This window comes from Clupea harengus, chromosome 4, assembly GCF_900700415.2.
Source record: "Clupea harengus chromosome 4, Ch_v2.0.2, whole genome shotgun sequence".
In the NCBI taxonomy this organism is placed as follows: Eukaryota; Metazoa; Chordata; class Actinopteri; order Clupeiformes; family Clupeidae; genus Clupea; species Clupea harengus.
Window position 1 is genome coordinate 29492556 of NC_045155.1, and position 70282 is coordinate 29562837.

The 70282-nt window shown below is 41.7% G+C and overlaps 7 protein-coding genes across 10 annotated transcripts; 4 read left to right on the forward strand and 3 right to left on the reverse strand.

The window, feature by feature from the left end:
• Positions 1 to 17193: 17193 nt before the first annotated feature.
• Positions 17194 to 22630, reverse strand: LOC105893659 (properdin). 3 transcript variants are annotated; one of them, XM_042707697.1, is made up of 10 exons: positions 22519 to 22630; positions 21839 to 21983; positions 21581 to 21747; positions 21257 to 21427; positions 20619 to 20813; positions 20295 to 20468; positions 19868 to 20077; positions 19615 to 19726; positions 18556 to 18692; positions 17194 to 18222 (listed from the first exon to the last, which is right to left on the reverse strand). In XM_042707697.1, exons 2-9 carry the CDS (start codon positions 21946 to 21948, stop codon positions 18590 to 18592), a joined length of 1242 nt encoding a protein of 413 aa, XP_042563631.1. In that variant the 5' UTR covers positions 21949 to 21983; positions 22519 to 22630; the 3' UTR covers positions 17194 to 18222; positions 18556 to 18589. The 3 variants fall into 3 exon arrangements, with proteins under 3 accessions (XP_042563631.1, XP_031422828.1, XP_012675555.2); XM_031566968.2 differs by having other exon boundaries at positions 21839 to 21998; positions 22407 to 22613; XM_012820101.3 differs by having other exon boundaries at positions 22407 to 22612.
• Positions 22631 to 23131: 501 nt separating this feature from the next.
• ndufb11 (NADH:ubiquinone oxidoreductase subunit B11) lies at positions 23132 to 26263 on the forward strand. The gene is made up of 3 exons (XM_012820091.3): positions 23132 to 23400; positions 24339 to 24469; positions 26029 to 26263. Exons 1-3 carry the CDS (start codon positions 23215 to 23217, stop codon positions 26156 to 26158), a joined length of 447 nt encoding a protein of 148 aa, XP_012675545.1. The 5' UTR covers positions 23132 to 23214; the 3' UTR covers positions 26159 to 26263.
• Positions 26264 to 28142: 1879 nt separating this feature from the next.
• On the forward strand, positions 28143 to 35607 carry LOC105893671 (rho-related GTP-binding protein RhoA-C-like). Of its 2 annotated transcripts, none has more exons than XM_012820121.2 (5): positions 28143 to 28251; positions 31849 to 32004; positions 32305 to 32425; positions 32844 to 32974; positions 34149 to 35607. In XM_012820121.2, exons 2-5 carry the CDS (start codon positions 31849 to 31851, stop codon positions 34320 to 34322), a joined length of 582 nt encoding a protein of 193 aa, XP_012675575.1. In that variant the 5' UTR covers positions 28143 to 28251; the 3' UTR covers positions 34323 to 35607. The 2 variants fall into 2 exon arrangements, with proteins under 2 accessions (XP_012675575.1, XP_012675578.1); XM_012820124.3 differs by having other exon boundaries at positions 28205 to 28266.
• A 157-nt stretch (positions 35608 to 35764) lies between these two features.
• tpk2 (thiamin pyrophosphokinase 2) lies at positions 35765 to 38305 on the reverse strand. The gene is made up of 8 exons (XM_012820098.3): positions 38042 to 38305; positions 37600 to 37838; positions 37430 to 37493; positions 37130 to 37260; positions 36933 to 37051; positions 36588 to 36720; positions 36406 to 36502; positions 35765 to 36183 (listed from the first exon to the last, which is right to left on the reverse strand). The coding sequence occupies exons 1-8, from the start codon at positions 38115 to 38117 to the stop codon at positions 36137 to 36139; spliced, it is 906 nt and encodes a 301-aa protein (XP_012675552.2). The 5' UTR covers positions 38118 to 38305; the 3' UTR covers positions 35765 to 36136.
• A 4925-nt stretch (positions 38306 to 43230) lies between these two features.
• On the forward strand, positions 43231 to 50901 carry si:dkey-6n6.1 (uncharacterized protein LOC100170811 homolog). The gene is made up of 9 exons (XM_042707544.1): positions 43231 to 43369; positions 43835 to 44112; positions 44531 to 45089; positions 46028 to 46143; positions 46919 to 47051; positions 47807 to 47964; positions 49293 to 49432; positions 50143 to 50469; positions 50656 to 50901. The coding sequence occupies exons 1-9, from the start codon at positions 43231 to 43233 to the stop codon at positions 50834 to 50836; spliced, it is 2031 nt and encodes a 676-aa protein (XP_042563478.1). The 3' UTR covers positions 50837 to 50901.
• A 7788-nt stretch (positions 50902 to 58689) lies between these two features.
• Positions 58690 to 65260, forward strand: bgna (biglycan a). Its single transcript, XM_031565562.1, has 7 exons — positions 58690 to 58944; positions 60741 to 60853; positions 61325 to 61538; positions 61766 to 61876; positions 63100 to 63193; positions 63627 to 63765; positions 64053 to 65260. The coding sequence occupies exons 1-7, from the start codon at positions 58704 to 58706 to the stop codon at positions 64248 to 64250; spliced, it is 1110 nt and encodes a 369-aa protein (XP_031421422.1). The 5' UTR covers positions 58690 to 58703; the 3' UTR covers positions 64251 to 65260.
• Positions 65261 to 66995: 1735 nt separating this feature from the next.
• Positions 66996 to 70020, reverse strand: LOC105893644 (beta-1,4-galactosyltransferase 5-like). Its single transcript, XM_012820084.3, has 5 exons — positions 69904 to 70020; positions 68371 to 68558; positions 67832 to 67954; positions 67394 to 67495; positions 66996 to 67146 (listed from the first exon to the last, which is right to left on the reverse strand). The coding sequence occupies exons 1-5, from the start codon at positions 69949 to 69951 to the stop codon at positions 66996 to 66998; spliced, it is 612 nt and encodes a 203-aa protein (XP_012675538.3). The 5' UTR covers positions 69952 to 70020.
• Positions 70021 to 70282: the final 262 nt, after the last annotated feature.

Consider the following 70282-nt stretch of genomic DNA (forward strand, 5'->3'; position numbering starts at 1 on the left):
ATGAGATTCAGATACCCACAGCCCCTTTAAGTATCTAACTGACTGAAAAAAAATAAAATGAAAAAGCTATTTTATTTCATTAATTTAATAAAATTTCTTAAACTGAACACGATCCATTCTGTGTTGACAGTGCCACATTCCTTTGACATTAAAATCACACGAGCATGTGCTTCATAAGATACTGAAACTATAAAAACAAGCTGTCATGAGAGTTTTATCATTCACCTGTGAAACAAACATTTATTTATAGATGTTTATCTGTTTTAGTTGTGTGGCGGCGAAAACCAGACACTATCTTGCAATTCCACAAGAGGAGTCAAGAGACTGAATGTGTAGATCTGAAGTTTATTGCAGTCACTAAGCCACAATAGAAGATGGTCCAGGGTGTTTGGCTATTCCTTATGGACAATTAAAACTAACTCTGTCCTTTAACTTTTACTCAATCAGAACTTGTTGCATGTTTGGCACCACTCCCATTTCCTGGGATAAATCAAATAATTGAACTTACAACCTGGCTGTCCACCTCTCAACAGTCAGATTTTTTGGTATCATTTTGAGTGAGGCTAGTCCTACATTCACGAGTTAATCCATCAACTATTAAAATGACCACAGTTGTAAGAGAGTTTATTTACCAGAGGGTTGGGATCCAGGGGTCTTCTCAGGGGTCATCTCAGGGGTCTTCTCAGGGGTCATGTCAGGGGTCCTGTCTGTCAAAGAGATGGTGTCCATGCCCTCTTTTTTGCCTGTCTGTTTGGATGTTGAGATCTGGTTTGTGTAAGAAGGACCGTCTTTCTCATAGACATTCAGCTCCATCGTCAGTCTTCTCTGAACCTGTGCTGGCGTTACTGAGGTAACACTAAACTCTTTAGTGAGCGCCGTGCAGTGCCACCACACAACCAACAACACCTTTTATACAGCCTGCCCACGAGCCCTCCTTTAAAACATGAAGATATATTCTTGGGTAGGTTGTCATCTTTGTGTTATCGGTTTGTTGTTACAGAAAAACTAATAGGGGAAGATCCACCCTAACTAATTGTTAGACAACACATTGTTTGAACATTTTCAAATGCCAACCATTCTTTTTCAAATTCCTCATTGTAAATAGGAAACATTATTTAAGTTCCTGTACAACTGGAGAGCAATTCTACAGACAGTGCATTTCAACAATGCATAAACAGTTTATGACAGCTTTGCAACCATTATTCACATTCATAAATGTGTTTAGGATATTTAGGTTTTGGAAACATAACTAATGCTTCAAAATATGAAAGGTAACCTGACGAACATTACAGGAGGTTACTTAAAGAGGTTATACAAGTAAGGTTACTTACTTCTAGCTGACTTACTGTTACAATAATCTGACATTTAATATATGCATTTTGTTACATTATGCATACTGCTTAATTTCATTTTTTTTATCAAAAGTTTAGTAATTTTATTTTATTTTATCAAATGTTTTGCAGTGGGCTAAATTTAAACTATAAGAGCACTGGCCATACTCATAAATTAACTGTTTAGCATCTCTGTATTAAATATAATGGGCAAATGAACGTTTTAGTTTCCATTCCAAGCGTTTACATTAAACACCTTGGTTCAGCAACATGTTGGAATTGAGTGATAGAGATCAAATGTATCCTTAAACAAGGAGCAACACAAGACATTAACGCCTGTAGTGATGTGATACATTTCATAAAGCAAAAACTCTACTATGGAAAAGCACATGGATAAATACATACACAGATGTCTACCAGTCATTTCAGCTCATGAAAACTGGAACGGAATAACGTGAGGGCGTGCTCCTGAAGCATTGACTCACAATAGTATACACAGACTGCACTATATGCACACTCACACACAACTACACACACATACACACAAACACACCCTCCTACCCGTCTTCCCGTCGGCAACCTCACCTCCTTCACAAACACACCTATGGTTCCTACTTGATGACCCAGATTGTTCACCCCTCAACTTAACAATTAAATAATTACCAAGCATAAATCTAACCTGTATATTTCCAGTGATGATCTACTGTTCTACTGTTACATATGAATGTTTCCCATCTCCCTCTGTTACAGCTTTAGTCTGCTTTGCAGGGCACATTTTTATCCACCAGAGGGCACCAATATGTATGCAAGACCCCAAACTCTTTCCACACCTGCTCACCCAACCACGTTTCTTTAAAACTTTATCCCAAAGTGACTTACTGCACATATGAGTTGTGCAGTTTTGTCAGTATGTGGGCCATAGGGACATACACCCATGTTTTTCTTACATGTTTATGACAGATGTCATTTTTAGTTTTTATGAGCTGATGTAGGCCGAAGCTTGGCAAAGGTAACGGTCAGGTCCCTGGTTTGAAGTTTTATTTTATTCTATTTTATTTTTAAAGCCTGCTCAGATACGTGTTTACTTCCAGGATATCCAAGATGGATTAATTGCATTAACTCCTAACACAGGTTTGTTCCTGCTTTCTTGCTAGTTACAGAAATACACAGGCATAATGCACCTCTCTTCCAAAAACAGGAAATGTGATATTTTTGCCAGATAGATCAATCACACCTAGGCAATGATGGTATGTGATTGACGCATTCTAATGTTCCCTGTCAGGGAGAAATATAATAAGATTCTCTTTTATTGCTGGAGTTTAGACAACCCGCCCAGGCAGAATTCCACTATGACAGTTTTGTCAGTATGTGGGCCATAGTGGTATACAAATATAACAACAAGTATAACAACAAGGCTGACTGCAGTCAGTTTTTATTGCACGAACAACTCACAGCAACACACACGTGTTATATATATGGAGGCGACCAGGACACACTACACACACACACACACGCAGGCTTGAGGTCGGCGTGAATTCTTGCTCTGCTTTTTTCCCATCCTGGGACGTCCTTCCTCCAGGACCCCCCAGGAGCAGTGGGCAGCTTCTCAGCGCCCGGGGACCAAGTGAACCGTGCGTCTCGGTCAGGGACGGACAGGATTGTTCTGTTCTTTTTGCATGTTTTTCTGTTGGGGTTCTTAGTGGAGGAAACCCCTTGTGAACATGGGGAGAACATGCAAACTCCACACAGAAAGGCCCGGGAGATAGCCCACCTGAGCACTGAAGGATATAAGATAGTCATTCACTTGTTACTTGAGGCAGCAAGAACAGAATGTATTGTAGGCCATTTTGTAAACCATATGATCATGTGTTGACTGTATTTCTAGGCCCCAATATCACCTTTAAGTAGTTTTTGTCCTGACTGTTCAGTTCAACTATTCCAGTTTTGTGTCCAGAGAACATATGACCATTTACTGGAAGACTAGACAACGTTTTATCAACTGTTTGTCTAGGAAAGACAAACAGCAGTCATCCCTTTGACCCTTGACCCATACTGATGTTGATGGTTCCGTGGCCAATAACCTTTACCGTAAGGGGTTGGGTGTGGGGGGAGCTCTTCTGACAAATTACTCCATTTCTGTGCCACTATGTCAGTTCAACTCATGAAACAGTTGAACTATGTCAGTTCAACTTATTAAACTTAAACATAAGACTGTTTCTATGGAAACACCAATGAGCGTGAGCGACATAGGCCAAAGTTTACATTGGGAGATGGGGCAGTTTTAGATGTGCTCTACAAAATCTGCCTAGTAACCCGTGATCAAGAAAAAATAAATCATACAGATCGTTCTCAGACAGATCTACGCCACTTACGTTACTGCTTGTTTACTATCGCCATTTTTTTTACTGTTTTGGAACCAGCCTCCGTGTTTCAAGTTGCAGCCTGAAATAATTTCTGTTTATAAGACAACATTTTATGTAAGTTTTGTTCATTAAGCAGCATGATTTGTTGCTGTTATTTGTTTCAGTTGTGCCTTTCGCTTCATGTTGTATGCATGTGCCACAAGCTTGATAAAGCATGCAAGTTATTTGAACTATGTGTCTATATAATCTTTTTATTTTATTGCAATCTATTTTATTTACTTTGTTGCTGTATTATAAGCAACATATTTGTGTCGCGCTGAGAACTGAAGCATGTCAAATGTAATTTTAAATAGGATTTCTGCTCCCTGCCAGCACTCAAAATGCAGCCCATAGCCTCTGCCTACCTGGACATATAGGCAAATTGCTTATATAATAATATAATAATCATCTAGCTATATTTTTGTGACGATGACATGACGTCATACAAAATTGCCCCACCAGATATTTCGGGCTAAAATCGCCACTGCAGGTGTTAATCTGTCCTTCACATGATCATATGCTATCAAAATGAATTTGCAGCCTGGTCTCAATCAGCCGTTGTACATATGTATACGAACATTTTTAACATACAAATTCGTAACAATACTTACGAAATAAAGTGAAATTTTGAACATACAAATTCGTAGTGATACATACGAAATAAATATGGACTGGCTGTTCCATGCAGGATACCTTTATAGGATCGATTTTATAGAAGAAGTTGGAAAGAATTAGATATCCTAATTGTTTGAACTACAAAGTAGACCTAGCCTAGGAAACTATTCACGATTACATCCAATAGCACCCTAGAAAGCACGTTGAAACGTGTATATCTGTAGTGATTACAGACTACAAAATAGGATAGGCTAATAACCTTAGAATATATTGCTATAGCTTTCCTGGCATAAATACCGCAACCTGCTGATTAATCCGAATGCATATCGCAACTGTAGTAAATGCTTGTCACCATTGAACACCTGCCTTATCTAAATTAGTTACTATTTCAACTGACTTTATCTCCACGTTAAGTTGGCCTCCCCTGTTTCTGTTAACTGTGGCTTTTTCATTTAACAAACGCACACATCTAACGTTGCATTTTTTTTATCCGCAAGGTATGCAAATATAAATATATAAATACAAATACGGCAAGGAATAGGGTAATCGTTGAATTTACATAAAAGAGTCAGAGGGTGGCGTTGTTTGCGCAAGAAGACGTGACATATCCTATGAAGAAGTTGGAAAGAATTATGTATCCTAATTGTTTGAACCAGTTTTGTTACTCCATCCAACAGCACCCCAGATACCACGTTGAAACGTGTAAATCCGTAATGATTACAGACTACAAAATAGGATAAGCTAATTGTAATGTTTAGTACTGATAGAATCAGGACTTGTATTATGAAATGTCTGGCAACCGGAACCCAGTATAATGTACCATGCACGGCATGAAGAATAAAGCACTCAAGATTTCCCAGACATTGTGTATACCGGGTGATAATTTATAGGACAAGTACAAGTCAGAACACTAATAACCTTAAAATAGTTTTTCTTTTTTATTTGGCAATGACAGTACGAGCGTTCTGATTGGCTAATGCGTAGTGTTGCTACCCGCGTATTTCCCTCCTCACGGATCCATCCTGGCCAACGATAATTTCAAAATGAGCAAAAGCGATTCAACTAATTATGCGTATTTCTTGTTCCATGACAATGTGATACAACATGTACCTACTAGATTACACACAATCTGAGCAAAGCTTTGTCTGGCAAATTATCGTCTGCACTCAGTTTGTAACCCTAACGGAAATACAAAATCTAAGTTTTAGTGAAATACAAATTCCAGCGCCATTTCTTTAAACACTGTCCAAATAAACACTATACATCATGGGAAATTAAGTCAATGGAAACTCAATGAGAAATTAAGTCGATGGAAACAGCTCTGTCGTACTTAGGTATGAAGTTGTAGTGCAGGTATCATGTTTCATTAAATGTTAATTATCCACTGTTGAAACAAATACATTCTTCAAGTCTTAAAGCTGCTATTTCATTTTTATTTTAATAATTATTTGTATTTAGTAAGAAGGTAACAGAAATTATGAAAGGGTACCAGGAATTACTTCCTGACGGGGAGGCCACAGGTGGTGAGAATCGGTGACCGTACCTCAGCCACAATGATCACCAACACAGGCACCCCCCAGGGCTGTGTGCTCAGCCCCCTCCTGTTCTCCTTGTTAACACATGACCTTCACACATGACGTGCGGCAACGCACAGTTCCAATCTCATCGTTAAGTTTGCTGAGGACACAACTATTGTTGGTCTCATCACTGAGAGTGACGAGTGAGCCTACAGGGGGGAGGTTGATACCCTGACAACATGATGTCAGGATAATAACCTCACTCTCAACATCAGCAAGACAAAGGAGATGATTGTGGACTTTAGGAGGCGGCAGGAGGTGGAGCATGCACCCCTACACATCAATGGATCTGAAGTGGAAAAGGTCAGCTGCTTCAGGTTCCTGGGGGTGAACATCAGCAAAGATCTCAGCTGGTCTGCCCATCATGTTCCTGATTGTTTCCCCTCCCTTATTACCACCTCTAAGGAGACAATTGTATTGTTTTTGCACTATGTAAATACATTGAATTGTAGTCAGTGGTTTATCAGCCTTGGTCAGGGAAGGAATCATTCATATGGCGAATATGTTGAAATTATGTTGCTTTTATGTGCATATATCAATATCACAAGTCAATATCAAGCCAATATCAATATAAAATCTAACTGTAACTGTAAATGTAACTGTAACCAAATCTAACCAAAAACTGTAACCCTATTGAAAAAGGATACATGACCACGTAACATGCTTCTTGTGTATTATTATTCCTCATAGTCATAATAATAAAATTTGCAGATTTTGTTCCATTTTTTCTCAATGATGGTCAAATATTAGTAGTTAAAGATGTAGTATTTCGATAGTTTAGATTTATTTTCAGTATTTAAAAGTGAATGAGCTGTGGGAGGACAAGAACAGTCAGCGTCTAGCAGCGATTATCATAGATATACATGTATGTATATACAGTATCCATGGCGATTATAGCTTTCTATCGAGATTCTAAGTAACATGGAGACAAAACTTTTTCTGGTACTTTACGTAGATCATAAACCCCTGAATAATAAAACGACTCAGTGAAATCGGTTGAGAAATGTAAACGCTATAGTGCTTTTTATTCAGACAAAACGCAGCTCCACTGTTTACTTGCGTTTGTTTACAGGCCAGTCTTCACCTCTCCAATATGGCGGCGATGCTTGCACGTCGCAGCAACGGGCTGAAGCAGTCAATGGGGCTTCTATGTATATATGTCTATGGTGGTGACGGAAACGTTTATAGTGAGATTGACAGGTCAACAACCAATCACGCCGCTAACATTAGATAGCTGGCCCAGACACCTCGCAAATCCCCTCAGACGTATTTTTCAGTTACAATAACAAGGTTTTTACATTGTGCAGTGTCTACTTCTCGGTAAGGTTAAAAAAAAATCTAAGCAAAAAAAGGTCAAACAAACAACTGATGAAGTCACCCGTCCCGTAGAATCACCCTTCGTTAAGTCAAACGATATAAAATAAACGTGTTATGATTGCATTTTAACAAGAAATCAATGTTAAATTGTAAGAATATAGCAGAAAAACAGTATTTCATGAAGCAGAACACAAGTAATTACACACATTTTGGTACAATGGAATTAATAGGGAGCTCTCAATCCGGTACCACTTTACAATAAGGCTCCCCTTATAAAAGTTTATAAATGGTTTATAATTAGGTTATTAATTAGGTTGTAAACCCTTTATAGGTCATTAATAAGCCATTATAAACGAGTTATAACACCATTTTCAAACATCGATGCGGGCTCACTATTTGGGAAGATCCCCATCTTGGCAACCCACTGTCTATCCCTGAACTGGCTAGCCCATTGCACACTCCCTACCATTCTTGTATCTGTTACTACCAGACCCGTAGAGATTACCCCCGCAGCCCCCGCACTGTGGGGTGGCCTCGCACGGTGGCGGTGGGAGCTCACCCAAAAAAAAGAAACATTTTTTTTTTTTTTTTTGAATTACATGGGGATGCACACTATGGTCTTATTGTCTTGTCTGTGTTTCCAGAGTTGGTATGGAAATAAAGAAACATATATTTAATTGTGCTTTCTTTGTTAGATAGGTTATTGACGTGATGACATAGGTCAGAAGGTCACAGACTGGTGCGCCCGCGGCAAATAGGGAGCTTGAGTAAAGAAAAAGTGGTACCCTCAATCCAATATGGCGGAGACAGACGTTCATCCGCATTGTATTTTGGGCATGGTTAATAATGCCACACCAGCCAGACGTATGTATTGTTACGAATTTCTATGTCACAATATTTCATATACATTTATACAAACAGGTTTTGGAGATCACGTTGGAATTTGAGGATGGTACCAAAACCAGTTGTCTATGAAACCATACCTCAAAAAGTGTAAAATTGTGTTACTTTAATAGCAATAGCACTGTTCATTCAAAGTGTAAGTTCACCCCCAGCTCTGAGAGCAGCTCCACCCATTGCATGATTTTGAACAATGAAAAAAAGTGATCAAGGAGGCCTAAATACTGAGAGCCTCGATCAGCAAATGACAATTAGATTTAGGATTAGACACTCACAGGCGGGGAGGTGGGCCGCCTATTTCGTGACATGGATATGTAACAAATTATTGTAGATATGTCAGCATCGGCTCAGGAGGACTGTCAACAGTAGGAGGCGTGAGCCATATTCAACCCATAAAAATGCCATTTTTTATAAAAATGGGAGTTTTGTCAATATTCACACCAGCATTTATGTGTTTTATCATTTGTTCAGTCAGATCATTTAGTTTACAAATAAAAAAAACATCTCACATTCTGGGGTGTCAATTCAACCAGCCTGCCCTGCTAACAACGCCTTGAAGCTATTCCAGACAGCTGTTGGCATGTCTAGTCACATGTTAAAAAGCATTGATATCAGACATGTACAAATCAACTTCATATGATCTTATGAAATATTTTGTAAAGAAGTAATTGTCCGGACACCAAGCGTTTAAAATCTGTATTGCATTCCAAATTCAAAATATTGGAGAGTGTTGTCTCTGGCGCTGGGTTGTCTCATGGGCTCTCCATTAGGTCCAGACCAGTGATGCACGGGCTCATGGATATCAGCGAGCCAGAACTCGTGCAGCAGCTCTTGGTCTCCAACCTGGACTCCTAGTTGCTTCTTCCCTCATGGCGCCCCCTGCTGGGAACATGCAAGTGGTGCCTGGAAGGATGCCAGGTTGCACTATGGAGACGGTTCGACGGTCTGGAGCCGGCAGTTCAAGTACAGTCCTTTACAGCCAACCAGCGTGCATCGGCCTTGGAGAAGAGGGGACGGAGAATGGAGCTGCTGCTAGAGATAGCTATCATAGGATAGTTAAAAAGCCACAATAGATCTATGCAGCTTCATATTAAGAGAAGTTCATATTCACTTAATATTAGATCTGTTATTTTAAGAGGGTTTAATTCCCAAAGGGCTGGGATCCAGGGGTCATCTCAGGGGTCCTGTCTGTCAAAGAGATGCCCTCCGCTGTGCTTGTCTGTTTGGATGTTGAGATCTTTTTTGTGTTAGAAGAACGGTTGTTCTCATAGACACTCAGCTCCATCATCAGTCTTCTCTGAACCGGTGCTGGTGTTACTGAAGTAACACTAAACTCTTTAGTGAGTGCCGTGCAGTGCCACCACACAACCAACAACACCTTTTGTACAGCCTGCCCACAAGCCCTCCTTTAAAACATGAAGATATATTCTTGGGAAGGTTGTTATCTTTGTGTTATCGGTTTGTGGTTACAGAAAACCTGACAGTGGAAGTCCCACCCTAAGTCAGTGACAAACCCTCAACTCTTATCAAAAACGAATTACTGTTTTTTTTTGCCTAAAATTAGCCAGCTATCATACTAAAAGCCAACACACTTGCCTTGCAAACACCAGCAACAGCACAGTTCAATTAAATTCAATTTGAAATTGCCCCTAAGCGCTTTACAGGGCCCAGAGCCTGAATATTAGCATGCATGCAGTCTACATACATGATACATACAAGATGTACACACACAAACACACACACACACACACACAAACACAAACACATACAAAACTGATAGTGGATAAAAATGGAGAGAGCCCGCATTCAAAGTATTGATTGTAGAACAGCTTAGAGGTATACAGTGTGCTCATCTTTAGTTATGTGTGTGTGTGCTCACTGCTCCTCATGTGTGTGTGTGTGTGTGCCCACTGCTCCTCATGTGTGTGTGTGTGTGTGCGCCCACTGCTCCTCATGTGTGTGTGTGCTCACTGCTCCTAGTGTGTGTGTGTGTGTGTGTGTGTGCTCACTGCTACTCATGTGTGTGTGTGTGTGTGCGCCCACTGCTCCTCATGTGTGTGTGTGTGTGTGCGCCCACTGCTCCTCATGTGTGTGTGTGCTCACTGCTCCTAGTGTGTGTGTGTGTGTGTGTGTGTGCTCACTGCTACTCATGTGTGTGTGTGTGTGTGTGCGCCCACTGCTCCTCATGTGTGTGTGCTCACTGCTTGTGATATGTGTGTGTGCTCACTGCTCCTCATGTGTGTGTGTGTGTGCTCACTGCTCCTCATGTGTGTGTGTGCTCACTGCTCCTCATGTGTGTATGTGTGTGCTCACTGCTCCTCATGTGTGTGTGTGCTCACTGCTCCTAATGTGTGTGTGTGTTCTCACTGCTCCTCATGTGTGTGTGTGTGTTCACTGCTCCTCGTGTGTGTGTGTTCTCACTGCTTGTGATGTTTGTGTGTGTGTGCTCACTGTTCCTAGTGTGTGTGTGCTCACTGTTCCTAGTGTGTGTGTGCTCACTGTTCCTAGTGTGTGTGTGCTCACTGTTCCTAGTGTGTGTGTGTGCTCAGTGCTCCTCATGTGTGTGTGTGCTCACTGCTTGTGATGTGTGTGTGTGTGGTCACTGTTCCTAGTGTGTGTGTGTGTGCTCACTACTCCTAATGTGTGTGTGTGCTCACTGCTTGTCATGTGTGTGTGTGTGCTCACTGCTTTTCTCATGTATGTGTGTGTGTGCTCACTGCTCCTAAGTAAGGGATAGGTCAAATACAGTGGATGTGTTAAATGCAGAGGTTGAATGTCACTGCTCACTGAAAGAGTGTGTGTGTGAAAAATAAAGAGAACTTAACTTACTTAAAGGATAGGATGCAAAGAAAGCATTTTAAAGGCATCTTATTACGTTATGTGTACGAACACTAGAAGACAATGCTAAAACATTCCCTGAACTGAAAAAGACCTTCACCTAAATCATTGATGTGAATCCCATGTACTTCTAGTGGTTTAATTCACCCAAAACATACACTAATAATGCTGGATGTTTTTCTCACAAATGAAATAATGCCCGGTGTCACATGGGTAGTCTTGCCAAGTAGTCTTGGGATTTGCATTGCTATGAAACGCAACACAGTTCTCCGAGTCACTGTTGGGCTGCCCAGGCGCCCAGTACCTGAAACAAAGGCAAGACATTCTTAATATTAACAGGTTCTTGTGCAGTATTAGTTCCTGATACAATAAAAACATCCTAACTGGAAACACTGGGAACAGTCTAACTGGCAAGACAGTTTCATTAGGGAAAATCTAACAGGGGCTAATTAGGGACCAACTGATGACTCAAGCTGGGTTTCCATCATATGCAAGTGTGTGGGCTTCCATCAGCTACGTTATGCGAATTAGAGATTGTTGTGAATTAGACTTGTGAACAGCTTTTGGTTCAAAACATAAGGATGTTAGGACAACTTTAATGGGAAACACGTTATGAACTCAAAACAAATGCAATTTCATGTGAATAAATCAGTTACATCAACCAAATCAGTTACCATCAACCAAATCAGTTACCATCAACTGAATCAGTTACCATCAACCAAATCAGTTACCATCAACCGAATCAATAGTTAATCCATCCCCCTCTGGCGTATACATTTCTGATTCGACTTTTTTGATTTTATGCGAATTTCAGATGTTTCCATTCGGGTTTTCCAATTAAAATGTCCAAAATTTGCATTATAGGGTTGGTTGGAAACCTGGCTGCTGTCTCATTGGGATCACATCATAATGACTCTAGTTGTCATATTTGACACTAGACAGCAAGTGCCTCTTACCCTCTACACAGCTCTGTGTTGTCCACCCAAGTCCAGGCCTGATTTTGCCTCCTCAGGCCGATCCACCCACCTGTAGACCACTGGCCGATGAAGGTCTGTTTGCATTAAAGTCCATTGGATTAGTATAATCACCTGGCACATGTGCCCACATACACAAACATCACGAACACACATAAACGTTTGTATTCACACAGTGGGCTACATACAGTAGACTCTGAAGCCTGATAGGCTATTTCTTGCAGCATGTTAAAGCATGTGCTGCCTTAATCAACATGCTTACCGATATGGTTACAGCAGATGTCAGACATTCCAACTATTAACACAAAATAGTAATCTGCCCCATTCTTAACACTAATGTCCTGAGTTGTCCTTCTTTGTTAAGGATTTTTTTTGTGAGGCCCCTGTAAAATATGACGATATCCTGGACTGAATCCTTTTAACTTTTCTTTCAATTGGCACTCCCGGCAGTTCGCACCCTGAAGGTACACATGCGCTCTGCAATCTTACTTGTTCCTCTTCCGTGTTGATGACTACCAGGTCAGCTCCAAGGGTTTGGCAAACCAGTCTGCTCTCGTTCCAGCTGCTGGGCTGAAGCTTATGGATGTAGCATCTGTAGCTGAAATTTGTCCATCCAGTTTCACAAGGTGTCTCTTGTCAGAAAAAAGGGGAAAATGCTTACTTACAAAATTATATCTAGATCAAGACAGACTCATCACCATTTTAGCTGGCATAAGATAGTTGTGTTACCAAGATGAAGGATTCTGGCCTGTTGCTGGTCTTTGATAGCAAGAAGCTGATTCTTCTCCACGGTCAGGTTGGAATTACTGGTCCTCAACTGGTCTTTCTCTGTCTGTAGCTGGTTTCTCTCTGCAGTAAGATGAGAGTTATTGGTCTGTAGTTGGTCTGTCATGGTCTGTAGTTGTTTCCTCTCTATGGCCAGGTCCGAGATATTGGTCCTTAGCTGCTCTTTCTCCATCTGTAGCTGGTTTCTCTCTGCAGTAAGATTAGAGTTACTGGTCTGTAGCTGGTCTGTCTTGATCTGTAGTTGTTTCTTCTCCCCAGCCAGGTTGGAATTATTGGTCCTCAGCTGGTCGCTCTCTGTCTGTAGCTGGTCCCTCTCTGTCTGTAGCTGGTTTCTCTCTGCAGTAAGATGAGAGTTATTGGTCTGTAGTTGGTCAGCCATGGTCTGTAGTTGTTTCCTCTCTATGGCCAGGTCTGAGATATTGGTCCATAGCTGCTCTTTCTCCATCTGTTGCTGGTTTCTCCCTGCAGTAAGATGAAGGTTACTGGTCTGTAGTTGGTCTCTCTCAGTCTGTATTTGCTGCCTCTCTATACCAAGGCCAGAGATACTGGTCCTTAGCTACTCTCTCTCTTTTTGTGTCTGTTGCTGGTTTTTCTTTACAGTCAAATTAGAGTAACTGGTCAGTGGCTGGTCTGTTTCTGTCTGTAGCTGGTTTCTCTATGCGGTCAGATTAGAGTTATTGAGCAGTGGCTTGTACTTTTTTAACTAGTTTCTCTATCTGTAGCTGGTTTATCTAAGTGACTAGGTTGGTATAACTGGTCAGGAGCTGGTCTCTCTCTGCCTCTAACAAAATTAGACAACTGATCAGTAGTTTGGTGCTAGTTCACTAAATCAAATTAGAATAACTGGTCAGCACCTAGTCTAAATTAGGCTTCTCTCTGTTGTCAGATTTCGGTTATTGGGGTCTGTCTGTCTATAGTCTATTGCTGGTTTTGTCTATACAGTGAGATTGGAGTTACCGATCAGTAGCTGGTCTTTCTCTGTCTGCAGATTGTTTCTCTCTTCAGTCAGATTAAAGTAACTGGTTTGAAGCTGGTTTCTCTCTGTCTGGAGCTGGTCCTTCTGTGTACCATACATGACACACAGTCCCGTTGCTACCAGCAGCAGCAGCAGCAGTAGCAGCAGCAGCAGCAGTCCCAGACAGATAGTGGTCCATCTAGAACCGGTACTCCCAGCCCCTGAAACACACAACAGCTTAGTTACATTCCAGAAGCAAGTGTGTGTGTGTGTGAGGGTATGTGTGTGTGAGAGTATGTGTGTGTGTGTGTGTGTGTGTGTGTGTGTGTGTGTGTGTGTGTGTGTGTGTGTGTGTGTGTACACAAAAACACAAAACGAGTCACTGGTGAGAGGTGTGACCAGGAGATTAAAAACCAAAGAGGAACATATGCATCATTAGACCTGGACAATGGATGGGATCTTTGGTTTGAGGAAGTCATAGCAGTATCAGCAGGGCAATAGCATATGCTTTGTGTGAACTTTATCATGATGTTTAGATAATAATACATAATAATGGCTGAATGTTATCAACATCAGAAACCAAGATCTGTGTTTTCAAAGCATTTATGATGCCATGCCATATGATCTGATCACAATAAAAAGCCATGCAAACTTTGATTTAATTCTGCATTCTGTACATGTATCAAGCGCTAATGAAAACTGCATTCCTCTTTCCCATAAACATAGACACACACTTCAAGCAAAGCAAATACATCTCTACAAATTACTACTGAACTGACTTGAGGTTGGTTACAAAAGCACACAATATTAAAAAGTTGCATTTCCTAAACTTCTTCACACAGTCATTAACCCTTTAAGTATAAACCCAGCAGATGAGGCCCTTCCTCTTCACACAGGCATTAACCCTTAACATCCCTGGGAACATAATCCCATATCATCACTGGGAACATAATCCCATACCATCACTGGGAACATAATCCGCTATATTTAGCTTTTTAGCTCAATTGGTAGGTCATAGGTTCTATACACAGGATCATACTGTAGGCCATAATATATACTAAATGGAATTATTTACTTACACTGTTCTGTCAGTCGCTTTAAATAAAAATGGCTGCTAAATTTATAAATGTTAAGGGGAATAATTGCTCTGATCTCTCTTGATATCATTTCATTCATAGCATCTCAACCATGTTCATCTGCAATACTCTAAACACATTACTTTGTTTGGATAATGTCAAGCAAAGATTCATTATGAGTCAATACAGTTGCTTGGGACTAATATGAGATTCAGATACCCACATCACCTTTAAGTTTATTTCATTCATTTAATTCAAATTCTTAAAAAGTGTTGACAGTGCCACATTCCTTTGACATTACAATCTCACGAGCATGTGCTTCATAAGATACTGAAACTATAAAAACAAGCTGTGACGAGAGCTTTATCATTCCCCAGTGACACAAACATTTATTTATAGATGTTTATCTATTTTAGTTGTGTGGCGGCGAAAACCAGCTACTATCTTGCAATTCCACAAGAGGAGTCAAGAGACTGAATGTGTAGATCTGAAGTTTACTGCAGTCACTAAACCACAATAGAAGATGGTCCATGGTGTTTGGCTATTCCTTATGGACAATTAAAACTAACTCTGTCCTTTAACTTTTACTCAATCAGAACTTGTTGCATGTTTGGCACCACTCCCATTTCCTGGGATAAATCAAATAATCAAATTTACCACCTGGCTGTCTGCCTCTCTGTCAGCTGTCAGCTTTTTTGGTATCATTTTGAGTGAGGCTAGTCCTACATACATGAGTTAATCCACCAACTATTAAAATGACCACAGTTGTAAGAGAGTTTATGTACCAGAGGGTTGGGATCCAGGGGTCTTCTCAGGGGTCATCTCAGGGGTCATCTCAGGGGTCTTCTCAGGGGTCATCTCAGGGGTCCTTTTCATAGACATATATATGTCTGTCTCAGAGATTCCCTCTACTTTGCCTGTCTTTGGACTGTTCTTCTCATAGTGATTCAGCTCCATCAGCAATCTTCACTGAACCTGTGCTGGCTTTACTGAGGTAACACTAAATTCTTTTGTGAGCGCCGTGCAGTGCCACCACACAATCAACAACACCTTTTATTTAGGCTGCCTGAAAGCCCTCCTTGAAAACATGAAGTTATATTCTTGGGTAGGTTGTCAGTTTTGTGTTATCAGTTTGTGGTTACAGAAAAACTGATAGGGGAAGATCCACCCTCAGTCAGGTGACAAACCCTCAACTAATTGTTGGTCAAAACATTGTTTGAACATATTCAGCTGCCAACCATTCTTTTTTGAATTCCTCATTGTAAATAGGAAACATTATTTAAGTTCCTGTACAACTGGAGAGCAATTCATCGTGACAGAGCATTTTTACACTGAATAAACAGTGTTTATTACAACTGTGCAACCATTATTCACATACATAAATGTGATTAGGATATTTAGGTTTTGGAAACATAACTAATGCTTCAAAACCAAAAGTTTAGTTATTTACTTTTATTTTAACCAAATGTTTTGCAGTTTGTGGAATTTAAGCTATACGAGCACTGGCCATACTCATACATTAACTGTTTAACATCTCTTTATTAAATATCATTGGCAAATAAACGTTTTAGTTTACATCTATTTTACATTAAACACCTTGGTTCAGCAACATGGTGACACAGGTTTCTTCAGGTTTCTAGGATCAACATCAACACCATCATCAAGAAGGCCCAACAGAGGATGTACTTCCTGCGTCTGCTCAGGAAGTACAACCTGCCTCAGGAGCTGCTGATCCAGTTCTACACTGCAGTCATCGAGTCTGTTCTCTGCACTTCAATAACTGTCTGGTTTCGGCCACCAAACTGGATAGGAATAGACTCCAGCGGACAGTCAGGTCTGCAGGAAAGATCATCGGTGCCAACCTGCCCACCATCCAAGACCTGTACACCTCCAGAGTCAGGAAACGGGCAGGAAAAATCACTGCAGACCCCTCACACCCCGGACACAACCTATTCAAACTCCTCCCCTCTGGTAGACGCTACAGATCACTGTTCGCCAAAACCTCCAGACACAAAAACAGTTTCTTCCCCCTCGCCGTCTCACTACTGAACAGCTAACCCACTGTAGCATATATATTTATCCCTGCACTTCTTGCACTCTCCACTTCTTCCTTGCACTACTGTTGTGTAACATTTCACAGCTACTGTATATAGCCATTCCGCCTTGTATATACTTTCTTAAACTTCTTAGACCGTTGCACTGTTGCACTGTTTGTTTTGTATTGTAATGTATATTTTGTGTAAGCACACTGAGAGCCACTTTACCAAGTAAAATTCCTTGTTTGTGCAAACTTACTTGGCCAATAAAACCTGATTCTGATTCTGAGTGATATAGATTACATGTATCCTTAAAGAAGGAGCAAAGCAAGACATATATTAAAGCCTGTACTGATGTTGTCACAGAATGGCAGACGACACCAAGATTGCAGGGAGATGGAAGTTTAATGAACCAGCAAGTACTGGGTTAACAGGGGCAAAACAATGGGCAAAACACAAAAACAACTCGGGTATTAAAGCACAGAAGAGAAGTCCAAAGCGGGAAAGCCCAAAAGAAAGACAGGGGGAAACTAAGAATAACTACTGATAATAAAACTACACTGCGCCGTTGCGCAGGACACGACCTGTATATTTCCAGTGATGATCTACTGTTCTACTGTTACATATGAATCTTCCCCGTCTCCCTCTGTTACAGCTTTAGTCTGCTTCGCAGGGCACATTTTTATCCACCAGAGGGCGCCAATATGTATGCAAGACCCCAAAGTCTTTTCACACCTGCTCACCCAACCACGTTTCTTTAAAACTTTATCCCAAAGTGACTTACTGCACATATGAGTTGTGCAGTTTTGTCAGTATGTGGGCCATAGGGACATACACCCATGTTTTTCTTACATGTTTATGACATATGTCATTATCACATTTTATACGTTGATATAGGCTGAAGCTTGGTAATGAAATTAAAATGCAAAGGTCAGGAATATAGAAGAAGCTTTTAACCAAAGTAATTTACAGAGAACCTGCAATCTGGGTCTTCCAAAGTGGTGTGCTGCTAACCACTGCACCACCACACCCAATAGTGATATATATATATATATTATCATATATATAAAATGAGTGGTATACATATATAATAAATATATGCATACACACAGGGTATCTCTTCATATTAAGACTTGTATTTGTATTCTTTCAAGTGTTGAGACAATTATAGGCCTAATCTAACAAGATGCATTAGAATAGCAATTAAGAATAATCTTTTGGGTGTTTCCCGCTATTGAAAAAAACAAGGTAAACCTTTAATATCCCGAATACAACAATTGTGTGTCATATCATTCCCAACAGAAAGGCAGGCCAGCAGATTTCCCAGCAGAAGCGACTTGCAAAATGTTCCTCTCCGATGTTTTGTTGTTTTAGCGAGCATCTGAAGAGGTGGATTTTTGTATATAAAGCTGCATCTGAAATGGAGAAAGACATCAAACCTTCAATCCTGTATGCAGCAAATGTGTTTCTCCCTGTTACTGACTTACTGTACCTATACACAAAAATCAGAACAGTACAATAAAACTGTAAATCTAAATGTCAAGCATCATTTTAACTGGAAAAACTTTTAATAATGTTTTCACTCAAAATTCCACTCACTGCACCTGTAAAACATGAAGCCATGTTTGTTAATGCATGATGACACTCCCCCCCCCCCCCCCCCCCCCCCACACACACACACACACCTTAAAGTCCCAATTTGTATATGTTTAAGTATTCACTTTCATCATGCTTTGCTTCTACATTACCTTCCATTATCCCACTGGACGGCCACTGCATATCTTAGCATGCAGGAACATTAGGACAGTCTTCACTCTGTGTTCTGTTCTCTGCACTAAGGCCAGGACACCTGAATCTGGGTTTCCCAGAATAATAAATGTTGTTCCTGCGACACAGCCAAAATATGGATATCAACAGCGCTCCCAAACATACCGCATTTTATCGACTTCATATAATATTGTAGCATATGAGCTAATGTAGCAATAAGTGTCACGATCTCGCAGGGTCAGATGTATGTTTTTCTTTTGTGCCGTTTGTAAACATAAGACAAATACTCACACATTAATACAAAATGGTAAATGGAGCAAGCATATATATTTACAGGATCAGGGTAAACATAGCTAAAACACTGCCATTTAAACAAAACACATTGACTCTTAATAGTTGACTTAAAATGAAACATTAAAACCAAATTCTGCAGACATGAAACAATGGGACACCCAACATAATGAACACAAGGAAGTACACGGTCATTTACGCATCACTTTGGCTACACACCACAGAAGTACACGGTCATTTACGCATCACTTTGGCTACACGCCACAGAAGTACACGGCCATTTACGCATCACTTTGGCTACACGCCACAGAAGTACACGGCCATTTACGCATCACTTTGGCTACACGCCACAGAAGTACACGGTCATTTACGCATCACTTTGGCTACACGCCACAGAAGTACACGGTCATTTACGCATCACTTTGGCTACACGCCACAGAAGTACACAGTCATTTACGCATCACTTTGGCTACACGCCACAGAAGTACACGGTCATTTACGCATCACTTTGGCTACACGCCACGGAAGTACACGGTCATTTACGCATCACTTTGGCTACACGCCACAGAAGTACACGGTCATTTACGCATCACTTTGGCTACACGCCACAGAAGTTATACAGATTTTGTTGCATTATGCTTATTGCTTAATTTTGTCATCGTTGTTTTTACTCTTTTTTATCATTCGTTTTGGAAGTCGCTTTAGACAAAAACTTCTGCTAAATACCTAAACTATATCGATTAACTTACTCAGATTCTGGGAGATCAGGTACACAGAGTCGTTCTCTCTTTTGTTTGGAACCCGGTCCACAGGGAGGGTGACAAAAACTCCACTCGGTCCACTCATTCCAGCGAGCAGGTTCTGGTCAAACACAGCAGTGCATGTGTTAACCAGATTATGAAGGCTTCTTTGAATGTGGAGATGATGCATATTGACTTTGTAATTGATACTACCTTGAGAGGTATTCAAGTTGATGAAGAATACACTGTTGTTGTGACTTACTTTCGCAACGCCTTTCTGACGTGCTTGAAATATCGTAGCACAGCCTGTGTTCAACAGGGCTCCCAGCACACGAGTGTCCATCAAAGTCCTTGAACAAACAGCTCCTTTCTCGACTTTGTTTTCCAGTTTTTTTAGTACAGCTGATGGGTCTCGGATATGTACCTTTAGTACATGTTCCCCACTGTTCCCACTCCTGCCATTCCCCATCCACTAAAAGACAAGCGTCACATTATTAAAGACATAGTGCACTGCCATATTGTCATTCACAACAAAAATCTATAAAATTGTTTACAGATCATCCAATGTGGTAAACAAAAGAGTCCCCAGAGAAACCAATCAGGTTTTCACAATTCCTTGACAAAGCAGTACCATTTTGTGATTGTGGTCATACAGATCACAGTTTGCTGTGTACATGTAAGGTTTTCACCTGGGCAATGCGTTTGTGTGTTGCAGATTTCAGATGTTCTGCTGTCCCCCACACAAAACTTTCCTCCGTATTTTAGTGCTGGATTATTACAGTTTCGCTCCGCGAATCGTTGGCCGACCCCACAGGTCACTGAACATTCAGAGAGAGGGCCCCATGCTCCCCAGCCACCGTCAACTAGGAAATGGAATTACGATAAGGTCAAGAGCTGTTATAGGTTCTGAATCGTCATGGGTGTGCATAGTTGTGTGAGAAATGTGTGGTGCAAGATCAGGATGGAAATCCCTCTCCACTGTAGTTCAACTGCAGATGTCGTGTTGCACTCACTAGGACACATTCGCAGGAAATCGCAAGGCTGTGTATCAGTGTCAACCCCTTGACAGGAACGCCCAGCTGGCTCAGATGATGGGGCAGGGTTGGTGCAAGTTCTCCTACGTTCCTGTGATGGTGGATTGTCACCCTCCTTCTTACATGTTCCTGAACAGGGATTCCAAGGTCCCCATTCTGACCAGCTGCCATGTGCTGAAGAAAGGCAAAGAAAGGAAGACTTTTGATTTGTTCAGAGGTCAGAGAGGAAGTCTTTAGACAGGAAGCTGTATTAGGAGAGGAAGTAGTAAACTTGCTGAGTCATGTTTTTGTGTTTCAATTTAACCATTTGAAACTAATTTGCACAATGACTGCACATGTCAGTCTTCAGCTACTGCTCTCATGCAGATGACTAAGAAGGGATGACAGAGGCAGGAATGCAAACATTTCTGTTGTAGTCACTAAATTCCTTAAAATACACGTACACTAACCCTCTTAGATTCCCCATTACCACTATACTATATTCTGTAACTGAGTCCTTTCATTTATCCTTAAACTGTTCTAATCATGTGTTCATTATCCTTAAATTGATAACGTAACAATAGTATGTCCTTTTAAAAAATCCCGTAAACATTAAAACATTTTGTATCACAACGTACTAGGGCAGATGTCTCCTGTTGAACAAGGTTTAAGGTCTTGCCCTGGGCCGTCACAGCCTCCTCCACATTTGGGCGGTGGGTTGGCGCATAGCCTCTCTCTACTGGACACTCCATCCGCACAGGACACGGAGCAAGGCTTCCATGGTCCCCATTCTCCCCATCCACCTTGCTCTGCGAAATGAAAACGATAGATTTAACCGACCAGACTTGCTCACCCTTTTGTTTGGTTTGATTTTTTTAATTATTATTTCAAATGTCCCAGAGCAGCAAGTGCACCAGGCTTTTTAACCTTGAAAAGAGTGTCATGAGCCATTTGATTTTTACCAGGGCAGCAGTCTATATCTTCACAAATAGTTGTTTGCAGAATCCCAAGCTTTTCTGGGTCCCTGCACTCTCCAATCCCATCACATCTCCGTCGCCTTTGCTTGACACCTTTTAGACAAGACACGGAGCAAGGACCCCAGGATGACCAGGCTGACCATGAGGCTTGGCTGGAGATGTCAGAATGAGCAGCTGTGAGCATGAGGGAGATATACGACACTGAAGCAAATCCACGAGTGTGGTGACATTTCCTTGACTTACCGACAGGACATGCATTTACCACTTTCTTTTCTGAAGCCATAGTTCGAGTTGAAACAGCAATGGCCTTGTGTCACGTTCCCTATGAGCTCATTGCAGGTCCCTGTGTTCATGTCAAACTTAGAGTAACATGGCACAAGCTGTGAACCTAAACCAAAAGACACTGAATAGTCACTCTAATGCCTCTTCATAAAATGAATAAAAACAAAAAACAAAAACAAAATCAAGGAACAGTTTTGAGGCTAGAACCAGAAAGACACTGCATAGTCACTCTAATGCCTCTTCATAAAATGAATAAAAAGAAAAAAGAAAAAAAATCAAGGAACAGTTTTGAGACTAGTGTCAGTGTTGAGCAATGTTGAATTCCACAGACTACAGACTTAATTAATTAATTGTACCATGTTTTTGATGTGTTTGATGAAAGCAATCAGAGGTTAACAAAAAGTATTGTAAACTGTAAGCATACATTTTCTCATTTATACTGCCAGTATGAGTAAAGATCATATTGTAAGGCAATGATCTTTACTTTCTCATGTTAGATTTTGCTCCAGGATATAAGATAGTCACTTACCTGTTACTTGAGGCAGCAAGAGCAGAATGTATTGTATGCCAAAAACGAGCAACATTATGTTAACCATATGATCATGATCATGTGTTGACTGTATTTTTAGACCCAATATCACCTTTCAGTAGTGTTGGTCCTGACAGTTCCTATTTATTTTCAACTCTTCAGTTCAACTATTCCAGTTCACAGTTTTGTTGCCAAAGAATGTTTGACCATTTACTGGAAGACCAGACAACCTTTTATCAACTGTTTATCTAGGTAAGACAAACAGCAGGCAGCCCTTTGACCCACTGATGTTGGCAGATCTGTGGCCAATAGCCTGTACCATAAGGGGCTGGGGGGGGGGGGGGGGGGGTTCTTTTGACAAATTACTCCATTGATTACTGTATCAATATGTCAGTTCAACTCATGAAACAGACTCAACCCATTTAATCCCAAATCTTTCCAAGACATGAAAACATCCAAATCACGTGTCATTAATAAGCTTTTGAAATAATCAATCAAAAAGTAGGTGAAAAAGTGTGTTTCATGGGTGGGGTCACTAATGTGACCGGTAGGATAATGTGTTAATGATATAATGTGAGTTAACATATTTACCGGTGGGAAACTCGAGCTATAGAGTGTCATTCCATTTTCAGAATATATGTATTTTCTGGCACCCGTTAGATGGCAGCAGAGAATCGCGGGCTCTAACAGCATAGAAGTAAACGAAGTCACTTTTCACTTCCAGGTGACGTTGTTATTTACACCGGAAGTGTTCTTACTGTCGGTGAAGACTTCGCGGAGCAGCGGGCTTCAAGACCAGAAGTTCAGGATGGCTTCACGGCTTACTCGGATTTGGCCTTCGTTGTCTCGAATGCGCTTTAGCCCCGTGTACGGTGCTCGTTTTGTGTCCCAATCGACACCATCGAGTGCTGCAGGCGCTACCGCTGTCACGGATCTGCAGCCCTCTCATGCCAAGGAAAGTCATGGACACGCAGAGGTCAGCCCGTTTGAGAAGGTGAGTTGGTTCCATATTTCTCCTTGAATGGCTCAAAACAGGGATGTAAACGTTGCTTGCTATTATTGTTACATTGTCACCAAACCTGTCCTTGAAATGGTTAGATATCTGTTAAGTTAGTTCGCTTGCAATGTAGTGTCAGGCCGTTTGAAAGAGTGTGGTTTACCCTTATGTCTTAGCCTAGTAGTGGGCTATGAAACCACAATTTGCAATGCTAAACACGTTGGCTTGCTAACTCGTTTATCAGTGTAAAGGTAACGTTAAAGATGACGTCCAAGCCCTTGAACTTGGGCACTGGAATTATTTCCAAAGAATTGAAATGTCATTAGTGGACGTCCTATATTACTAATGCTAGCTGTTCACAGTTGTTTACACCGGCATGCCCGGGTTGCTACCAGGTGTAAGTTTACGGTATCCTCTGCCCTGACAGTAGCGATAGTACAGTTCTAACAGCTAATGATCATATCTTTTGTGGAAAAAATTGCAAGTATCAGGGGCAGGAATGATTAGCCCTAGTGTGGAATTGTGGGTATCGACACCTTTCGAGATCTCTAAACAGGAACAACCACAAACCTTCAGTAGAAACTCGGATGAACGATGGTAACGAATGATGGCCGTGGTAATTTTTTTTTACATAAGTGGACACTCATACCGTTCACAGAAAAGCATGGAAATGTAGCGGTTTAGTTACTCAATGCTTCTTCTGAACATTTTCAAAGTCATAAACTGCCGGAGGAAACTAGACCTGTGTAGACGCAAGGAATTGTAGAAGTAATTTAGGTACACGGAGACCTACATCTGAAACGCTTCGATATTAACCAGCGTAGGATATATTGAATGAACCTTACGTATATTGATGAGTTTGTTGTGCAGCCATCAGTAGGATATGTTGTGTTGGTTTAATCTGAAAGGCATTTACATACAGTTTGTCTTTGTAGAATCCAGAATACCATGGATTCTCAACTGATGCCACTGCAGATGCATGGAACATGAGGCTGGCATTCTTTTTCGGCATTTCTATTGCTATTGTCCTGGGTGGTACCTTTCTCCACTACCTACCTGACCATGGGTAAGTGTTAACATAAATGTCAACGAGATTCACTCCTCTTCAAAACTTTCATGAGCAGAAATATGCCATTCCAAACTTGAACTTGAACTTTTCATGTATGGAGTTTGAATAAACTTCACGTAATGTATGTTACGTACACCTACAATGTTCAGAAATTTGCAGTGACGATGACAGTCTTTGTTATAATTTCTAATCATGAATCATATTACTCCTGAAAGCTATTCATAGTATTACTCAAGTAGTGATTTATGTATCATAACGAACACATGAAATCATTAAGATGGTTTAGATGGTCTGGGTGGTTGTTCAGTGTCAGATGACGGTGCTATTGACCTTAGTCTTATCTTTGTATTTACCCTGCAGGCAGTCCCTTGCCACACTAATGTTGCAGGGTTTGTGAGAACTACTGTCTCCTCCAATACATGCATTATTAGACAGGGCCAGCGTGCATTATGCCTGGGACAACATTATTTCAAATTACTAACAGACTCTAAGTTAGAACAATCACAGCTCTACAGTTCATGAGTTAGAATCTGGAATGTTCTAATAATGTTCTCACCTCTTTTACATTTTGATTTAGCATTAGGCTTATACTTGGAACAATAACAGATCAAACTTACTCCAGGTTCTATTTCCTATAGCTGATAATAGTTGATGTGTTCATTTATAGTTTTTATTGTGGGTAAAACCTCTGTTTTCCATTGCTACTATTCATTGAGGACTTACAGATATTGATCAGTCATCTGCCACTTTAATTATACATTATAAGAATTCTACGCTTGGCAGTGTTTTGTGTGCAAGCATGTTTGTATGTGTGTGGACCTGTGAACAGGTATTCTGGTATATCTGGGTGTTAATCTGTAGTTTGACTTTGAGTCTGGGATGAGTAGTGAGGTTTTAGTTTGTTCTCTATTTATACTTCACCTCTCAAGCCCATAATTGGTACCAAGATGTAACCTACATGAACAAGAGATACCAGAATTAACCAGCTGTAAAACGGGCCGTGGTCCTTAATGGAACTGCAGACCTGCCAACCTGCACGCATTTTGTGTACCAACCAAGCAATTCTTGGTCAAAATACGCAGGTACAAAATGCCAGCTGAAACTACGCAAAAAAATGAATCAATACAAACCTATACCGTACATGCTACGACCTTGTGCTTGTGGTTCTGTAACCCTCCCCGACCCGAAATAGTACTCTCACTCACTCAACAGCCACTGATACTACTACACTGTTACTAGATTATTGTTTTTTTTCTTTACTGAAACTACTGAAAAGGCATGCAAAAACCCTGCCAATACCAACAACAACTGATAGAATGCTTGCTAGCATGTTAACCATATCTTATGGCGATATAGTAAGTGATTCAGTGTGTGAAAGCTCTTTTTACATTTTCACGGGATGGTCCAAGCCGGACCAAAAAACTGCATAGTGCATAGCATATGCGACTAGTTGGAACAACTGGGGTGTTTATCTGTCCTCCACATGACCAAATACCATGAAAAGTTGCATATTAAAACATGCTTCAAAGAAGTCTTGTTTTCTTCATCTTCACCAGGATGAGACAGTGGGCCAGGAGGGAAGCTGAGAAACAGATCAAAAAGAGGGAAGCCGGGGGGTTGCCCATCATGTCTGAGAACTACTACGACCCCAGCAAGATCGTTCTTCCATCTGCAGGGGAAGAGTAAATTGTACATTTCCAGTTTCTGTGTTAGTTAATGTGTTTATTTGCTCTCAACTGTAAAAATATGACAGTAGTATACTACTGTAATAAATTAATCTGTTATTCTCTCTGTCGTGTGTGTGTTCAGTCATTTTCTGTTATGTAATCTCAGATATCTTGAACTTCTATGAGAAGGCCGTTCAAAAGACGGTTTGAGGTTACTAATAGGCCTTGATGTTGAGAAGGAAATGTTTGTTTTTATTTTGAAAAAGATGATGTATGATTCCTACTGAACAGATATCCCATATACCTGTATAGGTTGGTTCTATAATGATATAGCATGGGGTTAAAGTGCAAAAAACAAACTTACAAAGAAAGCTGTGGTGTCAGTTTCGGGACAAAGTAGCAGGTGCATGTCCGAAAATTTTCTATGACGTTCTAGAGTCTAGACAATTCTAGAAAATGTCACCTAATCCAGCTTTAGGCTACTGTGTGTGTGAACTGTTATATGAACTTATTAAGAGATTTGGAGACGGCGTCATTCAAAAGATCAGCATGCAAACAAAACAAAAATAGCAAACAGCAAATGTTTAAAATGTGTACAGCAGTCCAAATTCAAAATTATGGATAGTTGTCTCCCTCCGCCCCCTCCCCAGTGAAGCTCACGCGGGTTGCCAGGTTGAGGATACGGAACCTTGCACATTGTTAAACGCAAACAACGACGAGTACACTACATTGATCAATTCATGTATACGTTTGCAAATTATAAATCAGATAAAAAAAAAATGTAAATAACTTTTGTCAATGTTAGCTTGATTCATGTCTGGCTATGTATGGTAACCAAAGCTGAGCCTGTTACCCGAAAACAAAATTACATGCTCTGGAATTTGATTTGCTACTCTCCAGGCCCCGATAACACATTGCTCAATTTAACAAATAACGTATTAACATTTACTTTGGAGTAGTACCTACAGCCAGTGACGGCTGGTCAGGTGCTGGTGATACAAGAGGCAGAGGGTGGAGAGGATGAGCTAGAGGAAGAATGGCAGAGCGGGAAAGAGAGAGTGTAGGTCCTAGTGGTACAAGAGGCAGAGGATGGAGAGGAAAAGCATCTACCCAGCAATCTTATGCTAACAAAATTTGACTACATCCATTGATTCAGTCACAAAATTGAAGGAACTCTCATAAAACGGTTATATGGTTTCTTTTTGATAAGATAGGTAAATAGCTAGTAGCTAGGGATGGGCATGAGTAACGTTACTTGGTGTCAGTATTTGCTCAACTAAGAGTAATCACATTCATAAACTGAGTTAATGTAGAGTCAAACTTGCAGTTTCTGTCGTTTCCATCTGTCACACTGGTTATTACAGAGGTTGTATACAGCCATGGCTGTCCTCTCCTCTAGTGTGACTAGCAGTGTAACTATATGTATATGCTTACCTGTTTTGGTGAAGATTAGTCAACTCAGAAGCCATTTTTGAATCCTTCTGGGCTCAGGCTATCTTTCAAATGTACATCCCAATATTTACCCATGTTTCACTACGTCTCTGGTACTTTTTTAGAAAGATGCTGAGGCTTTTTAGGTTGAGTTAAAAATCTGAGATTATTATCTCTGTTGATCCAGTTTGTTTGCTTGCTTCCATGGCTGCAGCACACTGTTTGCATGCCCATTTTTCATAGCTGGCAACCCAGGGTGTCAAAATGGTACTGGGAAATGGGCACTGGGTGGGATCACACAGGCCAAAACACAAACAGAAGTTTGCTCCAGAATGGAAATTTGAAAGGAGAGCATACTGGCTGTAACATTGTTGTCGGAGAAGCCACTATTTCAATTTAGTGTGTCATCTCTGATTACATATGTCATTTTATGATTTAGTACATTAAATATATTACATATTTTTCCTTTAATAAAACATTTCTGCTCTGCTCTGCTTTGCTGATTAGCTTCACTTTGTTTCGAATATTGGTTTAACTTGTTGTCCTCTTCATGACACAAGAATCCAATTGGTCAAACTCTATTTGAGTAGGCGGGCACTAACACCGTGGCAGACGAATGGGCGCGGTATTGGGGTCGGACAGGAAAAGAAGAAAAAAGCGAGGACAGCGGAACCAAAAACGGTATCTCAATACATTGTAATTTTGTTTCGACTTGTCTATCAGATAGCTAACTTATAAGCTTTAGTAACATTATCAAAGCTTCATGAGTATGTTACTATAATCGAATACAAACTAATTAGGATGTTAATCAAATATGCGTGGTCTTTAAGTTTTCAACTGAAAAGCTAACGTTAACATTTGTTCGTTCTACTGGCACAGCTATCCAGCTAGTTAGCAACATCTGAAACAGGCTAACGTGACATTATGAGGCTGATTCCTCAGACTTCCCTTGGTCGGAATCAGAAGCCAGACAACTCTGCGGTTAGCTAATTAGTCTATGCTATCCTGATGTTGCAGCAAAGCAAAAAAAAGTTACAAACACAGTTAATGTACTGATACTCAACTTAAAAAACATAGCAGATTATGTATTTTGTCACTCCAAAGGCGCTATTGTGCAAGCTTACGTGATCTTAGCTGTCGATTGCTACCAAGCAAACAGTACTTTCGTGTGCTAGCCAGCTAATGTTATTACTATGAGGCGTATAACGTAATTAAAGGTAACACATTTATTCCAGGATATAAGATAATGTTTTGCTAGCGAATAATTAGATGGCGTCAAATACCCATCCCTAACCATCGAAAGCAAAACAGATGGCAAGTAGTAGATAGCGTAAGCTAGATAGCCAACTTTATTTAACTAACCTTAATTCTAGGATAAGGCCTAACATAATGTTTGATTAGCCCAAGTAGTTACATAAAACTTAATGAAAGGCAAGGTACCAGAGCCCTATTAGAAATTCTTTAAAGGTACCTTAGATGGCTAATTCAGTAACTTTGGCTAGCTGCCTTACTGTTACTTCGTAGTCCTGTTCATAGACATATATACCTGTATATATGTATATGGTCCTGTTCACAGCGAGGATGGCAAACGGAAATTCTTCTGGAGGAGCAGCCAAAGCAGTCCTCACCTGTTTCATTAAGGAAACGTTTACGCTGACAAAAACAAGTAATTAGACTTGTTGAGTTTTACCCCCGTCTTTTTTGAGTGACAAATGGAACCACTGATACAAATACAAATTATCTGATCTCTCATTAAGTGCCCTTATGTTACCACTCTCCACTTTCTTAATAACACAGTGAGGAGTTCAGTGTAAGCACCTAATTAGATGCTTGTTCTGTGTAGAAGAGAAGTAAGTCTGTTCAGGTTGGCCATCAGACAGTAAAGAAGATACATGAAGTTACATGTGCTTGCACAAAACCTGCAATATACCATATCTTCCTTCAAATTATTACTTAATATCCTTAGTAGTCTTGGGGATGCTTGCTGTTGGTTAGGATACATAATCTAATGTATGTTTTCTTACATTAAGATAGCCTTGCAGAACAGCACAAGCAGATGTGACATATTTGGCAGACAGCATGGTGTGCTGTGCCACAGGTTTTATGTAGCTCACTTGGTTGGACAAGGTGCTAACAACACCATGGGTTTGATCAGGGGTCTCAAACTCAAATTACCCGGGGGCTGATCTTTGGGGGGCCAGATTTTTGGATCTGTTGGCTTGCCATGGCAAAGTTACCATGTGTGATCAGTGGTACAATGGTTAGTGTTTTTTGAATAACAAGTAGCTGACCTGAGTTTCAATTCCTGGGCAATGCAAGATGCTCTTTGGATTCAAAAATCAGAATCATTTTATAAAATAAATGTATTTAGAATAAATATATTTCAAGTGTATAGTTTCATTTATCTGTCAAAATACAGCAGCTTTCCACCTATAGTGATCTAAAATTAATTGTTTACTGATATGCTGATCATTGATGGTGCACCGTCTGTTGTTATTCCTCGTATCGACTTCAATGACAGACCAGCATGCTCCATTGCGTCACACAGTTGCTCAAATACATCCTTAGCTGTGGTACGACCTTGCATTGTTTTTACACAAAGTAATTCCTCTGTCACTTCAAACTGGTTGTTAACGCCGCGGAAACTTAAAACTTTTGCCTTTGACGCGCAGCTAGATTTATTTTCTGATAAAGACCGCCGGACTATACATTATCTCGCTTATTATTCGGTTACTGGTCAAAACGATAGAAGACATTCCTCCAAAATACCTATTTTTAATGACTTTGTTGCCATTTCGTGACTTCTACTAAGAAAAAATTGTTCTTCACGCAGATAGATCTTTAAAGTTCCAGGTGTTGCGTAGCAACCCATTATTTGTTGACTTAAATTAAGTTTCCATTACGTTAAATGACTGGATTACTTGCAGAATGATATGAAAGATGTGAATTAGAAGCACAAAACTCGTTGCCAGTGGCAACGGTAAACGTTGGTATGGCCCATTCAAATCAATGGAACCTTTTCCAAAATTCTGAGGAGCCGGCGGGCCGGATGAAATCGTTTGGCGGGCCGGATCTGGCCTGCGGACCGGGAGTTTAAGACCCCTGGGTTTGATACTCAAGGAGTACACTGACTTTTAAAAACATTAGGGGTGCAAACTTTTCCCCTTTTGGTGAAAGTTTTTACCTCAACAGGGTATCCACATTAATCGTTTAGATCTTCTGCAGGTATGCATAATACCTCAACCTGTGGCAGGCATAGGTGGACTCGGCATATCATTTACTTTATAACTTTAAATACAAAATATTGGCCAAAGACCAGCCAATAAAGCAGGGGTTTATTTTTCTGTACTGACACTAGGCTGGCCCAATCACATCTCTTACTAGCAGGCATGTGACGGGGAAGGGGAGAAGGGACAAAGAGAGCAGGACAGGGCCGAGGGACGAGAGTGAGCAGGAAGAGAGTGTGGTTGAAGCGGTATGCATGGAGTAGCTTCATGGTTAACAGGGACTCAAAGGGAGGTAGTGTGTTCCATGCCATGAAGAGTAATTCAATACAATTAATTTAGAATTGTCGATAATAATAAGATAACATAATCGTAACACTATCATACAGTGAGACTGTCACCTACTGCTGGTGGTAAGCTATTTATCATGTTTTTGTAACTAGCATAGGTCCCTAGTGCAGTCACAAATTAGGCTGACTATTCTAGTTGGCTAAGCCCACGTTACTGTGAGTGACCTAGGTCCATCTCATATCATCATGATATTAAAATTATTATGTTTTATTATTATTATGGTAAGGTTCCCTTGATAAAGATTTGCGAAAAGGCTTTATGATACAGACTTATAGACATGATACAACTTGCCCATGACAAAAGTGTTTGATGAACATCTTTAAATCATCTTGGCTGGCAAGCTAAAGCTAGGCTAATCATGCGTTCAGGCAGCTAGGAATTGGGAAAGTTCCCATATTGGTACGTCCCTCTTCCAAATTGAGAGCATTCCAAAAAAGATAAAGGCCTATGTTAATTCCCGGGAATTCTCCCTTTAATGTTTGTAGTAATTGTGACAGTCATGTTCTTGTTCAAGTCCTTGTTAGATAAAATAATATTTTACCTAAACACAGTTAGCCAGAAACAGCGGAGCAGTTACTGAAGAATAGAGATAATAAACAGTTGATTTGAAAGGTTTGCCAGTAGTCCATCCTGGGGTACTCACCACCTTAAAAAACACCATGTTAATGTTATGTCACTTTTATTTTATTTGTTTATTTTGTAGATGGCTGCCATTCGGAAGAAGCTAGTCATTGTTGGCGATGGTGCATGTGGGAAGACCTGTTTGCTCATAGTTTTCAGCAAGGACCAGTTTCCTGAAGTGTATGTCCCCACTGTATTTGAGAACTATGTTGCTGACATCGAAGTTGACGGAAAACAGGTGAGCATGTATAACCTTTCAGATGTTGTCTTCTTCTGATTTTGCGTCACACTTGTACTAAGAGAGCCCATATCACTGCTCAAAAGGACTTCCTAATTCAAGGATTAGGGCGAATTAGCAAAAGAAAGCTGGGAGGAACATTTGCTTTGTGTATCTGGAGGTATAACACAAATGAGGCTCGTTGCACCACAGACTTTCTTGAAACTCCCTGTGGTTTGCGTTTGTTGGTATTGATATAGTATATAGATATAGTGTGAAGTGTATTGGATGTCCTCTCACAACCTTCTCTGGTGATGATAGGTGGAGCTGGCTCTCTGGGATACAGCAGGTCAGGAGGACTACGACAGACTGCGGCCCCTGTCTTATCCCGACACTGACGTCATACTCATGTGCTTCTCCATAGACAGCCCAGACAGTTTGGGTACGACATCTCTGCATCTCAGACAGCACCTTATTGACAAAAGATGATGAATTCTATTTCATCTATAATAGGCCATTTAATCTCAAATATATTGATGTATACTCCTTGAAGCAGAGAATGGCCACACTTATATTCAGCAGTTTCTCCCTAAAGAGACTATTTGCAACAATTTGTTCCTACTAGCTGTTCAGGTTATGCACTATGTAGTTCTGTGATGGAGCATCCAGTAAAGATGTAAGAAAAGCTTTCACAGCACGACATTGCCAACAAAATCACCGAAAGATGCCAGTTAGCATGTTAGCAAGATTTTATTAGTGCCAGCTGTAGATAGTGTTTGCAAGGTTTATACATGCTATTTAGGTAGGCGCCTTGCTAGTTTTAGAACAAAACTCCATATCGCTTCTTTGATTACCTACAGAAAACATTCCAGAGAAGTGGACTCCGGAGGTCAAACACTTCTGTCCGAACGTTCCCATCATTTTGGTGGGCAACAAGAAGGATCTGCGCAATGATGAGCACACACGCAGGGAACTAGCAAAGATGAAACAGGTAACCTAGCGACAACCACACTAGCAAAGATGAAACAGGTATGTTTGAGCAAGACCTAGTGACAACCACACTAGTGAAGTCCCTCTGAAATCCAAAGGTGTGTCCAACTCAGGGTGTTGGTTTTGGAACACTAACTCCACTATCCATATGATGGAAGTGTTGCATTTATTTGTTAGCTGCTAGGTTAAAAAATACCCAGAAATCCCTTGTAAACAAGATGAAATTATCTTATTCTCATCAAATTCATGGTAATTTTGTAAATCTATGTTAGTAGCTACAGACTAGACCTGTGATATGCATGTTTGTCATGATTCTGTCAAGCTGTATTTAAAGACGACCTCTTGTGCTCATTTTCAATGTTGTTTTCAAAGATTTACATAGTCCAACTCAGGGAGAACCATATTTGTAACTGAATACTTACAAGGGTGATCGGAGAGCGCAGACCTCCAACACACTTGCAGTGATGTACTAAACTGAAAAATAAGTCATTGATCAACCACGTGATTCAGATATGCTCCAAAATGTGCTACACCTGTCCACCAAGTTTCATGAAAATCGGCCTGATAGTTTTTGTGTTTATTCTGTTGATAAACAGACAAACAAACCAAATGGAGGTAAAGATGCAGTTTGCAATTCTGGCGAAGGGTTATTGATATTTGAGCTCAACAGCCAATCAAGTTACAACCCTCCCTTCTGTGCACCTAAAGCGACGTTGATTGGCTATAATTGTTTATGGTTCGGTCCATGTTTGATTCCCATATACGGAACCAGGGGGGTATTCGTCGTACGTGGTTTAGTGACAAACCTGGATAAGTTAAGTGGTAAACCTCCTAATAAAATAACCCCCATTGGTTCATTCTCCTAGCAAAACAACGTCAGGGGGCTCTTCTATTAGGAGGTTTACCACTTACTCTGAGTTAACTTATCCAGGTTTGTCACTAAACCACGTATGACGAATACCCCCCAGGACTGTGTACGAACACCACATTTATTTTTGTGAGGCAACACCCTGAATGGAGAGTTAAATGACCATGCGGAGCAATTCTCTTAATTTGACAAAAAGGGTACTGGATTAGAATGGCGGACTGTACCTTTTAATAGCCAGATAAAATGGGTCGTTGTCTTATGCCATTCATGCATTTACTGAACTGTTGTTTCTCCGGTTTATTAACAGGAACCTGTTAAACAAGAGGAGGCTCGGGACATGGCCCTTCGCATCAGTGCGTTTGGCTACCTGGAGTGCTCAGCGAAGACAAAGGACGGTGTCAGGGATGTGTTTGAATTGGCTACAAGGGCAGCACTGCAAGCCAAGAAGCGCAGCAAAAAGAGCGCCTGCCTCTTGTTATAGAGGGTGAGAGAAGGTTGGGGAAGGGAGGGAGGGGGATGTAAGCCAAGCCAACCAAGGAAAATGAGGAGTTATTATTATGAAGGGGGGAGCGACGCAAACCCCTGCTGTGTAAGGCTCAGGGGACGGAGATGTGAAATCAGGCCAAAGGACCGAGTGAAGTAAAAAGGGACTTAGCTTTCTCAAGGTCAATGCGCTGTCTTTTGTAAGGCGATTTTTGTAAAATGAAAAAGTTAAATTTTGGTCCTATGTTACACAAAAAAAGTTCCGTGATGGCACACTATACTACACTTGCATCTGAATATGATGGTGCTCCTCACTGGCCATCATCTGTGGGACCAGATGATGGATTTCCTCTCTTTCTTTATTTTTGGGGACGTATGATGATTCTAGAACCCCAGCGCTTGTTCTGAATACAGAACCTGGTTCTAATTTGGAGCTTTGAGAAGTGTTGTTGGAGGCAGGAGAGTGGGAAATAATACCATCAGACAAAGACGTTCCCTGTATATCTGGGTACCCTCCTAGGGACACTGTGTCCCTCTGTCCATCTTGACTGGACCGGCAGTTTCTGCCCTGTTAACTAGCCTGACATTGTGCATAATACAACCTCCAACTTGTCATTCAGTGATGCCACTGGTTGAATCTATTGAACAAGCAATTTTGGTTTATTTAAAAAAAAAAAAAAAATAGCCATTGCCTTAAAAAATGTAAATGCATACTACATTAATGATACTAATGCAGTCTTTTGTGTGTGAATGTTTTATACTCTTGTCAACGCCATGCTTAAAAAAATGGATTGAACAGATCTAAGACTACTTGAGTCTGTACTTGGACTGTCCAGATGTCTGGATTAGGGAACAGTTGTATACCTTTATATTAGATGGTTTTGGAAAGAAAAAAGTGTATTTCTCTGCTACAGTTTTTATTGACGTAGGGCCTACTGTAATGTTACTGAGCGTTTCCCCCAGGGGAAAGCCCTCCGTTACCCCATGTACCTTTTTAATACTATTGACATGTACTCAACCTGTGTTGTCTCTCTCTCTCTTTTTTAACAATGTGTGATATTCTACTGGCCTTTACGTTCAATTATATACATTATTAGCCAAACCTTCGCAGAACCAGAGTTTGGAAGGAACATGAACCCAAGAAACCAACTAAATGCCTTGTTATTAATTTACAAGAACTGTGGTTTGAAAGAGAACTAAACCGATGTTACAACAACAATGTTTTGTAGACTGACAAAGTTCCTGGTTCTTTAAGAAAATAAATTGTTACAGGATGACTCTAATTATTGTTGTGTTGTTATTTACAAGTCTCTTATAACAGGTTACAGTCAGTTTAATATTAACTGTCTGAGCAATGCATCACTAAACTATAGGATCCAAGTAAGACTGATACCAAGTTAACACACAAATTAATTAATTAAATTTAAACACATTCAAATATTTAACCTGGTGTGAATTGCTTTTATTGTTTTTGAGGCACAATATTTACTGCTCCACATGCCAAACTGTACAAGAGACGTACTATTTCAATCCACACCCCTCTCCCAACATGAACATGCAAGTGGGCACAAATAAGATGCGTGAGACCCCCAGCTATGAGTTGGGCATCTCGCTGCAGTGTTTTTATGGCATACAAAGTACAATTAGAACAATTAAAATGATTAGTACAATTAAAAATCCATATCCGTAAGCAGAAACTGGTAGGCACAATAGCCTGATTAGCCCACCAAGAGAGACACATTCCAGTTCAAATGAGGTTGGAAGTATCTTTAAAGATAGTGAGAAATCCTAATGTGGAGTCAGGTCTTCATTTCACAAGCTCTTATGCAATCCAGCAACAAACTCGTGGTAGTAGGGCTCTGTAAGACAATCAGAAGCCAACATAAAGAAATTACTCTTGCTAATGCAACTGGAAGTGGAATCTCTTCCTAATTCTGTTTAATGAGTTGCTTGTCTTGTCCATTTAGAGCAGATGTTTGCATGTGTATGTGACAAGAACTACATCCAATCCTGTGCATTAAAATAGTGCATTTTCATTAAAAGAAAAAGAAAAAACGTATATATATATATTAGACACAAACCTGTATCTGGCTGTATGACGGAGTGTCTGATGAGAAAGTCAAGTACCACCAAGGCACAGTTTGGCTTGAATTCTTCAGTGACCAGAAGCTCTTTAACCTGTGTGTAACATAGTAACACAGTAATGGACAGTAAAGTCATGTAAACAACCCCAAAAAAACATGGACACCATCTGCTGCCTTACCTTTTCTATGGGGTAGAAGTAGAAGTTTTGCACTTCCCCGTCCCCAATCCGAGGCTTGAAGTCAAGAGGTAGCTCCAGGTCAAACACAAACTGGCCCTCTGGAAACACACCTTCCTCGTCCTCATAGGTATAGCTGGAGTAGATTCACAGTACTGAGTCTTAAGATGTTGAGCATGTATTCGTTCACACTCAAGTCAGTATGTGTATATGCTGTATGCAGAGCAAAATAAACTGAAATGGTTTACTGTGAATCCTTTTCATTGTTTCCTAAATGACAATACAATTACAGTAGGAATAGCACTTAGGTTCAAGGAATTCGTTTTCATTTCTGACATGTTTGCTGACCTCACAGTGCCAACAGGACGTGCTTTCTCTGCAATGCATGCTGGGATGCAAGCCTCCTCCTCACACTCCTTCACCATCGTTTGTTTGACTCCACAGCTGGCAGCCAATCCCCCAGCCGCCTGGAAAAGAGATACTGTACGTCATCACATCACAAATATAATCAACCCCAAGCTAACGTAGGCAGTCAATTCATTTACCAGGTTATCCAGTTTCCCTGGATACGTCTGCTTTGTTGCTGAACGGTGGCCCAACCACATGCAGAGTCTACCGCTGTCATCCCAACTGTATCCATTGAGGTGAACCCCATAGCGTTTCACTCCAAACAAACCTATCAAAGATCAAAGGAAGAGACAAAAGTTGATGCAAGACTGTGTTGTGTTTTTTGTAGCTGTACTGTGAAGTGGTACTGCAATGCTTGGATGATGAAGACAATCAAGAATGGGTTAAAAACTCCCTCCCAAATATGTTGTGTGTGGACCTAAAGCACAGGAACTCACTTGTGGCTGATCTTTCCATGCACATCAGAGGAGTGTCACAGAATCTTGGCATGACAGCATATTTCTTTTATGAGAGAGAAACAAATAAACAAACACAAAAAACATTACATTTTGACAGAGGTTTGTTTGTCTCTTATTCGCCTGATCCATGGCCTTGCACCACTTCTCACCTCGTTCCTCCAGCCTTTCAGGCATGTAAGTGACTCATCTTTCCTCAGCTCCTGCAAAACCTGGTCCACGGCCTCTGACCTCTTCGCATAGGAGTCGAGACAGCGGTTAACAGACATAGCGCCACCATGAGAAGTAAACACATCGGGAAAACGGCTCAAGATGGAAGCTATCTTCGGTTGCAGCCATCCAACTTGTTCCCCTTCCACTTCAAATCGTATACAACTGTGCAGAGTTGATCCTGCAGATCAACGAATTTAAGGCGGCTATGTATAAACAGCTGTGAATCGGTGAATGGGCAAAGTATTTGTTGTATTGGCTAATAAGGTGTATTAGCATTAGCGTTACTCAAATAACACACAATTATACAGCCAATTGCAAACGAAAACAATATTGTATTTAAAACTCGCGAAATATTAGCCATTTAATAACACCTTCCCCAACCTGGCAAGTAAAAGTTGTTCATTCGGCGAAGCAGTTGGAGCATTTTCTCCGACCAAGTTGGCAATGACGCTGTCATTTTGAGGTAGTGTACTGAACTGATTCCAGGTGAACCTAAGACATACGATCACATGCTGTGCTATTCGTAATCTTTCGTATTCGTGTTAACTCGCACTGTAAATATACATGCGAGTGTTAACTATTGTATATATTCAGCCATGTAGACTCCATGTTTTCTGTCGTGCTCTTCCTGAAAGTAGATTGGTTAATGCGAAGCAAGCCATGAAGTACTTGTACCACTGGGAGGCAATAGTGAGCTGTTGTTATTGCACAGAAATTGCACAAGTTTTTAAAGAAGAACATTTGATTTGTTCTCAGTGAAATGTGCAAGGGTGTGTCATTTGCTGGTTTGGCTCCGACCAGTCATTTCGTAACATCAGCTTTGGACATTTAAACAGTGCTAGGGACTAATGCAAGTGTAAAATTCCCCTTTCGTACATGAGCAACACATAACTGCATAGACATGAATAGAAGAACTTACAGAGTGAATTCACATACACACCTGTGTCAATGACTAAAATATAGCTCTAAAAAAAAAAACGTGAGCGGAAAAACTGTTCCTCAACATATTCAGCATTAAAGTAATGCAACAGGTGATGCCTGATGTTGGTAAAACTAATGGAATACACAAGATGAATAAAGCACTGGCAAGCAAAATAACACACAAACACACTCACACATTCTCCTACAGTTACTGGACTTGTGTAAGGCAACTCTGCAAGTTAATACTACCAAGTTCAGAAGTGGCTGCCTGATTAGATTCCGGTCAAATTTTGTTTTTAAAGTGAACCCATAATCTGACATGGTACCTGAGGAACTATGATCTACGTTCATAATAAAATAAGTGCCTTCCTGTGTTTTTCCTAATAATGCACACAGGCAAATGTGTAGAATATGTTAAATCTGCGACAAAAACTACATTATAGCAATCATTACAGCAACGAGAACAACAGCTGACAAGTAATTTCTTATAGCTCACATTTATAAAAAAAAAAATGCCATGAGTCTCTCTCTGGGATATCAGCCAGTCAGGAGACTGACTGATATCCCAGAGAGAGACTCATGGCAATTGCTCACAGCAATTAGATTATATTTTGGAAACCATCTTGCTTGGATAAACTGATAACTGATTTGTAATTATAAATACTATAAATACTTCAAATATGTTTTATGTATTAATATTTGAATATGCATGGTCTAGGCTTATATACAGAACACATTTTCCGCCATAGGATTCCTGAGGGTGATTGACTGTACTTATCACCATTAGAGCACTGTCAGAAAAGGCAAGCACAAATATTTTTTCCAACTATAAAAACACATGAAATTATACTTTCTTTTATTCATATTTATTCTTTGACGTTCTCCCTTTTGTATAAAAAAACTATCTTTGTATATGTGCGCAGATGTCTGCACTGTGGTTGTGATCCAGTGTCCACTGAGGGTATTTTATCTTATATTATTTTATGTTGGCTTTGAACAGGACGTTTTACAAATGTGGTGATGCAGATTTTTTGTGTGTTTTTGCAGTTGTGAGAATGCGATTTTTGTTTTGCACTAGGCAGCGCTATATAAAAAAATGAGTCATAATGAGCTAGGGTCATGCACCCCCTGAAGGCCAACTGGTGAAACGGTTGTCGCTATTGCCCAAAAAGTGCTTTGATCCTATGTCATTTCATGGGGCGGTTGCATGAAGGGACACACGCACCTCGGGATACTAACTTCATCTCCAGTATCAGCCGTGTGGGGCTACAATCATGCCAAGTTTCATGTGGATTGGGTGAAGTCTAAGTATATGATATCATCGACCAAAACAAATTGTTCTTACATAAAAAAGAAAAAACCTTGACAAACACTACACGAGCGGTGCAGCGGCGGTAGTAATGACTTGCGGAGTTTAGGTCCTTTCTGTGCTACAGCCTGATTCCCCTTCAACACCAAAACATGTGACTGAGGTCACGGTTTAGACCTAGTAGTTTATAGGTTGCTATAGGTTTTCAGTTTGAGGTTTCATCAGTGCTAAATGGTTTTGTGTGTAGTCTTGATCTCTTGCTCTAAAAATATTCATGTCAGCCTAATATTTTATGGGATCCTAAAATATTCTGTTTCTCTTTTTGGTGTTTGATGCATGTGGCTCTGTAAATGGCTCGATTCTCTTGCGTAATGTCTGTCTGGTGTCAGATTTCCACACATAAATTTAGGAATACATTTGGAATGTCTGCATGTTGCTGAATGAACTTATGTTCCAACACTGTATGGACCTGTGCGAGTCCCAGGGGAAGCAGATGTATTTGTGAGAGTTAGCAATCATTACATGAGTGGGCACCAGGGAAATATGTTGGTTATACAGTATATGAGGTGTGGCTATTAAATAAAGCTCTAAAGATCATTTTCTTACATTTTCTACAGGTAAACAGACACAGATCTGTAGGGACACTAATACTAACATTATGAGCCTGTCAATGGTGTAAACAAGTGGTTTACTTTGACACAGATGTCTGCCCCATTGCTGGTTATAGCGTTCTAACTCAATACTGGACTGAATTCGATCGTCAATTGTCGATTTACTTTGGATCTAAAAATAGGGCCCTAGTTGAATTGTCCCGAAGTTTCCCTTTAAGCTAATCATAGTCTTCTGGCAATTAGCAGATGAAAAAAAGGTGCTCTGAGAAGAAGGAAAACATTTCTTTAACTGTCCTGGGATCTATAATGGGCAACCAAGGTGTAAACATGGTCTGGCTGTTTCAAGAAATTAGAAAAAGCTAATTATTTAGAGTTAGCTCACCACATTAGCAGGGGAGGAGTTGGAGGCCCTGTGACTGAGTGTTGCGGAAGTTGGTAATAAATGCTAATGTTGCTAACAACACTGTGTTTGGAAAAACCTAGACAGCAATATCATATGGATTAACCATATATAAACAATGTAAATGCATAATGTATATTATATTTGAACTCACCCTGATATAATCTAATAATCGCACTCATCCATCATTAAGATTACATGGGAGTAAACAAGCACTGGCTGAATATAGCTTTTGCACGTGGGAGTGCTTGCAGGGCGAGACACAGACAAACACACAGGCAAACATTTATTCCCAAATTCCCCCGCTAGTGGGTTCCGACAGGAAGCTAATTAAGGTCATTTGTGTATCTAATAGTGTACTTGATGGCTGTTGGGGTTTAAGTCTATTCATGTCACCAGGGCACCGAGACATTTTAGGTCACCCAAGGTCAAAATGTAACCTGTGCTCAAGAATAATTGTCGGGGTGTGACCTCAGCCTATGTGTGTGTGTGTGTGTGTGTGTGTGTGTGATTGTGAACATGCTCATTTTAAAAATCATCTGCATGGTGCTCAAAATTAGTTTCTGTCCCCGTTTGGTCAGCCTGTCAACAGGTGTGACTGACGCTTCAGGACCGGATGGTGTGGGAGTGCTTGGTATTTACTCACATAAACCATTATTTGTGTGCGCTTTATAACAGGGGTGTGGTGAGCACAATTCCAAAGAGAAGAGAAAATTGCTACGTTTATGCCCAAATACATTTTTTTGGGAGACGTCAAATTAAAGGTTAATGATCCATGCTTCCAGTGCTTCAGTACAGAACGTAATCATGTTTCTCTCCTTCTCCAAAGATGATTATACACACTGCAGTAAATCTGGCCCCTGCAGATATATCCATTAGTTTACTGTCAATGTGCAATGTGCCTATGCTCCAGCAGTGTTTGTGTTCGACACCCTTACAGTAGGGCCGCCATGTGAGTGTACTGTAGTAGCTAAGCCATGGCAGCGAACGGACTGGCCGACCACATGGTCAAGCCAGGTCGCAGAGGAGAGAGAACTCCAAGAATTTCTCAGGAGTGTGGTCTCTGTGTCTCCCTGGCCAAGTGGCAGACAAAGGTGCCATTGATCCAGCTTGGTGCTTACTAAGGGGCTTGCCCTCCGCGCTGTTTTCTCAACACGCCTGTCAGACTTGCGCTATCGCTGCCGCATGGCCGAGCAGAGCGCTTCACGTAGGTGTCCTCTGCGACTGTTTTTTGGGGTTCTTCTGACCAGAGGGGAAAAAATAGAGTGGTCCGCCTGGCAAGTTGCGGTGTCTGAGGACAGGAGGCGGCTGACACCGGTGCAGTCACTGTGCCACAGATAAGGTTGTTTCGCCCTGACGAGCCTCTGCTGGTTTGTTTGTTTGCTAGCGTGGGCCCGTGGGGTGCAAGAGTGACGGCGAGAGAAGAGGTTGGTGGGGATTTTTTAAGGCGAATGAAAGAGGTTCTTTGTTGAAAATGTTTTCCTTTTTATTTTTTTCTTCACCACCCCGCCCCCCTCGCACCCCACTTCCTTTCTACTCCTTTACTCCACTCTCACCTATGCTGCCCCCCCCCCCCCAGCTCTCCCCCCCGCCTCCTCTCTTCCTTTCCCTCTACCCCCCCACCCTCCCTCTCTCTCTCCCTCTCTCTCTCTCTCTCTTTTTTTTCTGAGGGGAAATGATTTCTTGGGGGAGTGGGTATAAAGGGTCCTGCAGGGCTCCAGACCTCAGTGTTGTAGTAACAGGGGTAGACCACATAGACCAGGAGACTTAGGGAAGCCAGGAGCAATAGGAGCGATGTACAGATTCCTTGTGGCGTGCCTGTGCGTTTGTGCAGCTGTCTCACTGACAGAGGCCAAACCACCCAGGACAAAAGGAGGACAGCCGAGACATGGCAAAGATGCTCGGGAGAAGCCCGAATACGACGATGGACCTTTCCTACCTGGTCAGTATCGCCCTATTTGAATTTAAATATCTTAAAATCCCAAAACATAAACTCACCTGTGTTTGTATTAGTTTATGTTTTATCGTCATTCCACATGACTTGATTGCCTGTGGAAACATGAGAACCCATGCTGTAAACGTTGGTGTTCTATACATGCCACACTTGTGGTAAGTGTAACGTGCGTGTGTATGTGTGTGTGCACATGCATGTGTGTGTTTGCTCATATGTGTGTGTGTGTGTGTGTGTGTGTGTGTGTGTGTATAAATGTGTACGCATGTCTGTGTATGTGTGTGTGTCCGCATGTGTATTTTGTATGTGTGTGCTCATATGTGTGATTGTGTGTGTGCGTGTGTGTGCGTGTGTGTGTGTGTGTGTGTGTGTGTGTGTATGCCAGAGAGGACTAGCCAGTGCCTGGTGAATGGGATCTCTCTGTTTGAGGGCGCTGTGTGGTCTCCGGAGCCGTGTAACGTGTGCCAGTGCCGTAGTGGAGCCGTGAGCTGCCGCGCCGCGCCGTGCCCCAGACTAGGTACGCACCGCTGCCAAACTGGCCCCTCTTTTACACACAGCGTCTGGAAAACACATCTTGTTTTGGACCACACTGGTCAGTGCTGGTGGCCACGCCACAGTGAACATACCCTAATTATTTTAGCTTCTCTAGCTAGGTTTGGGCGCTAGGGAGACTGTAAAGGAAATGCTTCAGCTCTTTGGGAGAAACTGATGATACTTCAGTGACACTGGTTAAAAATGTCCATTACAGCACTACATGTAAATGAAGAGTCTGTATGTGTGTTAATGACTGATCAAATAGATTAATGATTTTGTTAAGCAGAAAAAGATCATAGCTCACTAATAGAGTTACGACAACTTGAAGCTTGATTGTTGTTCCTTAATTTTAAGTCACTTTAGCTAAAAGCGTCTGCCAAATGGAATAGAGCACACAAATATGGGCCCTGTCAACTTCTTACATTCTGTTCTGTGTGTCACTGTCCAGCTCAAAATGGCCATCAAACTGGGGGTCAGAGAGCAAAGAAGTTGCCCCCGCGCTCAGAGAACAACGTGGAGGTCATTCCAAAGAAGAGGGAGAAAGAGAAGACACCTCAGCGTCCGGCCGCGAAGAGCAAGAAGCCGAACAGCAAAGTAGTGCTGGGAACTTTGCCAAGGAGAGTGGAGATTGTAGAGACTCCTGTCAGAGTTGTGGAGGTATTTCAGTTTTGTAAAGGGATACAGACTCCTTACTATGAACAGATCTATACGTTATTTCACGATTATGTGAAATAGTTTATTCTGATTCGTCAGTTAAATCATTTTGCGTTGTGATAATCCAGAAAAGTACACAGCTGAACTATTTATAAGACTGCTTTCAGAGACAGACAATGTTTGCTACTTTGCTAGCTAGAGTTGTAATGGACTGCAGCAGAAGTTAGTGAGCAAACATTACACCAGCAGTAAGTGTAATTCAATTCTCTTTCAAGTTATGGATTTGTTTGGGAAGTAGCTCTGTATTAAACATGATACTGTACAACCAGCCAGCTATTAAAAATAATGATTTAGAGTGATGTATAACCTATATACTATCAGACTATCTGTGTTATGACTGTGTTGCATGCTTCCTGAGTGCCAGTGTGAGTGGAGTCTCTGTTGTCTTTAAACTTGATCTGAACACATCTCGCCGTGTGTGTCTCTAAAGAAACCCGCGCCACCGCAGAGGAGAAAACCAGAGGCGATCCTGAAGACCGAAGTGGCGGGAGGGAGACAGCCCTTGGGGTGGGCACCAGAGGGTAACACACGTGCAAAGCTTGACCTGAGTCCGCCTGCCAAAAAAAATACGCAGCATGCTCAGCGACAGCCCTTTGATGATGATGATGATGACGATGATGATTACTACGACTATCTAGATGACGACGATGACGATGATGACACCTCAATGATGTGGCCCGCTCCGTCGACAGGGAGGCCCGTCCCAATGCCCACTGGTAGGCCGGTGGTGCCACTGACACGGAGACCGGTGGCACTGCCCACCAGACGCCCAGTGGTTGTGCCCACAGGGAGGCCGGTGATGCCCGCAGGGAGGCCGGTGGTAAAGTTTAACGCCAGGCCCCCCATCCCCCACGCACAGGGGAACAACTACATGGAGTCTCTGCCGGCAGGGTGCCTGCTGTCGGACTCCCTCATAGCCTGTGGGAGCACGGGGATGAGCCACCTGCCCATCATCAGTGACCCAGGGGTCAGGACCCTTTACCTGGCAGGTGAGAGGGCGAGGGGAGGGAGGGAAGAGTGAGGGAGGGAGAGAGATGGAAGGAGAGAGAGAGAGAGAGAAGAAGGGAGAGGAGAGGGAGAGAGAGAGAAGGAGAGAGAGGGAGAGAGAGAGAGGGAGAGAGAGAGAGAGGGAGAGAGAGAGGGAGAGAGAGAGAGAGGGGAAGAGAGAGAGAGGGAGAGAGAGAGATTGGTTAGTAGCATAACATTTTAGAAGCTCACTGGTGGTGTTGGGGTGACAAGTAATGGCTTTCAGAGAAAGTCGTGTTTTAATGTAGCATTTCTGATGCGCTTCCTATGTTTTGGGTACGTAATGAATGTATGCCTGCTCTAAAACGTTAATATGGATGTAGCGCCTGACAGAGGAGGGCCTTGGAGATAAACTGTAGACCCTTCAGTATGGATGCGGAGAAGGAGCTTTTGGATGTTGGTAATTTGCCTTGAGACAATTTTATTGTTTTGACGCTATATAAATACAATTTAATTTAATTGAATTAATTTGGTCCTCAGTACAAAACCAGCATGCAGTATGATATATACAGGGGAAAATAAGACAAAGAAAACAAGCAACCACAGCAAATAGTGAATTTCACTGTATTAAACCTTCCTGGAGACAGGCTGTGAAGAGGATTCATGTTACTGTTGGGTTATGAAGGAAAATGAAGGCGATGTTAGTATTGCAGAAAGTACTGCAGTGTTGGAGTGAAAGGCTCTTGTTTGAGACAACTCATACATTCAGTCACATATCTGTAGAACTGTGTGGATCCTGTGCAAGCAAACTTAGCAGTGCTGTATTTCAACCTCATTTCAGATAACCAAATTAGCAATGCTGTGTTTCAAACTTATTTCAGATAACAAAAATAGCAATGCTGTGTTTCAAACTTATTTCAGATAACAAAATTAGCAATGCTGTGTTTCAACCTTATTTCAGATAACAAAATTAGCAAGATTCCACCACGGGCTCTGGCTGGACTTCCTAATTTGGAGTGGCTGGATCTGAGTAAGAACAAGCTGGATGACTTTTCGTTTAGCCCCGGCCTTTTCCAGGTGAGAGTCAGATCTTTTTTTAAACCAGCACTAACGGGAGCTAGGAAGAGCAATGAACGTGACATGCAGCGTCAGCAGTAACCCATCGGAAGTGTGTGTGTGTGTGTGTGTGTGTTAGTGTGTGTGTGTGTGTGTGTGTGTGTGTGTGTGTGTGTCAGCAGTAACCCATCGGAAGTGTGATTCTCAGTCAGGAGACAAACCTGTGCCTGCACGCTGCAACATTTTTCACTTGCATAATGGCTTGGATGGGTGTGTGTGTGTGTGTGTGTGTGTGTGTGTGTGTGTGTGCGCGCAAAGTCAAAGTGAAAATCTGCTGCACCACTCAGAATAAGAGCTGGACGCAGACGTCTGGCAGCGGTGGGGCAATTCTCACTTCGCCGTTGAAACAAATATGAGAATATCGTCAGTCAACAGATAAACCACCTTGCCAGAAAAATCGCTATTATTTCTGACATTTGACTATTTCTCACTGCCGTGGAATGCCCACCTGGCACCAAGACCTTCCCCATCTCCATTCGAGATGATACGATAGGCAGCCACGATTACTTTTCCACCCGTGAGACATGCATGTCTGTGTTGACCAACGCTCTGAAACATGGCAGTGCTCTGAAAAGTAAACTTGTTTTGGACGTGTAATGTATGATTTCGATATGTGACTACAGGTATGCCCACTCTCTCTGTGTAACATGTGCCTGCCTGAAGAGTCAATATGTGTTTGACCTGTGTAAGTGGACGTAGTTGCAGTGCAGTGAATTGGATCCTGGGCTTGTTGTAGAATCTGACCAGGTTGAGGAGGCTGAATTTAGACGGGAACAACCTGACCAAAATTCCTGCGCTGCCTTCCTCCTTGATGGAGCTCAAGATCAACGACAACAAGCTGAGTGGTCTCACTCCAAACAGCTTCAAGGGTAGGAACACATAACACACACACACACACACACACACACACACACACACACACACAGAAATTGGAGAAATTCCGAGGTTTTCCTAGAAATTCTTGTATTGCGTTATGTTTCTAAACTGAGCTATGCTGTACTGAAATTAAAGCAGGTTGTTCTCCAGAAATAAAAGCCTGAATGAAAGATAATGTTTAATTAGGATTTTAATTTAAGTATTTATTTAGTTACAAATTAAATAGAACTACATACAGAACACTGTCAGGCAGTCAGGAGTTGTGCGATATTGTCTGACCTCTCCAAGATCCTTCTCCAAGACTGACTGATATATCGATAAAGATGTATATCTGAACAATACCGTAAGTTGTTTTGGATAAAAGTGTTTGGGTAAAGTTGGCAAAATGACTAATTGTAAATGTGTATTTTATGAAAGTTACACATGTGTAGAAGCGGTCCCAGATATCAGCTAACTCTGTTACGTAGCAGGCCCTGATGAGACATGAATGTGCCAGATTCACTGTTGATTGTACATAGGTCTGTTCAAGTTCATAGTCAGATAAGTGAAATGACTATTTGTTGATTGTCTGACGTATGACTGTTTGTGTTTGTACAGTCAGATGATTTAAATGACTATTTGTTGATTGTCCGTAGGGCTGTAGGCCTACATGTCCGTACAGTCAGAAAAGTGAAAGACCTAGTTGTTTATTGTCCGCAGGGCTGTTTATGTCTGATAAATGAAAGACCTGGTTGTTAATTGTCCGCAGGGCTCTTTAAACTACTCACTCTGGAGCTGGAGGACAATTACTTCCACGATGGGAATGTGTCCCCGTTGACCTTCCGACCCCTGAGGAAGCTGATCTACCTGAGGCTGGACGACAACAGGTTCAGAGCCATTCCCTCCGGGCTGCCCACCTCTCTGCAGGCCAGTAACCTCACTCACTCGCTCATCATTCAGAACCAGCTCATCCTTCAGAATCAGCTCATCCTTTACTCTCACTCACTCATCATTCAGAATCAGCTCATCCTTCACTCTCACTCACTCATCATTCAGAATCAGCTCATCATTCACTCTCACTCACTCATCATTCAGAATCAGCTCATCATTCACTCTCACTCACTCATCATTCAGAATCAGCTCATCCTTCACTCACTCACTCATCATTCACTCGCTCATCATTCAGAATCACTCGCTCATCATTCAGAATCAGCTCATCCACTCTCACTCACTCATCATTCAGAATCAGCTCATCCACTCTCACTCACTCATCATTCAGAATCAGCTCATCCTTTACTCTCGCTCACTCATCATTCAGAACCAGCTCATCCTTCAGAATCAGCTCATCCTCACTCGCTCATCATTCAGAATCAGCTCATCCTTTACTCACTCACTCATCATTCAGAATCAGCTCATCCTTTACTCACTCACTCATCATTCAGAATCAGCTCATCCTCACTCACTCATCATTCAGAATCAGCTCATCCTTCACTCTCACTCACTCATCATTCAGAATCAGCTCATCCTCACTCACTCATCATTCAGAATCACTCACTCATCATTCAGAATCAGCTCATCCTTTACTCTCACTCACTCATCATTCAGAATCAGCTCATCCTCACTCACTCATCATTCAGAATCACTCACTCATCATTCAGAATCAGCTCATCCTTTACTCTCACTCACTCATCATTCAGAATCAGCTCATCCTTTACTCTCACTCACTCATCATTCAGAATCACTCACTCATCATTCAGAATCAGCTCATCCTTTACTCTCACTCACTCATCCTTTAGAATCAGCTCATCCTTTACTCTTCAGCTCATTCTTTACTCTTCAGCTCATCCTTTGATCAGTACAGAACGCTCTTGCTTTGTGCCTTAGAGATAACGCTAACGGTGTAGTAAGCTATAAGTTAGCCTAAGAGATAACGCTAACGGTGTAGTAAGCTACAAATTAGCCTAAGAGATAACGCTAACGGTGTAGTAAGCTATAATGGTGCCTCAGAGATAACGCTAACGGTGTAGTAAGTAATAAGTGATTAGGTGAGGTTTTTGAAAGCTTATGGGTGAGTGACTGAGTGGAGAACAGGACCTCGCTGTGAAGTAAAATCACAAGGGAGCACAGACAAGTGTCCAATATCCATGACTACACATTAGAGCAATATAGCTGTATGGCAAAACTATAAAGTAATACTCAAGTAGGTGAAATCAGAGCGGGTGAGAGTGAATGATTGTTGATGTGTTACCATACAGGAGATGCACTTGTCGGATAACCGTGTGGAGGTGGTGCAGGCAGGAATCCTCAACAAGACCTTAAACCTCAGAGTGTTGAACCTCAGCCACAACAAAATACGTGAAGATCGCATAGCCCCAAGAGCATGGATACACCTGTCGTGAGTACTACTTCAATTCAATTCAATTTGAATGTATTAATACAGCGCCAAAGCAATAGTTTTCTCAAGTTGTCCCTCGGCTCATAAGGGGGGGCCCATCTGCTTGGAGCCAGGCGGGTAGAGAGGTAGACATAGAAAAAGGCGGGCGGGGTACAACTGTGGTTTTTCAATGTTTTCTGTTAGCTCCAGTAATCCTACTGTATTTGTAAAGGAGTTAACAAAACACCAGAAAGATAGTTGCCCTTGCCTGACTTAAAACACAGTGATCAGGCGCTCCCATGAGGACACATTCGGTAGTGCACCATGTGCAGCAACAAACGCTGTCTTGCATGCATGAGATATACTTGAAATAGAATGGCAAACAACTTAAGCTCCATGAGCTCATGATACGATCAGATCGATGTGGCATGTAACAATATAGCTTAAAGAGGTCTGCTTTACTATTTCTATGTGTTTGTAGCATCTAGCAAACTATTTACCTCTATAGGGAATTTGGTAAGTTCCATTGTGTAAGAGGCTTAATATTCTATTTCCTGTTTGCCTGAATTTATATATGTAGATTTAAAAGCATCATATAGCAGACACAATCAAGACAAAAGAGTTGAAGGGTACTCCATGACATTGGTACATTGCTACAGACTTGAATGCTGTTGACTGTACTTTCCGGAAAGGTTAATTACACTTCTGAGCGTATGTGGCGTAACTTTCAGGAAACTGGACTCCCTGGACCTGTCCCATAATAAGCTGGTCCATGTGCCGTCCTTCCTGCCAGTGGCCCTTCGCCACCTCACCCTCCACCACAACCACATTGAGCGCATCCCAGGCTATGTCTTCGCCCACATGCATCCCGGCCTGGAGTCGCTGCATCTGTCCTACAACCGGCTGCGGGAGGACGGTGTGGACGAGGTGTCCTTCATGGGGTTGTCCCACTCGCTGGCGGAGATGCTGCTCGATCACAACCGCCTCAGCTCCGTGCCCAGGGGGATACTGCAGCTCAAAGCCCTGCAGCAGCTCAGGCTCAACAACAACTTCATAAGGTGAGGTGACACACACACACACATCTCTCTCCCCCTCTCTCTAACACACACACATCTCTCTAACACACACACACACATCTCTCTCTCTCTTACGCACACACACACACACATCTCTCTCTCACACACACATCTCTCTCTCTCTCTCTCTCTCTCTCTCTCTCTCAAATGGACTGTGTTTTTCTTTAGCTACGTGCCTCTGAATGCCATCTGTGACACGCGTGTGAGCGAGGACTCTCCCCTGATGTCCGTGCATCTGGAGAACAACCTGATCGACCGCCGCTCCATCCCTCCCACGGCCTTCTCCTGCATCAAGAGCTACCACAGCGTGGTGCTGCGGCCTCAGAACTACGAGAATATCTACGAGTAGCACTCACACACAGTAACACACATACAAACACACACACCACAAAATACACACACAGCAAAACACACACACAGTAACACACACACAAACACACACACCACAAAATACACACACAGTAAAACACACACACAGTAACACACACACAAACACACACACCACAAAATACACACACAGCAAAACAAATATATACACACATACACACGCAGACACACACAGCAAAACAAATACATACACACATACACACTCACACACACAACGTGGTGCTTAGACCACAAAGCTTTGAGGATATCAATGAGTAGCACTCACACACCGCCAAATACACACACACAGACACACACACTCAGGCCTCAAAGCTTCAAAAATCTACGAGTAGTGTCCAAAGATTGGGAACATACACAAATACCCATATAACACACACCACACACATACACACAGCATGGTTCTGAGGCCTTAGAGCTACAGGCACGTCTATGAGTAATGTTCACAGACAGCCAGCACACACTATCTCACACACACACACACTTTTTTCACATCAATCTTGTGTTCTATACTTTCACCCTTTTAACATTTAGTCATTTTTACATGTATATTTGACCATTAACCTTTAGTCATTTTTACATTTATATTTGACCTTGCCCTTTGCATCATCATTCTTCACCAAGGGTGTCGGAGTTTTTTTGGTGTCATGGTGTCAATGCTGTTGTCCCGGCACTTATCTCTTCTTTGGACACACTGCTGTATTCTAGGTTTGTGTTTGTGAGTGATAGTCCATGAGTAAAGGCCCGTCTACACTGCCAACGCTAGCTATAACGATAACTGTAAGTAGTATAGTTTAAAATATCGCTCTAGCTCATGACAATGGCAACGTCCACACCACACACTATAACACTAACGACATGAAGAACAAAATCATTGGGCATCACTTTCAAAGCAATTGTGTGAATGATAAAAAACATTGACAGCCAATCAGAATCAATTGAATTTTAAAGGCATCGCATTAAAACATGATTTACATTTCTGAGAGGTTTCCCCTACATTTGATCAGTGTGGATGCTCACATCGTTATAGTTAGAGTTGTCGTCATAGTTACTGTTGTCAGTGTGGACAGCCCTTAAGATTTGCTATTGACTTATTCACATGCTGTCACTAGTCGCCTCTGAGAAAAGCTCTTTGTGTTTTTGCTTTTTGTGTAAAAAAGAAGAAAACTTAATTTAAAGGAAGGTCTTAATTTACAGTTGAGGTTTGTTGACACAGTTCATTAATGATAGTGTCTTGGATGCCGATGTTACTGTGTTATCATGTAAAGAATACTAATGTCTTAATGTCCTTATTTTAGTGTAATTAGTGTTGTTATTTGGAACATCATGTACCTTTAATTCCAGTCACAGTCACAAATCAAGGATATTTTTTTAACCAAAAAAATCCAAAACAAAACCAATGAAGCATACTACCATAGAGTAACAATTTTGGGATTATTGCTTCATCTTTGGCATATACCGTACATTTATTGCTTGATTTTAGTTAATTACTATTTGCACAAGAATGGCTTTATTACTTTGTTATTTATTTGTATTTTTTTTTTGTGAAATGTTGTTTTAAACACTTCCCAAATAACATTTCCTCTAGTCAGTAAACACCCAAAAACCATGAAGTGAAAGCATTCACACAGCATGTGCTGTCACTTTAACACAGTGTAAAGGCTTTTTTTTTAACACAGATGCAGCGTTTGATTTGTCAGAGGAAAAAAATGTCCCTTTGCATTCCCACTCCCATATAACTTTTATACAAAACCAAACACGCAAATTTGTGTTTCTGGTTCCCAAGCCATTGCTTCTTTGATGCCGAAATAGCCGAGATCCCGTGGAGGTCAGTGGGGTTTTGTGGATGTGCTCTCAGTATGCCTTGACATTCACAATAATGATTCCCATTGCATGAGCCCACACTACAGTCCCAAAGCCATCAGAAAGGTTATTTTTTGTATTCAATGCATATGATAAATGAAAACTAAATATGAAAAAGGTATGTGTTCACTTTTTTATCTCCAAACTGAATAATAAAAAGCACCAAATAAACACACTTGTTGAAACAAAAAAGAAAGTTGTTTACATTTATTATCAGTTTATGTGATGGAAAAAGACAACCTTACATGCAGGCATCAGTGGATATCCTTGGCTGAAGCAGCTTTGCAAATGAGTGACTTCATCCTAACCCAAATGTGCTAGTAGCTAATTCACTGTAGGGAACACTAGCAGCGTTTCATGTTATTTTGCAGATACCGAAGATTACAGACTAGACATAGCACAAGGACAGCAATGATTTTCTACATTTTATACTCAGAAAAGGTGACTGATACAATCTGACATTACAACAGCATAGAATCCTGCCTATGGTTAATGGACTGCATTTATATAGCGCTTTTCTAGAGCACTCAAAGCACTTTACAGATGCCTCAGACATCTACCCATCCGTACACCAATGGCAGAGGCTACTATCTGAGGTGCCATCCTGCACATCGGGAGCGGTTGGGGATTCAGTGTCTTGCTCAAGGACACTTTGACACTTGGTGAGGATGAGTCGGGATTGAACTAGAAACCTTCCCATTGCTAAACAACTCCTCTAAAATGGGCTTTGAAATTGTAGGCTGAACACAATGAACACACCCCAAAACGAAAGTGGCACTGGTTATTTGAGAAAAGGTAAATGCATTCATTATGTAGTCAATATTTCAATGGTAAAAACCCTTGGCCCTTGAAGAGGGCCTTGACTGCTGGGGGGTGAACTAAGATGACTGTGGAAAGAAACATGAGCTTCCCATGGGCCCTGGATCAAATGCTGCTTCAAAGTAATTGGTATATTCAACCCTGCGAACACTGTCCCTGTCATGTGGGTGGCATGTGTAACTTCTGCCAGGCCTGGTCCTGACCTACAGTAGTTGGCTGAGGGTGGAGCAGATGGGCATGGTGTAAGACTGGTGGAGACAAGGGAATCCTAGTGCTAAACAGTTTATGAAACAACCCGCACATACCAATGCTCTCTCTCTCTCTCACACACACACACACACTCACACACGTTTGCACTTATACACACTCATGTACCCACAAACACAGCAAAGTTATTTAACAGGGAAAAAATCGGAAAAGTTTAGGTTATTTTCTCATGAAGGTTGTGTAAGCTACCGATCACAACAAACTAGCACCTATAATAGTGTTGTGTCTTTTGCCTGTCTCTTTATAGCGTCACTCAGTATCACTGTCCATAACCTCCTGGATTACGTCTTGGTCTTAGGTTGACGAGCACAAACGGTGAAAATGATGCAAAACTATCAGTTGCAGCGTGGAGCAGCATGAGCGCAGACAGCCAGTCCACGGGTGGATATGGACAGAGTTCAGCCTGAAACATATCATTACAGATTCGAGAAGAAAATAAAGTGTAGTCTGTGAGCTGAGTAGGATTTCATTATTCTCGGGGACAGTGCTGGCAAGTGGCTCCTTCTGGTCGCGCTATTTTTGGTAAATGCTGTATTTCCCTTAAAGTGGCCAGTCGAGCCCACAAAATGTTTTATTTTGGTCATCACAGCAGGGCGACTTCCAGATCTGCACCGCTCTTTTGGAGTCCTGCTACCCAACTGCCATTGATTCCCAGCCTACGGTTCAATTTGTTATACAACTCTTAGTGCCCCGTTTATGCTTATGAAATATTCCCCATTTCAGATTAGAACAGAGATTTTAAAAGACCTGTGCAGTGTCATGGCTCAAAAGTCTTTCATAATGCATGTGTTACGGAGCTCATAACATAAAGGGGAGACGCACATGAAAGTACCCCAATCCAGGGATATGTATTATCAAAAGAAAACTAAAGATTATAAAGCAAACGGTGTTAACAAAGCGGGGACACAACCACTCGAAGCTGGGATGGACTGGTATCCACAAGAACACAAGCGCATCTCTCTGGAAATGATGCCAGGAGGGGATAGTATCTGCCCCACTTCCCCTCCCAGTTTCAGCCGCTCCAAACCTTCTAATCAACAGGTGGGAGAAAAAACACAATAGTCACCAGTAGGAGCAGCTAGAGCTAACTGTAGCTGCTATTATTTAGGCGTCCACCAGAGCAGGCGAACATAACAGCATAGCAATTACTAACCTAGTCAAAGAATGCAAAGAATACTGGAATAAAATGGAAAAGAGACTGTGTTTGAATGATCACATTTACAGACACGCCAAGTTACCTGCAGTAGAACAATATACTGCATATTGGTCCACCGGTGGATTTTGGTCGGTAGCCTACCCTGCTGTTGGTGTGCCAATTGTGTTGCGCTCTCGGACCTACATTTAACTGGGTGTAGATATTAAGAAAATACGATAAAATGTTTGCAATTCCTGGAATTTCTAAATCTTATCCTTGGCATAGTCTATTAAAAATATCAGGCGCTAATCAGAAGACGTCCGTGGCACTAGAATGCGCTCAAGGTGAAAAATGACTGTCGATTTAAGACTTATGTTTCGCACTGGTAACATCTATAAAAATGTTAAGGGTTTGTAAACATAAATGAAGAATGAATAATGAATAAAGGAAAAAAATGTGTTCAATGCAAGTGGCAAAACAGTGGGCCGTTAGTCTGAAACTCACCGGTGGACCGCCCGAAAACCGATGAGCAAAAGGCCAGGAGGACTGCCAGCTCTGCCCTAGTGGACTAGCAGTGGTTCACTGGCCTTTTGCTATCGGGCAGGCTGGGAATGTCACCTGCCAATCTATCTCTATCTCACTACATCAATGTTATTACGTCTGATCATAAACGACTAGATTTAACTGCCTGCACTACAGACCAGTACAAAAAGACTAGATGTCTAGACTTGAATGAAGTAGTCTTCATTTTCTAGATAGCCAAGCCCGTCTAGTGACTGTTCAACACAGTAATTTGCTAAATTCTCTTTCAGCAGACGCCTCGCGGACAAACATTTAAGTTCGGCAGTTCTTTTTCATCCAGCTACTCACACACGCACGCGCGGGCTCGTGAGTGCGCTCTCTCTCTCTCTCTCTCTCACACACACACACACTCACACACACTCACACACACACACGCATATAAACCCAAAACAGTGATGGCAAAAGGGGTATGGACCATTTTGGGACGTTTAAGAGCTTGTCTTGGTACCGTTCCCTAGTGGTTCTCAGTTAGCAGCACGGTGCAGTTCTTTGACTCTGCTGGCAGATTCGGGCTCATGGAATAACCATCCAACAGAATGAAAGCTTCACACATTTAATTATCATCACATCCATAGGCTTCTAACGGACACCCTCCTTTTCGTAGGCTATTACTTCTCGGGAAACTGACAATATTCACAAGGTATGTCATTATATTTAACGAAGAAGGAAGGTGTGCTTTTGTGTTCTTATTCCAAACTGCGCTCTGAGCTTTATATTTCCAACTGTATTTCACTCATCTTTTAGGTTACGAAAAGTCAAATGTGTGTTTATATACAATAATACCATGCAATGCATTTCTTATCATTTAATATCAAGCACTGTTTGAATTCATTTCAAGAGAAACAATTTGCAATCATGAGAAACAATTTGCACAAAATGTAATGTATCCTTACCAGTGAATCACATAATCTGCTGAAACATCTGTTTTAAATTACCTTTATTTACACACCTGAGAGATGGAAGTAATGTCTAGACAGACTGCTGCATATAGACATAATTATATGCCAGACTGTGTCGGACAAACTGATTTGTGACGCTTCAGTGAGCCTGTGTCCTGCTACAATAACACTGCCAGGTAAACCTGCTACCTACCTTTTGATGGCCAGACCTCAAATGGACATCATTCTCTTATAATTACATCAGAAACAAACAGGGATATTTCTACCACCACCTAGAGACTGAGGTCACATTATAAACATATGATGTTCCTGTCCCACAGAAGTACCCTTCAATTACAGATAGCCTTTAATAGAGATCTAAAGGGACACGAGAAGAGGACAAAAAACATCCACACTCAGACAAAAACAATAACCAGGTTGCACCCTAGACTTAGTGCATGGGTGTCATTACATCTGAAGCATTCATATGACCAATGTGGCCCATTTTGGCCATTCTAGGCTTCTCTTCCTACAGAGGTGCCTGGGTTTGGATGGCGAGGCAGTGGAGCCTGGGAGGCTCCACACAAACAATCTCTGAGACCGAGCCAACTCTGGGGCTGTGGTAAAGGGTGTGGGACTACCGAGTCTACCGAGAAAGAGAGACACACACAGGAAGTGTGTGTGTGTGTGTGTGTGTGAGAGAGAGAGAAATATATATATATATATAGAGAGAAAGTGTGTTTGTGTGTGAGAAAGAGAGACACACACAGAACGTGTGTGTGTGTGTGTGAGAGAAGGAGAGAGAGAGAAAGTGTGTTTGTGTGAGAGAAAGAGAGACACACACAGAGCGTGTGTGTGTGTGAGAAAGAGAGAGAGAGAAAGTGTGTTTGTGTGAGAGAAAGAGAGAGACACACAGAAAGTGTGTGTGTGTGAGAGAGAAAGTGTGTTTGTGCGAGAGAAAGAGGGAGAAAGAGAGAGAGAAGAGAAAAAGAAGGAAGGAAAGACAGAGAGAGAGAGAAGGAGAGATGAACAGAGAGGAGACATAGACAAGTAGAGAGAGAAAAAGGGGTTGCGGTGTGGAGATGTAAACTACACTCAACACGTGGCAATGCAGGATCCCAAACCTGGGGTCCAGATGCACTCATGACTCCTAAGCAGTGTGGAGTCCTGTCTGTCTGTCTGTCTGTCTGACTGTCTGTCTTTCTGTTTGTCTGTCTGTCTGTCTATCTGTCTGTTTTTCCATACTTTGAAACTAAGGGTAAGAGATCATACTGGGCCTCTCGTTTTCCTTCTCCCTGCTACTGTCAGTGGACATTTAGAAATGTGTGTGTGTGTATATGTGTATATATATATGACAATGTCCTTCAAAGAGAGGTTAATCCTGCCAGAATGGTTTTGGTCAGTCTTTGGACTGCTGCTAAGAAATAGAGCTAAATTTGTTAACTTTTGCAATGGGGTCTATGCTTAAGACTGAGTGAAAAAGTCAGACCTGTGAAATAAAATCCCTCGCACATTACATTGGTGCTACTAAAATGTCAAAAAGTGAACTTCACAGATGTCAGTCTCTTCAGCCGCTTTATACATCCCACCTAAAAAGACACACTTCTACAAAGAGCATAACACTTGGTTGCTTTGGCAGATTGGATCCCCACTTTACCACTGGTTGGTATCACATGCTTCAATTTGATTGTATTCATTGTGTTATTTATGACAGTTTTGGACCGTTGCCTTTGCACACACAATCCAATGGCGAGGTTGCCGTGGCATAATGACTGGTGATGGATTTTGCGAGGCCGGCCATGTGTGTGTTTTCATGGGGATATACGGTGACAGGCCCAACCACAGCCAAGATGCAGAGGCACAGTGGCACTTATGGTTTGTGCCTCTGGGAGAGCGGACACATGTGATTGCACAGTTACACAGAGCACGCATCTGCCTCGAGCTCCGTTGTGTGCCTCCGCAAGATAGACCACTTATGAAGTGCACACACATCCCGATTCATGTAGGTTTTGGCCATGCACTGACATGGGCCGACATCCAGAGTCCTTTAAACTTTTTCTGTCCTTCTGTACTGTACATCTGGGATTGCACATATTTTTTTCTTCCCATGACTTGAGCCATGACTTTGAATAAAGCACATCTGCTGGAACATTTAGCTCACGTCTTAGTGGCGTTAATTTGCGCTCTTATGAAAAAAACTTTACAAGTTTATTCAACCAGCACTATAAATTGTCCTCTTTACTACTGTGTACTTCCCAGGAAACGGAGTCCAGCTGTGTTTGTCAGCCATGCTGCCCGTCGTCGCCGTGTTCGCTTTGCTCGTTTGCATCACCCGCTCATCCACGGGCCTTCCCTTTGAGCAGAAGGGATTCTGGGACTTCGGGAAGGAGTTTGACGTGCAGGATCTACTTATGATGATGAAGGACGAAGAGGACGGGTCGGCCTTCGGCGAGGTGGACCCACAGGAACAGCCCGGCTGTCCCTTCGGCTGTCAGTGCAGCTTGCGGGTTGTGCAGTGCTCCGACCAAAGTGAGCAGAACCAGGACCGTGTCCAGAACCCAACCCTGACAGAAAAGCTCCGTCTGATAACCGTAATCTGGTTCTGATTCGGCCCTAATTGGGTCCTAATCTGACCCATCAGATCCAGATCATGGCCAGAACCAAAACCAGTTCAGCAGCTGAGCATGGGTACTGATCATGGCCATAGATCCGGGTTGACTCAGTAAAATGTAACCCCCCTATACAGTGCAGATCCACACCTTCTTTCTGTAATCTACTCCACACACATCAAACTAAATCCTAGACTATACAGTTATAGTTAATTCAGTCAGGCACGCATGAAATAGATTTCAAACAGAAGGTGGCACAGAGACAGGACAGATGACAGCAGGCAATGATTAATGTACAAATCCCTCCCCTTTAAGGGCCATCCCGCTCATATCCTCCTGCATAGCCTTTAATTCACTTAAGTCTAACATCTGCGAAAGATCAAACACCACCCCATCATTGGATCAGTGATTATCTTTTTAGTTTCACATTTTCATCTCTGAAGTGAGTCATGCAATGGAAAGAGATGCTATTTCAGGTCACTGAGTGGCAGAGGACTGTAAGTGAGAAAAGGAAATTTGAAAGATTATATTTCTATGATTTTGATGAAGGAGCTTCGTTTTCAGCTGCATCATCAAAAGTATTGTATTGGCAGTTATTACATTCAGTCATTTTTATCTTTACATTTAGTCATTTTTATCTTTACATTTAGTCATTTAGCAGACGCTTTCGTCCAAAGCGACGTACAAGGGCGAGAACAGTCAAGCTACGAGCAATAGAGACCTAGTGTAACAATAAATACTATTTTACATAAGAAATAGATACAAAAAAAAGTGCAGGAATGTAACTGCTGTAAGTGCAAGTTAAGTACAAATTACTATTACGGCGGAGAGAGGCTGTGTTCAATATTTCGAGGGCCAAACCGAGTGCATTGGCAGTCCAGCATGGGGTGAGGCATCTCTGCAGTAGAAGCCTTTGCGTAAATTGACCCCCCAAAGACATGCATTCAGTGATAAAAGACTAGACTCGCATGATTCAGCTCTCTTCCCTGCCTGGATCCAGAGTTCTCAGGGTGTTTTATCACAGAGCCCTGTCTTCTGGGTTTTAATAGAAACCAACACAGCAACTTATTTAGCCCAAGAGTCTAGAATAGAATGGCTTTCCCACTAAACGCTGATGTGGTCGTTGTGCTACTTTAAAAAAAACAAAAAACGTTTTTTTGTTTAACAGGATGGTTGCAGAACCAGCACTGACCCTTGAGTCATTTACCCTTTAATCCTTAGCAGTTTTTTTTTTTGTCTCCGCTATAATGTATTAACTATAGAGGTTGTTCATTTGTCTTTGTGTCTTCCTCTACGCCGTGCCACGTGGACTCGTGGTCGTCTGTGCGCATGTTAATTACACAGGAAGGGCCCTGAGCGCCCAGGCACACAACAACACAGTGAAGGGAGGCAGTCAGCGGAAACTTCGAAACATTTCCCAAATGAAATGCTTTTTTTAAACTGCGGAAAAGAACACCTACTGTACTGTTTACATCTATCTAAATAACAACACATTTTTAGAAGCAAATGCAGAATTACTAAAATATTTAATATATAATTTTATATATTATTATTAATTATATATTACAAATATAGGATATTATAGCTTTTGGCTTCCCTTTACAAATCTGACATAAGCTTAGTATGCTAAAAATGCAAATGAATGATAATTATTTAGAAATGTAAAGGCATCATCAGGCTATTGCTTATCTATATACCTACCTATCTTTTGGCCAGATCTGTATGAAATTCCCCGTGATATTCCCCATGACACTCGTCTCCTGGACCTCCAAGGCAACAAGATCACTGAGATCAGAGAGAACGACTTCAAAGGCCTCTACCAGCTTTACGTGAGAAACTGCACCATACACTCAGAAGGATGGGTTTCTAATGTGTCTTATGTGGCCTGACACGCACATGCGCACACACACACACACACACATGCTCACACACACACACACACACACACACACACACACACACACGCACACACACACACACACACACATGTATAAACACAGGTATGTTCACTGATGGAAGAGATTTTACATGAACTTACCAGAATAAGGTATATATTTACATATGCTGTTAAAAGCTATTCTTTCTCTGCCTCTCATGTACACACTCACACACACACACACACACACACACACACACACACACACACAGAGACATACACAGACACATGTGCACACACACACACACACACACACACACACACACACACACACACACACACACACACACACACACACACACACACACACAAGCACATTACCCGTTATCATTCACTTTCTCCTGCCCTCCATCTCCTCCTCCAGGCGTTGGTTTTGGTGAATAACATGATTTCCAGGGTGCATCCTCGAGCCTTCCTGCCCCTGGGACGCATGCAGAAGCTCTACCTTTCCCACAATCACCTGCCTGCCGTGCCCAGAAACCTGCCTGCCTCGCTGGTGGAGCTGCGTATCCATGACAACCGCATCAAGAAGGTGGCGGCGGGAACCTTCTCTGCTCTGGGTACCATGAACTGCATTGGTGAGACCACTTCTCGTGCCATTAGCATAGCTTGGCTTTTTTCAGGTAGTATGCTTGCTTCGGTGGTAGAAGCTAAGATTTGAATGGCGTTACATTCTTCTGTCAATGTGTATCTTTTTATCACTTGATAATACATTAGTTACAGTGATGCCACGATTATTATACACACAAAAAAACTTCTGTCATATCAGTGTATCACAAAGTTTTTTCCACATTTCGTTTTCAAGAGATGGGTCGTAACCCCCTTCAGAATAGCGGCCTGGAGCCAGGAGCATTCACTGGCCTCAAACTGAACTTCCTGCGTATCTCTGAGGCCAAACTCACTGGCATCCCCAGAGGTAATTTGTGTGATTGCGTCAGCATGATCACAGTACTGTTCTTCTTAAGCCTATTATTAGTGTGTTTGCGTCAGCATGATGCAATCACAGTACTGTTTTTGTAAAGCGACAATTTTATCTTAAAATAACAGCTTTAAAATCATTTTAGTGGTACACTAGTGGTACTATGGAGAATGGCACCTGTGCCACTGCCACACCATGCCTAGTACACCTGGTATTGTACTATGTAACTTTGGTGGATAGGGCACAATTTGTAGCCCAGATGACCAAAGTCATCGACCTCAGTCCCGTCAATGCCACGCCTACCTTGAAAACCTAACTCAGCTCAATGGAGAGCTCTCAGTTGACTTCCCATCCGGTGTGTCCGGGACTAAAGTAAGTTCACTGAGCAGTTTGCAACATAGGGCACTAACGTTAATGTTTACAGCTTACATTGCATCTAACATGCTGATGTATTTAAAACCACAATACTGTGGATTATTCACCTACATTCCAACTGATGCTTGTGTAAATTCACAGTGAGAAGGTAACGTCTACGAAGACAAACTACTAGGCCTAAGTAGTGCCATGTCTTTAAATGCTTTGTGATACTCATGGTTGTCGCTTGATCAAATAGCCCCACAGATCATTCCACCACTGAGGTACCACTAATTAAAACAGTCTTGATTGTCATCTCTTGCTGTGGAGAGAAGGCTTAGACAGCAGATGTTCTTTCGGAGGAACAAAGTGTTCTTCCTAGATCTCAACAGAGTGCATTGTACACAATGAATAGAGACTATCAACTCATTCTCAGCCATGACTGATTGATATTGGAATAGCAGAGTGGGTATTGCCTGCCTATTCTGGCACACATAGGCAGGCAATACCCACTCTGCTATTCCAATATCAATCATTCATGGCTGAGAATGAGTTGATAGTCTCTATTCATTTTGTACAATGCAAGCGAAGGGTTAGCATCCACGTAATTGCACAGGTCATGGCACGCAATAGCCCACTGCTGCTGCACTGCAATTAACACATCTGTAGTTGTTACAAATCATATGATAAATCTAAAAACCAACCGATTGTGTCATTCAGTCATTCATTGACCATGGATGAGTCTGGTCTTGTTTTTGTTTTTCTAATATTGTAGCCTGTAGATGAGGTCTTGAAATAAAATCCTTTAGGTCCCCGAAGTTTAGTTAAGTTTTATTTTGTTTTAATTAATTGTGTGTCTTTCTCAGACCTCCCTGAAAATCTTCGTGAACTTCACTTGGATCAAAATCAGATTCAGGCGATCGAGCTGGTGGACGTCAGCCAGTACAGAGACCTCTTCAGGTAGATGGCTATTTCCTAGTATAACTTCATTTGGCCGAAAGACCCACAGCCTTGGCTTTAACTTACTATAAGTGGGATAGACCCATAGCCTTGGCTTTAACTTACTATAAGTGGGATAGACCCAAAGCCTTGGCTTTAACTTACTATAAGTGGGATAGACCCATAGCCTTGGCTTTAACTTACTATAAGTGGGATAGACCCAAAGCCTTGGCTTTAACTTACTATAAGTGGGGTAGATCCCCAGCCCTGGAGCCCGTGAGTGGGGAACATTTATGACTGCCAAGGCTGTGACAATGCTGCCCTCTAGTGACAGTTTGGTAAATTGAAAATGCACTTATAAAGCCTTCACAACAACTTAAAGTAAAAAAAATTGTCAATAACCCATATGATAACAGTGCACTTGTTTTACACACATTACATCTCTTTGTGTTAGGCTGGGTCTTAGCCACAATCGCATCCGTCACATTGAGCACGGCAGTCTAGCATACGTCCCCAACCTGAGAGAGCTCCACCTGGACAACAATCGCCTTAACAAAGTCCCTTCAGGTCTGGCTCAAATGAAATACGTACAGGTGAGTTACTGAACAGGGATCACTGTAACGAGGGTCCCTCCCTACACTGCATTTTACCAATAGTCTGGAGATGCCATCAGCCAAAGCGTGGATGTAAAAAAGATCATAAAAGTATTCATACAATATAGGTAATACTCTCTATGGCTTGATCTGTGCTCTTCTAAATGAAAGCTAGAGCTGTGGCTCCTATATACTGTGTGTGTTACTACTTCCTATGCACTATTGCTTCACTATAGAGAGATTTCTTTGCCATTTTGCCTGTTTTCTGGTCTTTTTTTTTCCGTTAGGTTGTCTACCTTCATTCCAACAACATCAGTGAGGTTGGCGTCAACGACTTTTGCCCCACAGGCTTCGGGATGAAGAAGACCTTCTACAACGGCATCAGTCTGTTCGACAACCCCATCAGCTACTGGGAGGTGCAGCCCGCCACCTTCCGCTGCGTGGCGGACAGAAATGCCGTTCACTTCGGCAACCACAAGAAGTAGGGCGACTCGCGAGCCTCGCCATAGAAAAGTACTTTGAAATCTAAATGAAGTGGAATGAATATTTTAAAATCCACATGAGGGATTGCAGTGGGTATTTGAATTAGTGCTTGAAATAAAATGGCTCAAGGAATGCTTGGAATATGTGGTTATGAATGGGGACAGAGGCAATACACGTCAGCAGTGGTAACACAAAGAGGGACGCAGGAGGGAAACTTTTTTTCGACAAGCAGGCCATTGGACTTTAAGGTTTTTTAAACACAGTTAAAGGTTAGGGGGGAAAGCAGATATTGAACGAGGGGCTATCAATGAAAACTGTAATAAGCAATTCAATTTAAATGTAGCTTTTTTTATTCTTCTCAGTAAATGACAGGCATTGGAAAAATGATTGCTATCATGTTAACTGCCGTCATATGTTTTCAGTTGTCATGGTTATCAACATGTCTTAATGAGTCACAACTTTTATACAAAATTGCCTAAAGAATGCAGACAGTATGTAATTTATCATTTTTTTCAGGATCAACAAATTAAGTAGGAAAGACATATCAATTACACTTTGTGCCTTTAATGTATTAAACTGGATACAACATATTAGTCATTCAAGTCATTCAGGATTCACGGTTCCAAAAGCATAAAGGTTGTGTACATTATGTATAATTGAAATATGTGGATATAATGGGATAAACTGGATAAACCTATGCCTGAAAACATCCGGGTGCTAGTGCTTTTGCCTCGACATCATGGTTTAAAGTACATCTCTGTAATATCTAAAGTTGTCAGGGAAGATCATTTTCTTGAGCATTGATGAAGCCTTAGAGACTGAACAACTCGCACAACTCTTCCACTGATGTGGTTCTCATGCTAGGAAGACATAGGCCAGCTAACGTGAGAAAACAATTCTTGGTGTTTCGGTGAGAGGTCGTGAGACTGAGAATGAACAAGGTCTTTCTCACAAATTGCACCTACATAAAAATAATACGTGTACGTGTGTGTGTGTGTGTGTATGTGTGTGTGTGTGTGTGTGTGCTTGAGTGAGCGTGTGACTGACATTTTTCAGTTAACTGAAAGCAGGTCAAATTTCTGACACATTTACTCATCTGGTGATAACACCTGGGGCAGAGTTGGCTTCCTGTGGCACACGATAGGAACATTCTACGCGCTGCAAACTCACACACATCTCACAGACAAGCATATGAACGTATGAACACAGCCTATGTGTCAGTGTAAGCGTATCCCCACTCTTCACAGGACAAGCTGGTTCATTGTAGGAATAGCAAGAAGATGTCTAGAAACATTGTCTGTTTGTATTCATTTAAGTTCCATCTTCCATCCATTTCAATTCCATTTCCCAAAAGACAATAGTATTCCTGTAGCTGAACTAAGTAAGGTGGTCACAACACAAAGCTCACAAGTTTGATTCCCAGAAAAACACATAGTGACAAAATGCACACACAACCTGTAGCCATACTGCTAAATAAATACATGTAAGACATGAGAACAAAAGCACTTTCGGAAAAAATGTAATTGTCTTTCTGGTTTCCCTCTTCATAAAAATTATATATTAATTAAAGTTTTTTTAACCCTTCCTGTTAAAGGGTATCTGTGACTGGGGGCCTTTTTAAAACAAGGAAGCACGCAGATGGGGATGGTGAAGGAGACAATTTTGATTGTCTCCAGGCAACATCCAGAGAATTACCCGTGTAGTATATTTACAGTGCAAGATTCAAAGGGTACAGACAAAAAAAGGAAAATAAACAATGACATGAGAGTCAAAACAAAAGTTAAAGGCAAACGCATTGATTATAAATAATCAAACACAAATAGCTGTAGCAATACTGCTCTATCAGATATCTCACACTGCTGAGGTCTGCTGAAGCCGGACACCAAACAATAGTGTTTGCCCACCACCCTCTTCCTGATTGATTCCCTGCTGCTTGAATGCAAGTTGCACTACCGAAGTAATAACATATTTAAAAACACATTGATGCAAAATTGGCGTGTGCCGTCGCCAAACATTCTATCAATGGCTGTTTTAATACGGATAGGGAGATGACATACTCAGGAGGCGTGTGCACTCGCCAAACATTCTATCAATGGCTGTTTAAATACGGATAGGGAGATGCCATACTCAGGAGCAGCCAGAGGGGTAAACCAGACATGGTTTCCAAGTTGGTACATGGTTAAACCAATCATACGCCAGTCCATAAAGAGTTTCTGTTTTGAAACGGGATGAATGGGAGGACGCCATTCCGTGGCAAGGGATGAGGTGGCATCACACTCCCCTAAGTAGGCGGTACAGTATGAGGTGTGTGGAGGGCGAGTGCTGAATACTTTCAGAGGAAAACATTAATTTGTCACCACTATATGATGCCAGAGATTAGATTAGACACAGTACCAGTGCACAGTGGTACAGCTACAGTGCAGGACAGGAGGGCTCGGCATTACTAAATTGCCAAAAATTCAGTTGCATCAGATACAAAAGCACGCACCTCCAGAATGGCAAAGAGCTTCTATCCTTGTGCAATAAGGCTACTCAACAGCTAACCCAATACCCCTCCCAAATACTCATATACTGTGTTTAGTCTTGGCAGAGATCATGGACAGGCAGTAGGGAGGCAAGAGCCTGTGCAGTTTACTATCATAGAAATCAGTGCTCAGGGCTGGTGGGGGAATGTGTGTGTGTGTGTGTGTGTGTGTGTGTGTGTGTGTGTGTGTGTGTGTGTGTGTGTGTGTGTGTGTGTGTGTGTGTCAGTCATAGTTCTGCAGGGGAGCCGAGTCCCTGCTGAGGTCCACAGTAATGTTAGTGTACAGAGGCCTCCGCACCACTAGAGGGGAGTAGTACAAGTTATTTAGGCCATCAACCTTCTGCCTCTCCTTAGATTTCCTGAGTAGAGCGTATCTGTGGAACAAATAGAACAGTTGATTCAGTGTTTTTTTCTCTTTTGACAAGCTATAGCGCCATGAAAATCTATAAAAAAATTATATTACTATTAATCTAAGAATGAAACATGTACTCTATAGTAACAGTCTGAGAGAAAAGAACAGCTTTGGGTGCCCTGGCTTGTCTAAAACTCACAACAACAACAACAACATCAACGCAACAGCGACCTGTGGAGACCCTCGGGTGCGGTGCGAACGGTGGTTACCTGCCGAGAAACTGCACCTCCCCATGGTGGTGATGAGGAATGGACGTGTAGCTGCCAATGTCCCCTGGAGGTCGGCTCACAGAGTAGCCAGCGTTGTGCACCCTCATGGAAATAAACATCCGAGTTTGTTATTGTTATTAACAGCAAAATGAAGCACAAGTTGTACGTATGCCAATTCTAGCAAGCACCAAGCACACAGACTAAAACTAAATGATGTCTTCATTACAGTAAGTGTAAGGATAACACAAAAAGGAATTCCACCATCCTTACTAAATAGCTGAAAACATTAAACAAAATGAAAACACACATTTCCCATTAATACTAGGGATGCCTACACTACCGAGATTGCACTGGCTCCGCCAACTGACCCACACCGGGTTGATGGCTGGGGTCAGATTCTACAAGCTAACCTAGGCTAGCCTGCCCGGTAAGAGTCACCTGTTCCACATGTCATCGTCCTCTCCACCCCAGCCCCAGAAGCCGTTGGCAAAACCATTCATTCTGTGGATATGATCCACTTTTAAACCACTGACTCCCCCAAAGAACTCCTCATATGGAAGCCTGTAAGCAGAAATAAAAACTGGTTAGATGTCAAAAGTTTCTAGGAATATTAGAATTCTTCTCAACTGTTTTGCCTAGATTAAATATAGGAATACAAGCAGTACAAATGAGGATCACTTACACTGAGGTCCACTGAATAGAAAACATTATTTTCTATTTTGAGGATGAAAATAGAAAGTTTTCTGAGAATTCTTCCACTTGTTCATCAACAAAACATAAAGTAATGCTTAATAAATAGCATTCATTCAGTAGGCAATTAGCATTATCATCTTGGGTTCAATTAACAACAGCCAAAATGAATGACAATGTGCATGTCAATAGTGGGAACAAAGTTACCATATGCTTGCGCAGGTGATATTTGATACACACGTGCATGTAAGCGTGTGTGTGTTTGAAGCTGAGTATGTCACACTCACGCATAGTAATACTTGTCTAGCAGCACAGAGTAGTGTCTCGGCATGTCCCTGCAGCCGTAGTAGTTAAGATCGTTCTCTGGGATGTGGTCCACATCGTGGAAGATCATACAGTCCCACGCCTTGTCTTTCATGGCCTCCAGAAAGCCCACATTGAACAACATGGCACGATTAAAGGGCTCTCTTCCAGTCTGGGGAAATAAAACGACAGTGTGAAGAACCAATGGGGGAAATAGTGATTCACAAACTGATTCACATTTAACAAACAAACAGGCATTGATAGACTTTCATGAAAAATAAGCTATAGCATACAGAAAGAAAACAAAGAATCAATAATTATTTTACATTTTATTGTTTATCTTATTATTATAAATAAATCCAATTTTCGATATTGTTATAAAATACATTTATTATTTCATTTTGTAATTTTAACCTACTTGGCCTTTGTTGTTGTTACTACAATGACCTATCAATAAGGGTCCGGGGCACAAGAGGAGGAAGTGAATGATATTTGATATTTGAGATGAGGGTGTCAGATAATGAGTGTTATGTCTGTATAACAGCACTGTCTGTGGTATGCAACGTCTGACTTCATTGCTCAGATAATGATTATTAATGTCTGTATGAGGGGTCAGATAATGATTATTAATGTCTGTATGAGGGGTCAGATAATGAGTATTAATGTCTGTATAAGGGTGTCAGATAATGAGTGTTATGTCTGTATAACAGCCCTGCCTGTGGTATGCAGCGTCTGACTTCCTAGCCTACATGTGGCTGGCGGTTGAGTTGATGACCAGGTTGAGGCCTAGTGATGTATGCGAGACCAGCAGTGCCAGTTGAAACCTTCCAAGCTCACTTGTTGGCTACAAGATGTTAATCTGAAGACCCTACATTGTTTAGTGGTTGAATCCTTTGTGATGACAAAAAAAACAGCAGCGTGATTCAAATCCAGCTGGGCTCCCACCCACTTTCATTGACAACATTTCAAAACTTTTTCATGACTTCATGGACCCTTAATAACCTTTTATGACCTTTCACAGCCTACAAATACCCAAAACAGTCCGTACTTCACTCCACAGGCGAATTTTAGACTGCTGCTTTAGACCAGTATAAATCTTGTAAGTCCAGGGTTGCCTGTTATCTTTTATCTGTAAGCCCAGGATTGGCTGTGATGTTATAGGATCTTATCTTTTATTAGTCTTTCTTCACAAATGATGGATGCCTTAATGCAAATGAATGCCTATCCAGCATTTCCAGACCAGGGAGAAATGAAAAGAAAGGTCTAGATGTCTGCAATAAAGAGGAAGATGATAATAGTAGTGATGATACTAATAACATGATGACGACTAATTGTGGTGTTGGAGGTCTTACATGACTGTTAGCACCCTGGGATACAGTAATGGTATACTGCTGTTGCTGCTGCTGACGGTGATGACAATGCTGATGATGACTAATTGCTGTACTGATGACAGTGATGTCGTAATGCAGTGAAGGTATGGCAATGATGTTAATGGTAGGTATGGTCGTGTGTCTAACCTGCTCCACAACATAGAAGCCAAACTGAAGCCTCTGTCTCTGCAGCATGGGGATGAGGTGGCGCAGGAGGATGGGGAGATGCTCGTGGCGGTTCCTGAAGGGAATCACTATGGCAACCTACAGACAGGCATGAGGTGGAGCGATGGCTTGGTAAATCCCCGGTGAATTTCATGTGGAGTGACAACGGCAGCAACAAAACATACAAGGACACACACACTACACCCCCCCCCCCCCACACACACACACACACACACACACACCACCACCACCCACCCCCCCAATCACACATACACACAGTTTTGTGTACTTTTTAAATCACAAATCTCAGAGAGACAAATACACACACATTTGCACTAAGTCTACAGTTGCATCACACAAA

Coding starts and splice junctions, on each gene's coding strand:
- ndufb11 (XM_012820091.3), top strand. CDS start 23,215: ATGGCTTCACGGCTTACTCGGATTTGGCCTTCGTTGTCTCGAATGCGC. Junction 23,401..24,338: donor AGGTCAGCCCGTTTGAGAAG/GTGAGTTGGTTC, acceptor TTGTCTTTGTAG/AATCCAGAATACCATGGATT. Junction 24,470..26,028: donor CACTACCTACCTGACCATGG/GTAAGTGTTAAC, acceptor CATCTTCACCAG/GATGAGACAGTGGGCCAGGA.
- LOC105893644 (XM_012820084.3), bottom strand. CDS start 69,951: ATGCTGCAGAGACAGAGGCTTCAGTTTGGCTTCTATGTTGTGGAGCAG. Junction 68,559..69,903: donor GCTTCTATGTTGTGGAGCAG/GTTAGACACACG, acceptor TTATTTCCCCAG/ACTGGAAGAGAGCCCTTTAA. Junction 67,955..68,370: donor CTAGACAAGTATTACTATGC/GTGAGTGTGACA, acceptor TTCTGCTTACAG/GCTTCCATATGAGGAGTTCT.
- si:dkey-6n6.1 (XM_042707544.1), top strand. CDS start 43,231: ATGCCAGAGAGGACTAGCCAGTGCCTGGTGAATGGGATCTCTCTGTTT. Junction 44,113..44,530: donor ATACGTTATTTCACGATTAT/GTGAAATAGTTT, acceptor GTGTCTCTAAAG/AAACCCGCGCCACCGCAGAG. Junction 45,090..46,027: donor CAGGACCCTTTACCTGGCAG/GTGAGAGGGCGA, acceptor ACCTTATTTCAG/ATAACAAAATTAGCAAGATT.
- LOC105893659 (XM_031566968.2), bottom strand. CDS start 22,473: ATGGTTAACATAATGTTGCTCGTTTTTGGCATACAATACATTCTGCTC. Junction 21,748..21,838: donor GGTAAATGCATGTCCTGTCG/GTAAGTCAAGGA, acceptor TGACATCTCCAG/CCAAGCCTCATGGTCAGCCT. Junction 20,469..20,618: donor TTTCCTGCGAATGTGTCCTA/GTGAGTGCAACA, acceptor TCCATTTCCTAG/TTGACGGTGGCTGGGGAGCA.
- tpk2 (XM_012820098.3), bottom strand. CDS start 38,117: ATGACAGCGTCATTGCCAACTTGGTCGGAGAAAATGCTCCAACTGCTT. Junction 37,052..37,129: donor CAGGGAAACTGGATAACCTG/GTAAATGAATTG, acceptor TCTCTTTTCCAG/GCGGCTGGGGGATTGGCTGC. Junction 36,503..36,587: donor ACTTCTACCCCATAGAAAAG/GTAAGGCAGCAG, acceptor TGTTACACACAG/GTTAAAGAGCTTCTGGTCAC.
- bgna (XM_031565562.1), top strand. CDS start 58,704: ATGCTGCCCGTCGTCGCCGTGTTCGCTTTGCTCGTTTGCATCACCCGC. Junction 61,539..61,765: donor GGGTACCATGAACTGCATTG/GTGAGACCACTT, acceptor TTCGTTTTCAAG/AGATGGGTCGTAACCCCCTT. Junction 61,877..63,099: donor ACTCACTGGCATCCCCAGAG/GTAATTTGTGTG, acceptor TGTCTTTCTCAG/ACCTCCCTGAAAATCTTCGT.
- LOC105893671 (XM_012820121.2), top strand. CDS start 31,849: ATGGCTGCCATTCGGAAGAAGCTAGTCATTGTTGGCGATGGTGCATGT. Junction 32,005..32,304: donor TCGAAGTTGACGGAAAACAG/GTGAGCATGTAT, acceptor TGGTGATGATAG/GTGGAGCTGGCTCTCTGGGA. Junction 32,975..34,148: donor AACTAGCAAAGATGAAACAG/GTAACCTAGCGA, acceptor GTTTATTAACAG/GAACCTGTTAAACAAGAGGA.